The 61,265-nt window shown below is 44.2% G+C and overlaps 2 protein-coding genes and 1 long non-coding RNA gene across 4 annotated transcripts in view; 1 reads left to right on the top strand and 2 right to left on the bottom strand.

Moving 5' to 3' along the window:
- The window catches only part of LGALS9 (galectin 9), a 20,162-nt gene extending 5,729 nt beyond the window's left edge, over positions 1–14,433 (top strand). The window contains exons 2-9 of the mRNA XM_019545306.1: positions 4–52; positions 1,708–1,796; positions 9,688–9,715; positions 9,759–9,872; positions 10,454–10,489; positions 11,156–11,241; positions 12,508–12,670; positions 13,898–14,433. Of these exons, the coding sequence (XP_019400851.1) occupies positions 4–52; positions 1,708–1,796; positions 9,688–9,715; positions 9,759–9,872; positions 10,454–10,489; positions 11,156–11,241; positions 12,508–12,670; positions 13,898–14,047 (715 nt within the window). The 3' untranslated portion in view covers positions 14,048–14,433. The remainder of the gene's footprint in view (positions 1–3; positions 53–1,707; positions 1,797–9,687; positions 9,716–9,758; positions 9,873–10,453; positions 10,490–11,155; positions 11,242–12,507; positions 12,671–13,897) is intronic.
- Positions 14,434–18,881: 4,448 nt separating this feature from the next.
- NOS2 (nitric oxide synthase 2) lies at positions 18,882–43,112 on the bottom strand. 2 transcript variants are annotated; one of them, XM_019545588.1, is made up of 28 exons: positions 42,856–43,112; positions 40,132–40,217; positions 38,526–38,708; positions 37,589–37,661; positions 36,758–36,880; positions 36,520–36,668; positions 33,881–34,043; positions 33,317–33,408; positions 32,857–32,998; positions 32,084–32,223; positions 31,141–31,315; positions 30,232–30,333; positions 29,380–29,574; positions 28,910–28,992; positions 28,440–28,584; positions 27,679–27,783; positions 27,476–27,525; positions 27,187–27,361; positions 26,384–26,516; positions 25,921–25,999; positions 24,987–25,165; positions 23,994–24,157; positions 23,538–23,748; positions 23,134–23,221; positions 22,009–22,130; positions 21,223–21,371; positions 20,180–20,374; positions 18,882–19,692 (listed from the first exon to the last, which is right to left on the bottom strand). In XM_019545588.1, exons 3-28 carry the CDS (start codon positions 38,633–38,635, stop codon positions 19,585–19,587), a joined length of 3,450 nt encoding a protein of 1,149 aa, XP_019401133.1. In that variant the 5' UTR covers positions 38,636–38,708; positions 40,132–40,217; positions 42,856–43,112; the 3' UTR covers positions 18,882–19,584. The 2 variants fall into 2 exon arrangements, with proteins under 2 accessions (XP_019401133.1, XP_019401132.1); XM_019545587.1 differs by lacking the exon at positions 42,856–43,112 and having other exon boundaries at positions 40,132–41,135.
- A 15,505-nt stretch (positions 43,113–58,617) lies between these two features.
- Positions 58,618–60,210, bottom strand: LOC109317112. Its single transcript, XR_002102978.1, has 2 exons — positions 59,375–60,210; positions 58,618–59,339 (listed from the first exon to the last, which is right to left on the bottom strand). It is a non-coding gene; the product is annotated as an uncharacterized LOC109317112 (long non-coding RNA).
- Between the last annotated feature and the right edge of the window lie 1,055 nt (positions 60,211–61,265).

Below are 61,265 nucleotides of genomic sequence, written 5' to 3'. Positions count from 1 at the left end.
CAGCCGCTCACCGCCCGAGAGCCCCTGCCGCGCGTATCCCTCCGCCGTGCAGGTGAGTGCCTCGCCGCTCCCAGCTGCGCAGTGGGTGCAGCCAGGACAGCCTCGCGGGGCGCGGCCTTTCTGCGCCGTCACCCGGCGCGGGGGCAGCGATTAGCGACCAGAAGGTGTATGTACCTCTGACTCTCTATCGGCATCTGTATCCATTTCGGTATCTCTGTCCATATCTGTGGAGATGCATAGGTAGGTAGATATATGTGTCCGCGGGCTCCTGTCACAGGAAGCGCGACGTTTCACCTGCGAAGCATTCGTGGCTGAGTTTCTGTTTCTGTTCCCCTCAGACATCTGCACCGTGAATCTCTCTCTCTCTCTCTCCCTCTATCTCCATAGATACCGATAGAGATAGAGATATAAGACCCGTATTTTTACCCCCTAAAATTGCTTTCATGCTGCCAGCTGCTACCGATCTAGAGATATAAGACCCGTATTTTTACCCCCCCAAAAAAATTGCGTTCATGCTGCCAGCTGAGGTGTTAACTGGCGGCATTAGCCGTGGGGTTGGTGTTCAGCTTCAGACACGAACGCCCCTGCCCTCGCTTCCTTCAGTTCCTCTCTGCAGGCGCCGCTGCCCCGCTCGGGATGCAAGTCCTCTCTCCTACTGAATAGCAGGAGCGGGATTCAGAGCTTCGCACCCAAATTTCCCCCACCCCCTGAGCAGACCCTGCTGCTCATTTCAGTGCGGCCATAAGGTCCTGGCCACCCCTGTTTTGCAGAAGGATCCCTGTCCTTGTGCAGTGGGAGAGGGCTGGGAAGTCACTTGCCTGGAAAGGCATCTGACAAGTGAAATGCCCAGGCAGGAGCTGAACTTTCTCCTTTGATGCAATTCTAATTCTGTCTCCCCGAATATTTTTCGAGCTCAGGACAGGCAAGGATTTACTGGGGCTGTGTCTTTTATTGTGTAGTCGGGACAAAATTCAACGAGGCTTCCAGTGCAAGGCGTTCTTCGGCCGGTCTCCGATCACAGGACGCCTGGCACAGTCTCGTGCAACGGCGGAAGGGAAAGGCTGAGAGAAACGCCGGGATGTTGTTGTAGTTGTGACGGTCCAGGAATTACGCGAGGAAAGGTTTTCTTGGGGTGATATCTTTTATCAGAGAGGATGCTGCTGTGGGTTAGTACTGCTAAAAGGGATCGGCGGGACGCAGAGCAGCCCTCAGTCCGTCATGGTACATTCATCCACGTAGCATACTGTTGTATCAGCGTGCGGGAGTAAGGTCCTGATCACCCCTCAGTTTTGCAGTGGGGAGCCCTGTCATTGTACAGCAGGAGAGGCAGAGGTGCAGGGCAAGGAAGTCGTTTGCCTGGAAAGGCATCCAGCAGACCAGAAGCTGATGCACAGACTGAACCCAAGTTTCCCATATCTTAGCGCTCTGCCCACCGGCTGCCCGGTGCCTGGAGCAGGACAATGATTGTTGTTACCTCTGTGATTTGAGTTCTAGACACCGATTACCTTGCCAGACAAGGGAGTCATGCCCTAAAGAAACTTGGCTGCCAATATTTAGCACGATTTCAGTTTGGCTTAAGAGGAACTCCTCCGGTTGAGGAACTGGAAAGCCAGGAGAGAGCGAATAGCCGCCCAAAGTCAAGAAAGCCTTTAGGGTGCAATGTCCTCGCCTTTGGCTCGAGGGTCTGTTTTTCCTTTGCTTCCCCAGAATCTCTGCTTTACTGACCCTATTCAGGGTGGCCTCCATGATGGCATGAAGATTTACATCGCTGGAGTTGTTCATTCTTCAGGAAACAGGTGTGTGTGTTTGTACAGATCGAGGTGTTTGATTTGTGTTTAACATCAGCCGCAGCCAAGGGCACGTTCTGTAAGATCAACTCGATTGCCAAGCGTTATGGGTTTGCGCCTGCTGAAGTTTCCTTCATTTCCAGAGCTGCTGTTCCAGCTTCATCTCAACAACTGTGTGGACAGATAAGCCTTGAATGCAAAGTTTGTGCACATCACTCATCTCAAAAAGGACACTGACCTTTTCATTACTGTGAGCTCGGAGGTCCTAATTTTAAAGTGTCTTGAGTTCTTGTATCAGGACAGGCTAGTCCAGATGCACGTGGCAGAATGGAGCTCCCAACCCTGGACCTAGATGGTTGGTCCCGTTGTGTTACATGCTCCTTCTCCGTATTGCCAGTTGAAAGGCCCAAGATCTCTAATTAACCATGTAACTTAGGTACATAAGAGCCCAGTGGACAAATTCCCACCAAAGAACCTTTGGAGGTAGGAGCGGGGGAAGAAAAACAACCTGCTGATCAGCAGTTCCTGCAGTTGGCCTCACTTGTTGGCAGTTTTCTTTAGGCACCATGATAGCGGGGCCTTGAAAGAACAGGGTACTAGCTTCACGGACTAGTTTGAAAGGAGTTGCATGCTCCGCGATATCCGTAGCTTTCTACCAGTTTTAACATCAGTTGAGGTTCCGGCACGTAAAAGCAAGCCGGAAGTCATGATAGCTTTGCATTAGGCAAGTTGAATGTAATGCAGAGTAAGGAGAAAATAAAAGCAAACCCCACAACACACTAATAACTATTAGGATTGACATTTATTGCGTCATTGGTTGACTGTTTGGCCACCGAAGTTTAAAAGACCAAACTCTGCTCCGTATCTTCTCATAACTGTGTATTACCCACAAGACCCAAATTGGCAGTCTCCTTTAATAGACCCAGAAAATGTTAGAAGAGTTTGTTTGTTGGCCAAGCTGTTGGGGTTAGGCTCTTGTGCTCTGCCCAACCATTATCCAGAAGACGGAGGCAAATTTGAACATCACAGTTCACTGAAGGAGATTGATGGATTTTAGATTTACAAACAACAAAGGCATGGTGCCCTTTCTGCGGATCATCTTCCATACAAAGCAGGAATACACACACTAGTTTGGCAATAGACTGCTCTAACTTTTATTGGAGCCTAATTTGCACAAAATGAACTTTTCCAACCCAGAGATCTTATAATTCCTTCAGCTCTTCTGTGAAATATGAATTTTCATTTCCACCTAGGAGAAATATTACAATCTTTGCATTCTCCACTTATTAGAAACTGATTTTTCAAGCTGCTTCTTATTAAGAGTAGTTCACTGTAAATCCACAGAGCTACCTGTGCAGGGAGAATATCTGCAGGATCATGCCTGAAGTTTGGGGTGGGGGTGGGAGGGTCTGTATGTGTAGTTGCAGTTTTTATGTGGTATTAATCTTACAGCTCAAGAGTCTCTGTTGTTAAAACTAGAAATCTTAATGGGCCCAGCAGGGTTGTAACATACTGGGTACTGGTGACTTCAGATACTATTGGAAATTGTCCTAAATATAAAGGGCTGAATGTTGAAGAGGCCCAGAAGTAACTATTGGCAGGACTGCACCATTTGAAACACAGTGGACTTTTCAGATGGACAGAAATTCATTTGAACAGCCTTAATCATTTGTTCATTTTCAAGACTAGATTGGCATCATGAAATGACTTAATAGCTGGCTGCTTTAGCTTTTCTAGCAGGATTTGTGTTCAGTCGGGAGAAGTACATGAGTTAAGGCAGGAGTTGGTCCTTAACAGCAGCTGTTCTGCTTCCAGCTTAAAAACAAACCACAACACCTCATCTTAACCATGGTTTCATTTGCATCTTTTTCCCTTCACAAGTTGTATATAAACTTCCAGTGTGGAACTTCCCAGTCTCCTCAAGCAGATATTGCTTTGCATTTCAACCCATGCTTTGAAGAGACTGAGTATGTAGTTTGCAATTCTCTGGAAGGAGAGAACTGGGGAACAGAGGAGAGAAAGCATGAAATGCCTTTTGTGAAAGGTCAGCTCTTTAAGATTGAGATATGGGTCAAGAACAACTCATACATGGTAATTTTTGTTTTTACTGTTACGTTTTACAGGCAACTGTAGTTTAATGTTTGTACCCTTACTGAATAGAAAATGGGAGCAGAGGCCTTTTATTTTGTCATGTTAGGTTCTGACCCCAAAACACTTGGTGCCCATGTATGTTTTCATACATAAAGGTGCCTTCATGTCCAGTGACTTCCCTGAATCCATGCATATGTCACGTTAAGCACAGTTTAGTATTTATGAGATTGGGAATTTAAGGTATTTATACACATGCTCTGGGAGGTGGCTTTAATTAGAGCGGCTCCGCAAGCCACTCTAATTAAAGCACCCGGAGCGTCATGTGTTATCAACATCCTTGCACTGAAAAATGGTGGCGGGGCACTTTAAAGCTCATTCAAGCTTTAGCTAAAGTGCCCTCACCACCATTTTTCAGTGTAGGGATGCTAATACCCATGACGCTGGAGTAACTGTAGTTACTGCGCTCCAGCAGACTCAGTTAATGCGAGTCTGCTCTGACCCATTGTAATTGCAGCATGTCAGAGCAGCCTCGATGCACGCGTATTTAATTCCTTTGCATAAGCCAAGTTTATTCCAATTTCTTTTCTGTTTGTTAGTCAGGGCCTGAGCTACAGGAGATGGTGGTAGGTTTCTCCTTGCACCTTCCTCTATATTAGAAGCTTAAGGAATCATTTATCTTGTTCTCTGGCTTTCTAACTTTGCATGCATGAAAAGGTCTGAAGGAAAGTTTTTAACTTGCGGCAGGTCACTGTAGAAGGAAAGCATTTTGTGGAGTACAAGCACAGGATTCCACTTTCCAGAGTGGACACCATTGCTGTGTGCGGATGTGTGGATGTGAAAGAAATCAGCATAAGTGCAAATTTTATGCTTTTCTAAGTGCCCACCATTGGTGAGACCGGTGGCATGAGTATCTGACAATTATGGAGCGTTCTTAGTTTCTCTGGCCTCATCCATGCTTTAAGGCTTTAAGTGGCAGAGCAGGTGCTCTGCACCTGCTGCACAGGGACCTAGTAGTGTTAACGTTAGGCTGGAAACTGAAGAAGCACCAGCACAGAATGGATGTATTCCCCCCGTCACTACCATGTTATACTGCAAGGCGAGGGTATAGGATATCGTGCTTGCTGGCACCTCCGGTTCTGGAACAAAGGAGCTGGCTCTAGACTGAGTGCCAGTGCACTCAAACTCGGGGCCTGTGAAGCAGGACTGCACCCTTCATTCTCAAGTCTATTGCTGTCAGTGTTGTTATAAGATAGATTTCATAGACATTAGGGCTGGAAGGGACCTCATCGAGTCCAGCACCCTGCCCAAAGGGCAGGCAGTCAGCTGGGGTCATAGGATCCCAGCAAGATAAGCATCCGATTTACTCTTGAAGGTGTTCAATGTAAGTGCTTGAACCACCTCCGATGGCAGGCTGTTCCAGACCTTGGGGGCTCGGACAGTAAAGAAATTCTTCCTTATGTCCAGTCTGAAACGGTCTTGTGGTAGTTTATGACCGTTTGATCTCGTCATCCCTTGGGGCGCTCTGGTGAACAAACGTTCCCCCAGATCCAGGTGGTCGCCCCTGATAAACTTATAGGTGGCCATCGGATTGCCCCTGAGCCTGCGCTTTTCCAGGCTGAAGAGTCCCATGGCTCTCAGCCTGTCGTTGTATGGTCTGCTTTCCTGACCTCTGATCCTGCGCGTGGCTCTCCTCTGGACTCTCTCAAGCTTCTCCACATCCTTTTTGAATTGTGGAGCCCAAAACTGGACGCAGTACTCCAGCTGCGGCCTCACCAAGGGGAGAATGACGTCCCGGGATTTGCTCGAGAAGCATCTATGGATGCAAGCCAGCATTCTGATTGCTTTACTAGCCGTGGCGTCGCATTGTAGGCTCGTGTTCATCTTGTGGTCAATGATGACCCCCAAGTCTCTTTCTTGCATAGTGCTAGCCAGCGTACCACTGCTGAGCCTGTAAGGATGCTGCAGGTTTTTCTTCCCAAGGTGGAGACATTGCATTTTTCAGTGTTAAACACCAACAGATTCTCATCTGCCCATTTGCTGAGCCTGTCCAGGTCAGCCTGGATTGCCTGCCTGTCTTCTGGGGTGGATGCTTTGCCCCAAAGTCTGGTGTCATTGGTGAACTTGGTCAGTCCACTTCTGACTCCAATATCCACATCATTAATGAAGATACTGAACAATATGGGTCCAAGGACAGAGCCTTGAGGGACCCCACTAGTCACAGGACACCATGATGAGTGGCTACCATCAATTACTACCCTCTGGGTCTGACCACGGAGTCAGTTTCCCAGCCAGTGGATCATGGTGGACCCAAGGCCACAATTGTCCAGTTTCGCCAAGAGGTGATCATGGGATACCAGATCGAAGGCTTTTTTTAAGTCAAGATGTATGACATCAATCTCTTCTCCCTTGTCCAGGTGATAGGTCACCTGGTTGTAAAAGGAATTGAGATTGGTCGAGCAAGACCTACCCGCAACAAACCCGTGCTGGCTATCCCTCAGGATGTTGATGTCGGCCAGTCCATGACGTCAGCATCTGTAATAGATAGAAAGAGAGAGGAGGAGAAAGGAGCCAGTACCTAGACTAGCTTGGGTTTTGATTTCATTGAAGTCAGTGGCCCACTGCTCAGTATAAACAGAAGTTAGTGTCGATCCCAATTCCTTGCACATCCGTCCTGGGCCAGGTTCCTGTGCAGCAAGTTAAGAGTGCCCGTGTTGCGGGACATGCTGTCTTTCAGACCAGACTTAAACCAGACTTTGGACCATTTCTGAGTGTTACAGATTCAATGGCTCTTTCTGCAAGAGGGAGTGGCATGAAGATGGAGACACTGAAGAACAAGAGGCATCAACATAAGAAAGCCCATAAACCACATGTTAAGGGCACTTCTTGAACTGGGGGCTTTCCTAGCCTGGAGCTGTAATAAAGACCATACCCTAAATCATAGCGGGTGGTACTGTCACAGTCCTTGAGTATGCCTATTGCAGCAAGGCAGCTCATGGAACAAGGCACTTAGTTTGAGTAAAGGTCAGAGATGATCTGCTCTCAGATGATTTGCTTAGGGTCACACAACATATTCATGGAAGAGCCAGGACTAGGACCCAGACCACTTCTCTGGTATTAGACCTTGCTACTTCCACAGGGTTATTTGTTAGCCCAGGGGTTTTCAACCTTTTTGGATCAGTGTACCCCCAGTGGCTGGACGCAGAGTGGGCTGGGGGGTGGCACGCAGCTGAACTGAGAGCAGCGGCAGGTACCGCATGCAAGCTTCCCCTGCGTCGGGCTGGGTGGGTGGCAGCTGCGCGGCAGCGTGGGATGTAGCCTGGTGGCACTCCATCCCTGTCCGCTGCACGTGCCCTCTTGGGCTTTTTCAAGTACCCCAGTTGACACCCCGTGTTAGCTAATAAGCTTGTTAATTCAGCTTCTTGGACTAATTTTCTTCCTCCCATCCTCATTTCATGTAAAATTATTGGATTCCTCTACCAGCTGACCTAATGTTTAATTTCGTTTCTTTTTTCTACTTTACCATTCTAAGAAAATGAAAAAATGGAATATAGCGAAGTAGGGCTGGAAGGGACCTCCGGCAGTCGCATCTAGTCGAACCCTCTGCTCAAAGCAGGTCATCCCTGTCTGAACCACCCTAGGCAAGGGTTTATCTAATCCAGCCTTAAACACTTCGTGAACAACCCTCACACCCAACTACCAGTACCCTAACTTGCCACAGGTGAAGCATGGGGACGAGGATACTGTTGATGTCTTGTGTCAGCAGGTGCAATGTGTCCTGCAGCTCTCCCTGAGAGCTGTTACCCGCTTCCTTTGTGCTCTCCTGCCACATCTCGATGCAAAACAAATAGAGGGGAAGCCAAGAGTTGCCAAAAAAAAAGGGAAACAGAGCTTTGTCAACAGGGAGTGTGCCCGTTTCACAGGGCTCCACTTGCCCTACACCCTGTCCTCACCACACCAGCTGGCTAGACCTATGATTTTTCAAGTATGCCTGAGTCCCTTGACAGATGGCTTTACTCGATTGCTCAACACTTATTTAGACCTTTCCAGTTCACGAGTTCCTCAGGCCTCAATTAACCTTATTTACACCCCATTAATTTATATGCATGCCTTTGATCAAAGGGGACCTTATTTATGGCTACTCGCTCCAAGACTCCAGCATCAATCGCTTAGTCCTTGTACTTCCTTGATTGATGGATTTTTCCATCAATCAATCCTTATTTATACATCATCAGTTACATATTCACTGTCCTCAGACTTAACAAATCAGTGAGCCTCCCCTCTTGGTACCCTCCAGCTGGCCCTGCCATCGGCAGCCTGTTGGCTCCCCAGAGTCTCCGCCGCCGCGGTCTCCGCAGCCACTCCCTGCAAAAAAAGGCTTATCCCACGTCCCAATCCCAGCACAAGTGGGTAGAGCAGTCAACTCTTTTCCACCCATTACTCTTGCCAGCTTCCACTCCGACTGCCTGAGGCTCATCCCTGGGCCAGGACCCAGGTTCATCATGCTCCTGGACTTTCTCTGTGCCTCCGCACAGAAATATACTGCTCTCCTCCAGGAGACCATGCACCTCACTCTCCAGGGGTGTTGTGACTCAGCCCTCTTTCTTTTGGGCTTGCTGGGACTCCCAGGGGCCAATCAACCACGATTCCCCAGCCACTTGTGTGAGAGGAATGAAGGCAAGAAGGGGTTAAAGAAAGGTTTACTTTACTAAAGTAGGGGCTAGAGCAGCCTGCATTGCCACTGGAGCAACCTCAGAAAGGAAGTGAGGGATGCCCTGCCCCTTTTTCAAGACGCAGTTCACATGCATATAAGAAACGGGGTCCGCAGCTAAAAGGGGTCAAGAGTAGCAGTTCAAAAGGGAAAGAAAAAGAGAGAGACGGAGGAAGCCAGAAGCTCAGTGGATCCAGGTGCAGTGGAGGAGCTAGACTCGGAGCCCCGAGGGAGGCAGAGCAGAAACCTCCTGAGGTCCCACAGATCTGGTGAGAGCTCTGGAGTAGGATCAGGAGGGGGGGTGCAGAGTTAATACAAGAGCACTAAAGCCTGTTATGAGATCCAGAAGCTAGAACAAAGCTGACAAGTCATGTCTATTTCTACCCCTTGCAGAAGAACGTAGAGCAGGACTTGTTCCATTGTCCTAGGATTCCCGGCGACTTGTAGCAGAAAGGCTGTCCGGGCACACCATTCATAATAACAGTAGGCTGCCAAAAGGGAACCTAGAAAATAGAGGTGCCCTGATGCATCGTATTGGCACAGATAAAAAGAAAACTGACATTATTGGCAATCGGCTTTTTGAGGCTGATGTGGCTGATAATTTCGCTAATAAATGCTGCATGCATGCGCACAGCACACAGGCGGCCAGGAGTGCAGCCCGACAGCGTGGAGAGCAGCATCTGGCTGGTAAGTCTGTTGTGGTGAAAGGGGCATGGGGGGCACTGCCCCACGCCCCCTGGACCAGCTGCTCAAAGCTCAGTCCCACGTCCTGCCCCAGCCCCAAACCCCACTCCCCACCTCACCACAGAAACCTCGATCTGCACCCCCCATGCCCCTTCCCTCCCCCCTCAGCAGACTTACCAGCCAGACGCTGTTCTCCAGGCTGCTGGGCGACATATCTTCCATCAGATTGGTATCAGTCGATATGGCTGGTTAAAAGTTAACCATCAGTATTGGCACACCCTTAACTAGAAAAGAGTCAGTGTCTGAGCACCCTGCATGATTTTCCATGGCAGAAGTGCAGAGATTCACTTTTCCTGTGTTGCTGCTGCCTCCTAGTGAGTACTTTTTTAATCACCAAGATTATCTTTTGCTTTTCAGTACAGTGCTCCTCTACTTTTGCAGCAAGCCCCTGGACTGGGAGTGAGTAAAAGTGATGCCAAATTCATTTGATTTTATTGGGGGAAGTTTTCCTCCTCCCACACCCTTTTGATACCGTGGGCCAAGTTGTGTTCTTTGTTTTTCAGCTCAGTGGAGCTCTTTCCACTCCGGCGTCCTACATGAGTGTAAGTTGTGAATCCATTTGCACTTGGTGAAGGAATTCCCCCACTGTGTAGTTGTCTGTATACAACTGAGCCAGGTTGCAGTTTTAGTGGAAACTCTGTTAGTTCTAGCTGCTTGAAGCATTGATCCAGATTTTACCCCTCTCAGAATAACTTCTGGATACACCCCCAGAAGTTTGCCAGCACCTTGTGCTTCAACAGTAGTTGAATTAGCCTTGAAAAATGCAGACTTCTATGAATGGTCAACATCTGGCAAGGCTGCGTTATCCAACCGTGCAGTTTCTGCAGCCTGAGAGTAAAGTTTCCAAAGAGATAGCTCAGAACAGGACTTGTCCTGTGATTATTTTGGACAGATACAGAGCTTTTCAGCTGTTTTTTCAAAGGGAATCTAGAGCAGCGCTGTATTACTGGAACTTCCTCCCTTCCCAGTCTAAATCAATATATGCATAGCAGAGTTTTTGACAAATACATATGGCTAAAAACTTCATAATGATATTTGTGAGCCCACTTTTGTTGTCGTTTGGCAGCTGAGATGCACTTTGATATTTACATAACCCATCTTTTTCCTTTCCCTTTATCTGTAGTCTAGCGCTGCCTTTGGTTGGCACCCACGGGATGACGTAAGTCTTTGCATCTTAGTTTTGCTGTGAATGTTCTTGCGGTGAGAATATTTTAAGCTCTGAAAGGCCAGAACAAGAATTCCAGATCAAGACATGAGCTCTAGAGAGCCCGTAGATAGGGAATCATGAGGAGTGGCTTCTCTTCATCAAGACATTGGCGAAAAATACTGCCCACCATGCTGTCTGGCTGTTGAGCGGTTATCTTAGAAGCCGGTGGTTTTCCTATGGGACTTGTTCTGTAGTTCACTGGCAAGCCTGCCTGCAAGTGTCGAGGCTCCTTTTAGAAAGAAAGAGTTTAGGGGGCTGCGTTTCTGCACAGGAGTATCAGCAGTGTGCGCAGTACCACTCAGTGGCGTGGAGCAAGGCTCATTCCCATCAGGATATGAGCATTAACATCACTGACACTGCAATATTGATATATTCAGTAGTGCTTACTCTAGAGTGCAGGGCAGCGATCGCTGCCATTGCAAGGCTCTGTGTGCTCTCTACAGGTGAGAGGCTCAAGAGCATTAAGTAACAGATCTAAAACATCAGGGTGCTTTCCAGGGTCTGCTGGAGTTCATCTGCAATCTTTTAGCTAAGCGGGGTCCCCACTGGGAAAAGCAAGAGGCGAATGTGCCCTCAGTGCCGTCTAAAACCAGCTTTCTTCTTTCCTCTCCCTACCAGCAGACTGTGTGTGAGCCCATTACTGGAGGACTCTGTCCCCGCAAGTCCATCACGATCAGTGGGAAAGTTCTTTCCAACAGCGACAGGTAAAGCAGCGGGGACAGGAAGGGGCCTGAAGGCTGCGCTGCAGCTAGATTTCGATTTTGTGAGGCTCTGCAGAAGTGACAGATTGTCAGCCAAAGGTTTTCTCTCCACCAGCATTAAGTCATAGGTCTGTTTTCAAAGCTCTCTGCCCTGATGCTCCAGCCTGCAGGTCCTCTGACAAGCGCATAGCTCCAGTTGACTCGACTGCACAGATTCCATTTGAATCTGTTTCTTCCGGTGTTCCTCAGAGGCTGGTGCAACATTTCTTCCTGTCCGCAGCACCCAAAAACACAGCCTAATTGGCTGATATGCAGTAATCTGGGGACCTGAACCAGCATTGGTGGGCTGCACTGGAAATCTTCCTGTTAAACTCACTGAGAATCAATGTAGGTGCCTCAGCATTCACTGCAAGCCATATTGTATCTTTAGGAGCAGGTTTGTGCCTTTTGCTTGCAGTCTGCAGTGTTTTGACCCTGACTCCACAAGTATTACCCAGGGTATTCCACTCATTTCAGCGCGACTCAGAGTGATGGTTGGGGTCTGTCAGCCTGGAACCAGGGCATTTGCCCAAGCATTTTGCTGAGCGCTGCTGTAATCATCTAGGCATTCAATGTGTACAACTGCAGACAGTTACATGCTGCAGACAGGAAGAAAATAAGGCAAAGCTGCCTTGGGGAACTCAGTGAAGGAAGTGACATTGCAGCAGGTGATTTCATTCTTGGAATGCTACACTGGAACCAGAGAGCTGTGGGTTGCAAAGGGCACCACACCACTGTTGTGTCATATAGAGAAGCGCTGTGCACATATAGGCAAAATTGTACCCACTTTATGGAACGAAAGCTAAGCTCCATTATGTATAAACACAGAACGAGAGGTGATCGCTTTTAAGCTCAGGCAGTTTTGAAGGACCGAGTCTTTGGACAGGTTTCAGACAAGTGCTTATTGTATTTTGCACCAGAAATGAATTGCAGGCAAAAAAGGGCAGCTAGCAGATATCTGACTGATTTGTAGTCGCACACAGGTAATCACAACCTCGGTGGAAGCCTGTGGCTCCCACCTATAAAACAAAAGGGAGCTTCAGCAGCTCAGCGCAACACAGTAGTTGAGGTGGCTAACCAGGCCAGCAGCAAGTGGTAGCTACAAGATTAGGGCCTGCCTAATTCTATACTTTTCTAAAACATTACAATGCCTCAGTCTGAACGGTGGACATTTTGGTGTAGTTGGGGTCTGATGCATGCAGTTCATCTCACTGGGATTTGTGTGCTTAGGTTCAACATTAACCTGAAGTCCGGCAATGACATTGCATTCCATCTGAATCCAAGGTTTGATGAGAACGTCATTGTTCGAAACTCATTTCTGAATCAGACCTGGGGGACGGAGGAGCGTGATATGCCAGGCAAAATGCCACTCGCACGGGGACAGGACTTCACTGTAAGCAGATCCCTTTTAAAGCATGCCACCCGTTACACCCTCGGAGAGCAACGATGACCTGTTGGCCTGTCAGTCCTTTGTTAGCACTTTTTCATGTCCTTGCGCAAAGGTATTTAGCCAAATTCACAGATTCATTAGCATCTGACAGGACCCATGAGTGCTTCTGTTATGGCCTCGAACTTGCAACCTTTGGGCTATTAAAGAGGCACTGTAACTTAAGCCCACTCCATCCCAGACCCGACTCAGTGAGCAACAGCTCCAGAGCCATCTGTCACATACTGGTGCTCACCTCAACCCCATGAGAAGCTAGTCAGCGTTGCTCCCCCAGCTTACAGAGGGGGAGAAAACCAAGATAGCAATGGGGTTTCCCTGGGCCTGTCTACATGCATGCTCAAGTACACAGTAGCCTATTTAACTATGCATTAAAACAGCACATAAAAATCCATGCAGTGATGCTAATGCACATTAAAATAGGCTACCGTGCATTAATCATCACTTTAAAAATGTGTGCTTTCAGTACTGCACATTAGGGCAGCCTAATATGCATTCATTTAGTACCTCACACTGGAGGTACCAAGCGTAATGCACATTAGGAAAAGTGCATTAATGCGTGTGTAGACACACACCCTTATACCTACACAACCCAAAAGGGAGCAAGAACTAAGACGCTTGAGCCTGTGACCCTAGACCAGTGCACAATTTCCCCGGTCACATTGCCTCTTACCTCTGAAAGGGTAACAGGTGAATCCAAGGCCCTGGACCCAACCCCTTTTTAGCCAGCCCTGGCCCCTGTTCCTAGTGGGACAGAAACCAACTCAGTGCTGTTGATCCAATTAATATTAAATGCTGAGAGCCAGAGTGCAGGATCTTCTCCATCCGGGGATGCAGCCATCTCATTGAGCCACCGGGCTTCTACCTCTCTCCTGAGTGCCCAGCAGGCTAGCTGCAGTGCCGAACTAGTGACCTGGTGGTTGAAGCGCTCTGCTGGGAAGTGGGGAAACAAGGATTTAAATCCTCCCTGGGTGAGAAGGGGATAGAAATAGAAGCTCCTTACAAATGCCAAGAATTGCAGCCATGGAGTTGCCCCTCAGACCTATGAAGATGAAACAGGATTTAGCTTTAGTTCCTCCTCGTTTGCATCTTTTAGAGCTTACTACAAATGCTTGTAGAATCTACTACAAATGTTGCTTTGTAACATTTCTTCACCGCACCCTCCCTTCTTTACAGATTCGGATTTTATGTCAAGATCATTGCTTCAAGGTGGCTGTGAATGAGCAAGACCAGTTTGAGTATCAGCATCGTGTTCAAAACTTGCAGCAGATTGACAAACTGGAAATTACAGGCTTGGGCCCAAGCGTGAAGTGTACAGTGGAGTAAACTGTGAGCTTCTCCTTGCCTCCTACAATGAGCAAAGTCAGCTGTTTGCCTTCTACAGTGTCATAGGCTACAGAATTTACCAGGTCATATGTTACAAAAATGTAATCAAGTAGATCTCTCTAGTACAAAAGGCTTTGGCAAATGTTACCAACCAACTGATTTTCTTCGCATTTTTTAATATCAACTTGTATTTTGCCCTATTTGGTTATGGGAACTTTCCTTCTGTTCAGAAAGGATTGGTAATTTTAAGCTTTTTACTATACTCTATTTTCCTTAACTTTGTTTGCAAATTATAACTTTTTCATTAAACTTGTTAATATAAAAAAAATCAGGGAGCATGGTGGTTTCCTTTGAAGCAGTTAATAAAAAGCTTCCTTTCCCTCTTACCGATGAGCATTCTTTTCCTGCTGGATGCATACTTAGAAACACTCCAGGCACATCTACATGAGACGCCTTAATATACGGTGGACTGTTCTGTGTCTTAGCATGTCATGGCAAATACCATGCTAATGCACAGTAGAATTAGTCTACTGTGTATTAAGCATCACAAAAAAAAAAATGTTCACCTCTGCTATTATGCATTAGTGCAGGTACTGTGCCTTCATCTAGTACTTCATATTAGAGGGTGTTTACGCACGTGCTGGGGTGGGGGGATGCGCTCTTTAATTACAGCGGCTTCAAGAGCCACTCTAATTAAAACACCCAGAGCATCTTGTGTATCAGCATCCTGGCATTTTGTAATAGCAGTGGCAATGCTTTAGTTAAAGCTCATTTGACAAGCGTTAGATAAAGTGCCCATACTGCCATTATGATGTGCAGGGATGCTGATACACAGATGCAGGAGGCTGCTGGAGCATGGCAATTGAATAGCTAAGTCTGCTGTGATGTGCTGGGACTACAGCATGTCGGAATAGCCTCTCTGCTCATGTATAGGTACCTGTAGGTACTAAAATAAATACAGTAGCAAAGGTGCATTTAATGAATGTGTAAACATGCCTTCTGTAACTCCCCACAGAAATGCAAAGGCACTATTAGCAGATCAGCACTGAGCTTTGTTATTCTCTTACCTTCACATTTGAGAAGCCAGAAAGAACTGTGAACTACACACCAATTCCCTGAATAACAGGGTCATTCTAGTTGTACCTCTTGTTTCCTACCTGCAACTCCACCACTTTTTCAATGACACAGAGTATAACTACTGAAATCAAGCTACTCTTGATGCGAAGTGGTAGTCGAGAGGAGCTGATGGTCCCTTCTGGCCTTATGCTTTATTATTAGTTGTGCTTACCAGCTGCCTAGCATAGCCGCGATCAGCATCAGCCTTCCCACACCTTTCCAGCTACAGATAAAATCCAGGTTCGTTCAGACATTGCATTCTCCACAGTTACCAGGTACAAAGCAATCTCTGCACCATTTGAACACCATAGCACTGTGCCATGTGGTCAGACACAAAAACAATTCCTCTCAAGCCACACAGCTTTCTGCCTCTGATCTTAACAAACAAGGAAACTATTTCACCCAGCTCAGCTTGCCATGATCTCCTGCTTGAGAAAAGGCTCAGTGTGTGCCCCTTTTCCCTAGTATCTAGATCAAACTGCACAAAGCTCCTTCCCTTCCACTGTCCTGCATTAGAGCAGCAGTTTAGCCATTGAGTTTTGCAGAGGCCAGTTATCCCTCATTAGGCCTGATTAGCACTGGCCTAAGGAGTAACAACTGGGCCTGTCCATGCTCTTCTGAAAGGGCACTAGCCTGCTTACAACACCCAAAGGGTCACAGGTCTGTCTAGCTTCAAGTTTCTATGGTTAAGGCACCCGAATTCCTACAGCCAGGGGCATGCAAGGCAGCGATGTACTTGGCATCTCAGCCATGTGCCACTGCTTTCACCTAAAGGGCCAGGTGTCCATTTCCAGCTGTCAGCAGAGGGCAGCACTTCAGCACGGTTCCCGCACCCCAGCCTTCACAGCAGAATAATAAAATGATCTCCTCCCCACACAAGCATCTGCGGCACTTTCGGGGTATTGGGGTACAAGCATACATCAAACTGTTTGTAAACAGCTAGCAGCCTGGCCCCTGCAAAGCTTCTGATGAAAAAACTAAGAAATATTAATGAGGTTTTACTACCATTTTCTGACAAATCCTATTCATAAGTCCAGTTCTTACAGTGTTGAGGGCCGAGTAGACTTAATGTTACAGCTTTCCCACCCCATCCCCCTTCTTATCTGTCCCAGTTCCTACTGATACTTATTCAGATTATCCTAGCACCAAGAAGCCCCATCATACCAGGGACAAAGAGAGGAAAAAGCGGGCCCTACTGTAAAGAGCTGACAGTCTGAGGCTCAGATAGGAGCTGACAGGTAGACGGAGATGGAGAGCACAAGGAAATAATGACTATGACCACGTTGTGGACACAGCAAAGTACTGTAGACATGCCCCAGGTATCTTGAAGCAAGCTGGTATGAGTCCAGGGGGGAAATCTAGCTGTCAGCATGGCTCTTTGTGCTAGTTTCTCCTGCTTCTCCATGTGTTTTGCAGCTGCAAGGGGTTGTGCTGCTGCAGTTAGACTGTGACTGGTTCACAGGTTACCTAATTTAAAGTTGTGAATCCCCCTGCTGTGACATAAGGGAAACTCATCCCCATTTCAGAAGTGAGGAAATGAGGCACAGGTGAAATTAAGTGACTTGCCAAGGCCACACAGGAAGCCTGTATTGGAGTTGGTCCTTAGGGAAGGGTGCAGCGCTGTAACTAGTTGTTCCTTCCTGTACAGTTCCAAGTAGAGGAAGAAGAATATTCCAAGAAGAATAACTGCAAGAGGGTTGATACAAAGGGCAACACACGTGGAAGTGTGAGAGGGCAAATACTGGGCAAGATTTTCGAAAGTGAGTAGTGGTTTGTACGTGTCTCAGTTCTCAGGGCCTAATGTCTAGGGTATTATTCTAAATACTGGGCTCCATCAAGGGAACTCAGTCTGGGCACCCCAAACCATGCACCATTTTCTGGAAACTGGCCTCAAATTTTAATAAAGGCCTGGATCAATAAGGTACTTAAAACATCTTTGTTAACATGTAGCTAGTGAACACAGCTCTTGATCTTAATAGGAACATGCGCATAATTAAACTTATGCATGAGCTAAGTACTTTCCTCAGTTGGGGCCATAATAAGCACGCTAGTAAGTGCAAAGTACAATGATACAGTTAGCTGTTAGATCATGTTTCATGCTTCAGAAGAAATGCACCCACCTGGCCGCTGCCTTAATGTTGGCTTTTATCTTGGACTATAATAAGTACCTAGCGACCTTCACATCCACATTATCTTTTGCATTTACAACTGTATAAGAAGCAATTAAACCCTCTTCCAGTTTATGGGAAGTTTCTGGCATGGTAGCACTAAGATGAAAAAGTTACACAATAAAAAATTGCCCAAACTACTCCGAATGTAGCCCTGAAAACTTATGCAATTTCTTTACTGGAACAGAAACATTTGCAGCTCTTAATCTGACCTGTCAGTGGCACAGGAGGGAGCAGTTGTTCCCCGTTTTCCTAAGGGGAGGCCTTCCGTGATCTCTCATGCCTTCAGGATGTAGAGTGTTATTCCAGTGCCACATCCTGCATCCAGGCTGGAGGAAACTCCCAAAGAACTACATCACAGAACTGGCCTAGGGATTATACCATCGTAAGTGAGGAGTATTGCTCTCTACTTTAGAATCACTGAAGTCTATATGTTATAGAAAGCAAATCAAGGATTATGAAATATGTTATTGTGAAAGGGGATTAACGCTGACCTAGAGAAAACCTTACAGCAAGAGGATGCTGAGAGAATTCCTGTCCGCCTCCTCAAGTACACAGAGGCAGGGGGGCTGGGTTGTGGCTACTCTCCATAATATTTCCCTCCGGAGGACAAAGGGTCCTGGAGCTCAGTGGTATAGGACTGAATGCTTTTTTCCCCCCTCGCCCCCACCTGACTTGGGTGAAGTCCAGGGGTCACCAAAAGTAGAATTTGGCTTCCTAGGGAGCGTGCAGTTGATTGAAGGCGAGTTTGGCAAGGAAATAATGGTCTCACCCTACTTTCCCCCTGCCAAAATTGTGCCTGATAAGAGTCAATAAAATACACATATAGTGGGGAGAGGTCTTTAAAAAGACTGGGTGGACAATGTGTTTCCCACCTGGTGAAGCATTCTGAAATGATACTCAGGGGCAACCAGATGTTAGGTAACCAAATGGACCCAGTACTTGCCTGGCACGCTCTGTTCTGTGCGGTCATGCTTCAAGCTGTTTCAGCTGCCCTGTGCTTTCTGCCCTTCTAGTTCAATCTATCCTGCTGTGCTGTGTATGCAAAACACAGGAGTGCTGACTCTCTGGCATCCTGGGTATTTTCCATAAAGCTCCAGCTCCTGGAGACAAGCAGTACTAACATGAGACTTTCAGTTTTCACAGTGTAGATTTATAGCCCTACTGCTTGGGGGACAGCTTGCAAAGATCACCTGCATACAACCCTCAGGACTTTAAGACCAGGTGGTAAATAAAAATTAACCAACATTTACTCTCTCTAAAGAACAGCTTATAATTGTTAGGCCAATTTCATGATCTGGAGGCCTGACTCATGATTTTTTAATGTTTGGGGCTGGCAATATGGCAAATGCTGTAACAGTGGGAGGAGGGGAACATATTGCACTTGGGCTGGTAGGTGTGACGACTGCTAGCAGGGGAAGGGTTCATATGGCCTGTTTCAAGGGGTCCCTGCTGAAGCCCAGTTGGCCCACACACACACATGCCCTTGCAGGCCCATGCCAACAGCACATAAGACATTTGCATCCAGTCAACCCAAACAGGCTTTTTCTCAGTACAAAGACACCATTTATTATAAATCATTCAAGTCAAGAGTACAAAATTCAAATGTACAAAAGTGCTTATGCATAGTTTGGAACCCCACCGATGTGGGCTCTATAAACAGCAGTAGCAGATCCAAGTGTGGCAACCTCTCCATCTGCATGCAAGACATTCCCATGCTGGAATGGTTATATTATTATTTCATTTGCAATCTCTGCTAAAATCAACGCCGTCCAGACAAGAAGACAAAACAGGCAGCAACTTGCTCTTAGGGGGGCAACTGTATACCCAGTACAACAGTCTCATATAAATACACACAGGTATAGAAAAAAATCTATTTCACAAAACTGCTTGCACTTGCAATCATATATATATACACATGAAAAAAAATCTATATTTTCTTCAGTAGCAGAAGCAGCAGATTTTTTTCTGTATTTTCAACTAGCCAGAGCACACCCTATTCTAGACAGGGTTAAAAAAAATAATCTGCCTCTTGACTATCCAGAGTATAACAAAATATTAATTAAAAAGAAATCACAGAATAAATAGCAATAAGGATTTAATTAAATAAAATACATTTAGTTTTTTGTGTTGACCTAAAACTAAACCTGAAAGGGCCAAGGCCTACCCTCAGACACATGCGCATCATTGACATGCATCAGAAAGACTTGGCCCCTTGCTGTTTGAAAATAACAACGCATGTGCAAATTTTGATTAAAATGTTAACTGCTTGTCTGTTCTTTGGCTGGCGGGTTTTGAAGCTCGTTTGTGGTCACGTGGAAACACAGCCCCAAATATGTCTTCATGGTATCGCTTCTGGCTCTGCAAAATCAAGGAGAGGAAAAAATATAATCTCTGTTGTTCCACCTGAGCCTAAAAACATGGAAATTCACACATCCTGCAAAAGCCATTAGTTACCCAGCTTCATCAAGGCAAATCTGGCCCCTGCCATGAGTGCACAGAATTAAGGTGGAGAGAGTGGGGCTGGCTAGTGGAAATATAGAGGTGGGGTAATATTCAATATATGCATCTTGGGCATTCATGGCATGTTCATTATGTATTGGAGTAACATGAATTATGCACATGCAGTACATACACTGAAAGAACAGCACATATAAGGTGTGCAGCTCATTTAGAAGGGGTCGAGTAATCTGCGCTCATATGCTGTTTAGATTTTTTTTTACATGATTGTTGCCTACCCTACAGCAGTCGCTTAATCAGGGTTCTGGCTTATGCTGTGCAGGACCCTTTAGCTTGAGGACTGACTATAGCAAGTAGGTGAAATCATGCCCCTGGCTCACAGCCATACCTTGAGCTGGGAGATGTACTCCTCAGCCTGATCCTCGGTCAGCTGCAGTCTCTTAGCAAACATCTCCTTCAAGGTCTGGGCAACGTCCCTGGCCATGCGCACATCTCCACAGACATACAGATGCCCTTTGTCTTCATGCATGACTTGGTGCACTTCTGTCTCCAGCTTGCTCTGAAGAATGTCTTGAACATAGACCTTAAAAAACAAGTCAAGCAAAATTCCTTTAATATTACCTGAGGTAGGAGTTTCTCAAGATGTGGCATAGACCTAAGGTCTGCATGTGAAAGTTTTGACATCCTCTCCAGTCAAGCTATGCTGTGTACAAGAGCAGAGGGGAAAATGGCCTTAAACCACCTTTACATTCTTCTGGTCTTGAGGCTGGGCCAGAGTCTTGCAGAAATGGTAGCCCAAAAGCTGCTCTCATTTAGGCCCCATTGTCAGCAGCTCCAAAGGAACATTTAGACACCTGGGCTGCCTATACATGTGCTCAGAGTTGGGTGGGGAGTGTTAATTAGAGCTCTGGAGAGCCACTGTAAAGAAAAGGCTCATAGTCATGTGTATTAAGCCCACTTTGTTTCAAGATAGCCATGGGGGCACTTTAACTAAAGCTCATTTGTGATTGTGAGGCAATGCTGGAGCGTTCTAGTTAGAACACTGATGAGCATGTCTATAGGCAGCCATTGGTATAGGGATACTTCAGCTCCACCTTCATGCCCTCTTATACCAGCAGCTGAAAAGGCTGGCTTAGGTGCCAATGACTACTGCTACCTCAGCAATCTCTCCATCTTTGAGCTTCACAGGCAGGTTGCTATTGGAAGTTTTAAATATGGACCTAGCTATTATAGTCTCTCAGGGTAATCGCTAGGGGTTAGATGTGTATAGCTATACTCCTGTCCCCTGCAAAAGATGAAGGCCTTTCATCAGTCAAGGACAATGCACTGCAGTGAAGCACTCAGCAGTTCTGAAGGAGAGCTTTAAACAGTGCCCAATTCTTATCTCGGAAATATATTCTCCCTTCTAAAAGGCAGAGAAACCAGTCTTACTTTTGCTTGGCCAGGCTGCCTGGAGTAAGCAGTGTAGACCTCTTTGAGTACTCCCTTTCTCTTCATCTCCTGAGTTTCTTCTCTGTAGACGTGATCCGTATCTGATCGCCGGCAGCCAAACAGTAATGTCATGCCGCTGCCTTTGATTCCTGAAACCAACAATGAAAAGTTGTTTCATCTTTTAAACTTTGCCCAATTATTTGCAATTACAATCCCAACAGACGGCCCTGTTGTCTCAGCAACTATTCATGCAATGTAAGGGCAGGAGGCTATTTTTTAATTAGCCTGTTCCACTGTGTGGAATGCGTGTGTGTGATGGCTTCTGATGTGGGTGCAGTCAGGGTGTCTACAAAACATCACAGGCAGAAGCTCCGTGTAACACCAAAGGGGCAGCAATAATCCACTAATCTGGCAGAAGCAGGTCTTTGAAAAAGCCTTTGCAGAAGCAGGTGAGAGGAATCCAGTGTTTTTTATCTCTGTGCTCGGAGACCCTGTGCAAGAGGTAAGGAGCAAACAGAGTCTAAACTTTTGGAAGCAGATGAACAGCTCCCTTGTAGTGCCCCTGGTGGTTCCAGATCCCCCAACAGAGAGTAACAGGAAGATGTCTTTCAGCTACAGTCCCTGTTGAAACTCCTTGAGTGGCAAATCTCTGCATTGCTCCCTGTCAGTACCAGTGCTTCTGGGTATAACCTGCCCCTCCTCTTAGGCTTGAGAGCATCAGTTACAACAGCAACACAGAACTGCATGTTTACACATGCAATGCCCCTGTGGGACATCCCTCTGTACCTTTCTTTTCCAAGTCATGGAGACGCTGCTGCCAGAAGCTTCTGAATGGAGCGATTCCTGTCCCTGGGCCGATCAGAATGCATGGCGTGGATGGGTCCTTCGGGAGCTGGAATCCGGCAGCACTAATATCAATTAAATGTGAGAACAGATTTGTTAGGAAGAGCATAAGATGGCATAAACCAATTCCTATGAAGCTGCCTAGCAATTACCTCTCCCTGTTAGCCTTAACCTCTCCTTTGTGGCACTACTACTGTTAATTGGGTTGCATGGAGTGGAGAATCAGGCTCTCCATTTTTCAAGGTCTGGTGTAAACATCAGCCCTGCCAGCTCACTCTGTTGCCGTCATTCCTGCTTTGCAGAAGCACCAGCAAATACTTGCTCAAAGTCACCAGGCACCATAGCTCCAGCTGCATATCTATCTACTAGATAATGCTGCCTTGCAAAAAGTATGGATAATACTCTTATTAAAGCTTGGGCACAGCTGCTGACAGACTTCTGGCAGTGCTGCAGCAAGTCCCAAGGTAATTCCCCTTGACACTATTTAAGAAGCTTTTGATTCTTTACATGAGTGGTTCATATTTGCAAGAGCTCACAGAAGTTTTCTGAGTGCCTGTTGCAGATATGTATTTATATAGATTCGTGCCAGAAGTTTTCCCAAATCTGCCTTGAAATCTCAGCCAGGAACAGAAATGATACTCTGTTGTTACTGAATTTCAAGTATCAACTACTCAAGGCAACACTTGCAGGAAACAAGTTTTGTTCCCACAAAATATTTGTTGCACATTTTTTATTGTGAAAAAAATCTGTAAAACCTCACTGACAATTTGCAAACAGAAAAAAGGATAGTTTAGTGGCAGGGTTCTTTACTGCAGATTGTTCAGTCAGATGAATTATTGGCCATTAGAGATAAGTCAATGAAAGGTCGACTATTTTACCAATAAACATGTCTTGCCTGTGGATGCTTCAATATTTCGACACCCAACTTCAGGCATGCTAAAGGAATCTGATTTTTACACCACAGGTCCTTATACTGTTTGTGAAGTATTAGTTGCTTGAAAAGCTTGCCTATATAATATATACTCTGATAACAGCAAAGAGACTGAAGAAATTGAAGTAACACCTCACCTGCGTACAAAGCATGGGACTGTTTCACTGAGATTTATTGTATTCAGCCATGTACTGCAAACTCCATGATGTAAGGGACCTTGACCATCTGCAGGAAGAAGGGAAAATGCATCTATGAATAAAGCTAATTACTCTTAAAAAAAAGCTGATATCTAAAAAAACCTGATAATTTGGTATCTAATCCTGATTTAAAAACCCAACATAGACTGTTAATTGTCACAACAGATTTCTATCCTGAATTAATTATTTATACAGAGTGATAGCACAAGATAAACTCCCAACTAAAATGGCCAGCTTTCTATCATATGGCCAATACATTTTACTGAACCATAGTGCCCTGGACACAGCACTGAATCAGAGAATAAATGTAAGTGAATCAGAGAATATATGTGAGTGACAATTACCCTTTGTCCTGTAGTTGACCACCGCAACTGTCAGATGGATCTCTCTGGGTGACATGTCTTGTGAGGAGCTGATGGAGTAGTATCTGGGCTTCAGCAAAGGCAACTGAGTCAGCAAGAAAGGTGTTGAGACCTTAATGGAAGGGAATTCCTTCAGGACCTCCAGGATGGTGGGACTGTTGAAAAACTTCCAGTCGTTGTACTTCTCTAAGCTCTGCAATTTCCAAGGGCAAACAGAAATGTTAACAGGCAGCTCAAAACCTCATGGAAATTGGGAACAGGGCATTTCAAAGGTCACGCGTAAACTAAGTTTCTTGCTTTAAGTTTAACAACATATAGGTAAAATTGAGATAAAAGGAGACTCCAAAGCTTCCATCACAGCAGTGTGGGGAAGCTGCCGAGGTACAGAGTCTTCAAAGCAGAGAATCCTTCTATGGTAAGTCTAGTTTTAATACTCACATGACATAAGACTTCCAGTCTCTGTCTGTCTCCTTCCTCTGTTGCCAGCTGGGAGAGCTTTTTTAGCAGCTGCTGTGAGGGTGGGGTGGTGATATCCAGGAAGTATGTCAAGGCTTCTGAGAGTGTGCAGGGTGGAATTTTCTTGTCACTTGTCCAGTAGCCACCTGGAAATTTGGAAAATATAAGAAACATTTGAGAATGTTTCCCAGGAAGTATGACAGCTGTTATGTTTTGAAGTGTTCAGTTTTGTTTAAAGTAGGCTGACCCTTCTTAACCAGCCTACCTGCCTGCAGAGCTAGACACAGGACCCCAGTGAGAGGAGTAGCTGCTAAGAAAATAAATCTAGCAAAGCATAATCTTGTACTTGATCAACAGCAAAACCCTTAAGTCTCCCTCCAGGCAAAAAGGAATTTGCTTGTTTGTTTTTCTCTTGTAAAGGAGCTTTGCTGAATTTCACCAGTGAAGGCTCTGGCCCTGTTTTTATATGCACTGAACCACAGGCAATGAGAAAACATCCCCTTTAAACGAAGAGAACTGTTCAAACAACCACTTATCTGTGCAACCAAGCTATGATTTATCAGGTTTCTCCTCCTAAGCAGAGGAAATAGCCTAGTTTAAAAGACTGCTTAAATGTTCCAAACTGCAACGAATCCCCTCTATCATAACCTAGAGACAGTCAGTAGCCAGGTTCTGATCTTAGAGAAATGTCAATCCAAAAATATCCCATTGATTACTGAGGATTTTCATCAGTTTGAGCTAGATCAGGCTCTAGTACTAGTAAAGCAAGCAAAACAAAGAGTCTATATAGTAAAACCCTTGGGAGCTCCCATTTCTTACCTAAAGACTGGTGGATACGAAGGCAATAGACAAGCCAGTGACTATGTATCTTGACATAATACATGTCAATAATCAATTTTAAATTAAAAAATTATTAAACTGGATCATGGAAAAGTTCATAAAACATTTGCTGCCCCTCCAACAAATCTAACTTACCATCATTGTAGGTTTCCAGTCGGATGGTCTGATCAGCTGGGGGTGCATCTTTAAGAAGCTCAGTGATGCCCTGAACTAATTCTGGCTGGTTGCCTGGGAAAATCCCAATGTGGTCTCCAGGCAGGTACTGCATTTCCTGATTAGTCTCACAGGAAAGCTTAACAAGGATGGTGACACGACTATATATTAAAAGAAGAAACCAGACAAATTTTGGTTACGTCAACAGGATTTCCCTTTGACAGTGCAGAAAGGTATAAATGTAAAAAGATCTTTGGCAAGGGTTTGCTTGCGTTGGCCCTACTTTCAGATTAATTTAATAATTCCTGGACCTTTTGTCAAACCACATTCTGGGTAGGTACAGTATTTTACTCAGAATAAATAAGATGCTGAAAATGTGCTGATCAGCATATAGTAACCTGAATCACTGTGTCATTGGCCATTGGAAATATAATTTTATTGGAAGTTGAAAAGTTTGCATTAATAACCAGCCCGGGAAACTTCCTCTCAAGATATTATTTTTAGAACATAGAGCACGAAGGCACTAGAAAGTCTTTTATAGAGCCTGTTCCATAAAGTGGATGTTGTTCCTTAAAAATGGTTGTAATTTAGCACCTATCTGCATGAGTTTGTGTAATGTTATAGCTTAACTTGAGTTGTAGCATCATTATGAACTAAAATAATTCTTTGAAATATGTTTTCCCTTTCCTTTGTCTGAATGGAGGCAATTTTCTGAAGAAGCGAAAATGTGCATAGGATTTTGGGCAAAGCAATCATACTGGATTTTACATTTAGCATCAAACTGATTTGTGCTATATTAATTCCCATTAGTAATGGTCTGAAATTCAAATTCAAAAGATGTTTCTATCTGGCCATTTCAGTTTTCTTAAATTATAGTAAAAAAATTATTAAAATATCTACAAGAATTGTGTCATACCTGGATTTTGAACTTTGCAGATTCTGCCTAAATGTGAGCTTCATTGGAATCACATTCTTTGCATGTATGTCAGCAAGTCCTGTGGAAAAAAGGGGATGTGGTTAATCAAATACTGAATTACTTTAGATTTCTTCAAGGCAGTGTGGAAAGGAACTGTGCTATTCTTCTCCCCATCCTTTTTCGGTTTCCTATGAAAGTAATAAACAAGTCACGCTGCTTTCAAGCTTCTGCTCTGCTTGAAAATAGCATGTGGGGTGTTTTTTAATGCTGTCCTATTGAGATGTGAGACTATGAATTATCCCACCTAAACGGATTTCTGTTTCTTCAACCACTTTAACCATCTTAGCAGAACATTAGGTTCATCCCCCAATATTGTAGCAAGGCTAATTTTGTTTTAACTGTCTATGCAAGACAAGCATATTAGATGCTAAACAGGCATGCCAAAAAAGGAGAGAAGCAATACCTTTACTCAGGTGCAAAGCCTGGGAGTCGTACACCACTCTGTAGTTCTTAGGATTCCAGGAATCATCACAGGTATACATCTTGGGTACCTGAATGCTGTTTTTTCCACGGACTTCAAAGATCTCACAGGCAGTCTAGAAAAAATTGAAGATTACTCATGGTAAACATTTCAGTTCTTGTCATTTTTGAGTGTTCATTGATAACACTGCTTTGCATTTAATTACTACTACTACTGCTAATGACATCATGTAGAACAGATAAAGCAGATTTTGATCTCACTCATTCCTAATAACTATTGGGAATATCTTGTTGATTTCTGTAGCTGTACCGACTCCAACAAGGTTATTTCCAAAGCAGAAGAAATGAGATCCTGGATCTAGTTAGAAACATTTTTAGGATGAATTCTATCACCCTTGCTTACTTTGTGTACCTTACTACACAAAAAGCTCAAAGTCAATGGACTTGGCACCAGTGCAGCAAAACTGAAATGAATCTTGCCTCAGTTTTGGGAGACCCTTATTCCAAACCAAGATCCAGATGATAACTTTGCAAATGGCTCTTTCCTTTAAAATGGACTGAAGCAAAACCCTGGATCTTCAGTGACCCCCTCCCCTCCCATACCTGAAGGTATCGAAAATCCAGATCTTAAGTGCACAGATGGATTGTATTATTAATGATACCAAATGATATTTTTGTTTTAAATGGGTTTTTTTTTCAACTTTCTTTTTTGCAGGCTGTTTCACCAATGAAAACCTAAGAAAAAATTAATGTAGCACTTCCATGGATTGCTGCAGCAATAGTTACCTTGAATGCATTCACTGCCCAGGCACGAAAGGCTTCTTCCTGCCCATTGAGTTCATCCCCTTCACCCGTTGTAGTGATCTGAGAGGCACCTAGCTGTGCGAGTTTTTGGTCAATGGCATGAGCGAAGGCACAGAACTCTGGATACATGGTTGATCCCAGGCCAAACACAGCATATCTATGCAGAGAGATGTAGATGAGTCTCAGGAAAGCAATGTTCACAGTTCTCATTGAACTGCATGTTAAATTAAAGTAGAGACAATCAAAGGCACATTAAATAACAAAGTATTACCTGATTTTTTTGTTCAGCTTTTTCATAGTGAACAGGGTTTCCTTCAATTTCTGTAAAAAAAAATGAATAAAATGTTTCATGTTGCATAAATATCTATAGGTGATATAAAATTAAAGTCTGTTCTAAGTCCATTGGAGTCAACGTAAAGATTCCTGTTGGATCTTGGATCAAGACCTCCTACAGTCTTCACCTTGAAGTCTTACCTTTCCATTGCCAGGTGAATCTCCATTTCCAAAGGTGCTGGTTACCACCAGAAGGAGATTTTCTTTCTCCAGGTCACTGATCTTATAGTCATCCATACAAAGAATCTGGAAGAGAATGAATTCATAGGACATAAATATGGGCTGGCTGTAATAGCTAAGAAGCTTTCAGGTCACTGTTGATTAAAACTGGGAGACAGTGTGGGTTAGCTTATCCACTTTCCCCCATCAGCATTTGTCTGGTCTAGGTAGATGGTAAGTTCTCAAGGCAAGGACTCTTTCTATGTTTGACCATGTGAAGCACCTAGAAATATGAGGCCCCAGTCTCAGCTGGGGACTTTAATAAGCAAAACAACAAATCCTCACTATGGTCTTCAGACAGACCAGCGATGACTGATATTTTGTCTTTCCCAAACAAATGACCCATCATTTCAAGTTAAATGAGAAGCCTTGCCAAGTTAGAGTAGTTTGAAGGCACAAAACCATTTCACGGAGGCAGAAGCAGATGCAATAAAAGTGTTTCCTACGGAAACAATGGTCTGCAAATCAAAAAAATATATGTTGCAAGGCATAAAAAAAATACACACTCTGGGTCAAATCTTTGGTCAACCAAAGCTTCCAGTGAATCTTTGCCAGATGCAACCTCTTGTGGATACCGACAGACCTGTAGTTTCCAACTCTTGCTCTCCTAGGTTTATTTCTCATTCTTTCTTTCCTACCTTCCCTCAGTAATATATTTATGGTCATGAGGTAGATTTTCTTACCCTGGTATTGAAGGCACAGTTGAATAAGTCACACAGATTGTTGGCCAGGGTTTCAGATTTCCCTGTCTCTGTCGCATATATCACAGTTGCTTTAGACCTGGCTGCCATTCTTTTCCGCATCAGTGAAGAGGCAAAGAATGCGGCCCTGAGAAAAAGCACATGAAGCTGATAAATTATCTGCTGATATAGGTGGAACCTGATTTTCTAAAATATAGGAAAAAGCTAATATGGGGGAAAGCTTTTTGACTTTTCTTGGAGAATTTTTTAGAGTAATAAGTTGGAGATTTCGGACATGATTGTCACTAGACTTGAAGATGTAAATGATTCACTGGCCCCTACTGCAATAATGAGATCATCAAAGATGTGGGCCTGGAACTCCTCCAACCCAGTTTTGGAATGGAAATGTCAGCTCCTCAGAGCGTAACTTCACATCTACAAAACACGGAATAGTCAGTATATTGGAAACTTACTTTGCAAAAACACTAAACTTTATCTCCTTCTTCTTTGGCCTGCGTGTTTCATCATGCCAGACGTGAGTTTTCCAAGCATCCTCCTTGAAAAAGAAAAGTATGAGATTTTGAAACACTATAACCATGTTGCACAGATAAAAAATGTTCCCTTGAAAAGGTCAAAATATTTTGTAATCCACACATGTGATCTACTTTGTAGGCCAGGTCCTGCCTCCATCATCTTCAGTAATGCAGGCTCAGCCTTGATAAGGGGTCCAATTGCATTTTATATCCATTTTGGGATGCAAAAGGAACTAATGTATGTATCCGCTAATGAATGAATGCATCACTCGGTGAATATGAGTTCACAAGTACCATGATTGGCAGTTAATGGGAAGCATATGGTTTAAACTCTGACAGTAAGTGATCTGTAGATAGGACCTCTAGTATTTTAAACTGTCTGCTAAGATCATTGCTTCAGTCACACTTACTTGGTAGTAATAGAATGGTGAAAGCACATAGTTCAGCATCTCCTGGTGAAATACTGGGGTAATGCTCCCTGATATTGGAGGCACAAGCCAAACCCAGTCTGCCGGACAACCTCCTCGAACACGGTACTCGTTCTGCATGTATTTCATGAAGGACTCAGCAGCAGAGTGGTGGTCCATGATGGTGACATTTTGCTTCTAAAAGAATTACACAAAGAAAGGCATCAGCTGGTGAGACCCATAGTATGGACCTGCAAAAATACTGCATTGACTATCTAAAGTATTTATAAACACTGTGTTGCTACAGACCATAAGTGCTCCCTAAGTCTTATAAAAAAACTTTTGCTTTTCTCCCTGTACTGCTTATAAAAGGCTATACATTGGCTGAACACATAATGTGAAGGGATTTTATGCTTCAGTGGGTGGGTCTACACGTGACACTACATTGCCATAGCGATGCACTGCGGCAACGTAGCCCATTGCTGTGGTGATGTAGCATGGCAGGCACAAACCATGACACTGATGCTACGTCACCATAGCAATGAGCTACCTTGCTATAGCGTGCCACTAAAAATAATCATGTGCCGCCTAAGGCAAGTACTAAATGACAGTACAGTAACAACTGGACTATGGGGGGAACATGTAGACACACCCAGTACTCTATTATAGATGGATTTTGGCCTCCTGTGCTGCAGCTTGTTCTATAATCCTGTTTTTTGCCAGGTTTTTAGCCATCAGAGGATTCACAATTCTTCACTTGCATTTTATTGCTCTAGCACAGGGAGGCCATGTTCAAAGTGCCCCCAGTTCATTTGCCCACCCATCAGTTGGTCGTGGCTTGAAGAAATGACTTACTTGGAAGCTATAAAGCACAGCGATGTTGATCTCTATAACAGCTTGGTCTTTCCACAGTGAAGAAAGTTTGTTTGTGTCCAGACCCATCCTTCTTCCTACTTCCTACATTTGAAAGACAGAAAAAGGAAATTAATACACAGGAGTTCAGACTGATGATTCTGCCAAAAGCTTTTAGCATTTGGTTTTTTTCAAGCCAATACTCAGGGAAAAATTTTATGGGGTGGGGGAAAACCACATGTAATGCCAGAATCAATGCACTGGAGGATTCAAGGCCAGCGGGATGTCTGAAGCAAAGCTTTCTGATTCAGAGCTCTGAAGGATATTCAGATCTGGCATAGGAAAGGCTGGGTTAGATGGTCTTAAAGAGGCACTGTCAGGTCAGAAAGCAGATACTGCCGTACATTATAACTACTACTTTTTTGGAGGTGCCTAGAAGTCCCAGTCATGAACCAGGACCCCAGGATAACAGAATTGGCAGCTGTGCAATGGTTAAAAAAGCAGTTGGTGTAGGCAATGTCCAAGAGATACATGAAAGCTTGACTGGGCTCAGTAGAAAAGTGGAGAAAGATTCACAGGAGAATCTTTACTCCCTTGGCTGCCGTTCCAACATCCGAACCAAGATTTTGGAAGAGATACTGTTAGGTCATTGTATAAATAATGACAAAATCTGGCACATTTTCATGATCTTGGCTGTAGATCAGGAGAGGTCCCATAAATAAGCAGTCAGGAGATGCTGTCAGGTTAGAAGTTGCTGGCTGAGGTATGTGGGGAAGCACAGACAACACTCATTTGAACAGCGCATGCTGGCTTCTTGCTTTTGGAAATACTCATTTCTCACAGAGCACTCTCTTCCTGGCCCTCCACACCCCCACCTTGCATAGAGACTCATGCCATCCCCTCAAAGATTACCTGAAGGATGTTGTACCGTTGCACATCACAGAAATCTCGCACGCCTATCTCGGTGCCCATGTACCAGCCGTTGAAAGGGCAGCCGGTGAATTCCAGGCCTCCCACTTCGAGCAACATGTTGGCCACAGCAGGCATTGCATACCACTTCAGATCCAGGTCTTTAAACCATTCATACCTTTTAAAGAAGCATTTGGACTGTAAGTAAGTAGCTTCCTTGGTGTTTTCTTCTGACTACAACTAGCGGCAATTAGGAAACAGGGACAATGCTATCTGTTGTAAGTGACAAAGCTATGGTGAACATACTGCAAAGGCTCAGAATGAATTTTCATTAACTATGCAAAACCTCAGAGTTCTTTGCTGAGGAAACTGGTAAATAGTGTCAAACTTGCTGGCCCTGTAAAATGACTGCTGTCCACTGGATCATCAGGAAGCTTTGCACTTTCAGTCTCAAAGACCAGACCTCAATGACCTGAGCTTATGACTGGCAAGAGCAGCAAATTGTTGTTTTCAGCATGGTCAAGCCAGATGGGCTTCAGTTCAATGACGTATGCTATGATCATCGCTCTGCAGAAAGCACATGCTTAAGTTCTGTAGTGAACTGGGGGTGTGTTGATACTAAAACAGCATGCACTTTACACATGCATTACACACATACAAGAGACTGTGCTTTGAAAAAGCAACATGCTTTTGTACATGACAGAGGGAAAGACAAGAAAAAAAACTTTCCTGCAAAAAAGCTATTACTTCGCATTCATTTAAATACAATTTAGTTGCTGTACCACACATTTTATCTCTCGAGTTAATTTAACATAATTTCAGCCTGACAAAGAAATAATAAAAAGACTGCTGCAGGGCACAAACTAATAACCTGGCCCAAATAATAGCTGAGCAGGGAAGGCGAGGTGGAGACACAGATGCAATTATCTCAATTCAGTCTACTTACTTTGGATGCTCCATTGGCACTTCAAGGATAATTTCTGGAGGCAGTTCAAATATTTCCGGGTCTTGGCCGTTTGCTTGGATAATCAGTGGAACTAAATCAAAGCGACCATACTTAGGCTTCCACCCAAGATCAATGCACAACTGTAAGGAAAAAAGGTAGGTTTTGTTTCGTTTCTCTGCGGGTTTGACCACAAAAGAATGTTAACCCTTTAAATCCTCTCTGGAGAGCTCCCTAATGCTAAGGGGCTGCCTTTCCCTTAGGCAAAGCCATGTTGTTTTTCCGTAGGGCTCCACTGGGCTCCCTGATATAAAGGTAATACAACAGCGAAATAGCTACACAGCCCTGTCAGTAGCCAGGGGCAGCAATGTGCTTCTCAGACAACGCTCCTTAACTCTGGAGTAGAGGAGAGAAATTTGTGATAGGACGACAAGAGCAAAAATGATTGCTCCTGACCCCTCCTCCTCCCCCTCACCTACCCCTCAGCTAACTGAGCTGCACTGATTGGGGCACTGAAGTCAAGCTCCACCTATTCCCATTCCTCCTTCTTACTTCAGGGAGGGGCAGGAGGAAGAAATGAGCACTAAAACCAGCGAGACTTAATGGGAGTTGGATCAAGTTAATGGAGGATTTTTGACCAGTCCATGGTTTTAGGGAGCCACAAAAAGAGAACCAAAAAATCCCTGCATCATTTACATTGGCTAGGTGATAAGGTAAATGACAGATGAGCTAGGTGGGATGGATAGGTGTTCTGTAATTTCTGCCTGGGACCTTACCTGTGTCAGCTGCAGACAACCTGGGTCTCCGATGACGGACCCATCTGGCATTTGGTACCCAGCATATCGGATGAGCTGGCCATTCCATATGCGAAAATCATGTTTCCCATCAGTCCGTTGAGGGAAGACAGTGATGGCCGACCTGCCCAAAAATAACATTGACTCCCATTACAATGCAGCAGGTCAAATGCATTTTGATTATTTGGATTAAAACTGTCACTGCTCTGAGTTATTTCATGTTTTGTACACTAAGCCCAATAACCAAACAATAGCAAAATGCAATCATCTTATTACCCACTTTCTTTCATATCACAGACCTTAAAGAAGGAGGAGAAAAGATGTAACAGGACACTGATAGTGCCAGAAAAATTAAGAATGGAATACAGGGAAACAAAACTTTTAGAGAAAAACACCCCAGAAGAGAACACCTTAGATGTCTGGGTTTGCGAGATCAACATACCTTATATTTCCATTGTTTGTGGAGTATTCAATATGGCGACAGATATGTTCAAACATTTCCTTGGCTGTTTTACAGTCACGTGCATCAAACACCTATATGTTCCAAAAAGAAATACAGGAAAAGAACTAATTTAGCAAAAAAAAAATTAAGTTTATTATTTTTCTAACACAGTTCAGTTTGGATCATAATCTAAGGTTTGGGCACAGTGGATTAAACTGGTGTCTGGCAAGCAGGATTTTGCCAGGAATGTTTCCTCTTAAATGCTGTTATATGGAACAGATAAATAGATCTCTGTGTTCCTGTAGTGTATTGGAGATATATCTGCTTCAGGTGCTCAGCTGGCCTACACAAAATGATGTGTGATGTCATGAATATTGTTCTCCCTGCAAAATGATTTGTTATAACTCCAAACTGAAAACCTAGGGAAGAGATCCATCTCTCCTGGTCTAAAACAAAGGTCAGATGATGCAAATTGATACAGTGCTGCTGAAATAGAGGTCACTGTTCTAATATATACCAGCCAGCATTCACCCCCTGAATAACTGTAATCAGTCACCAAATCACCTGTAGATTGGACCACTGGATTCTTCCTATGCATCTTGGAGCATTTCTCCAGGCCTGTTTTGTTGCAAAGATAAGTTCATCTTTGGTCAGCTGATAGGTTCCTGTTGTTTCTATCTCTTTATTAACCGCTTCCATTCGGGCCAGATGTTCTTCTACTTTTGGTCTGGAGAGGAAGAAATAATTGTGAGGAGAAACAATGAGTTTTGCATTAGGCAGAACTGATTTCATTTGCAGAAGTGGTTTGTTTCACAGTTACAATGCTCTGAGTCAAGTTGTGATTCAGCAAGTGTGGCTGCAGAGAGAGGATTTTAGGCCTGCAGATGGGCTGACCTCATTGTTCAACATCTGAAAGCGAAATTAATCTACAAAAACAATCGTGATATTATACAAGAGTTCCTGAGCTTCAGATTCATGAACCATCTTTGGACTATGAATTCTGGACTACTTAATCCAGTGATTCTCAACCAGGGTGCCATGACAGCCTTTGAAGGTTGCTGCTGGGATAGAGGAGATAAATGAGAGTGCAGGCTCCAGAGAGAAGATAAGTCTCGTTTCTGCCCTTCCTGCCATTCCTTCTCCCCGCACTCACTGCAGCGCAGGCTCTTCCCTGCCAGCTGCTCCTTCTGCTTTCCAGCCCCTCATTGAGACGGTAAGCACTGTAATAAATTCACTCGTTTTGGAAGTAGGGTGGTGCTTAATTCACAAAATTCTGGAGGGGTGCCTCAAGTCTAAAAATGCTGAGAACCACTGACTTAACCCAAACAGGAGCAAAATGCAGGGCCAATTGGAAGCTATAATGTTTAATCTTCATGTACTGCCTTCCCCCAAACAGTTGGCTTCCACTTCCAGGCATGTCATGCACTCATTACACCCTTAGACTGCCTCTTTTGTCCACCTTTCCACATTAATTTCTCAATGCAGATTTAGATTATCCAGGTTTCTAGTTTAACTCTCATCAAAGTACTGGAAGGTCTGCAGTAGGGAAAACACTTCTACAATGGCAGAAGGGTAAAGGGAAGTGGTCTAATTATTAGACTCTAATAGTTGATTGCTTTCTCTCTCACTTCTGTTGTTTTACCAGAAATGTATTGCTCCTAAGCAAAGTCAGTAGGAACTCTACACCAAAGAGGAGAGACGAGCCTTCAAAAAATCATTACACCGATAGCAGAAAGAATGAAGACAAAATATTAGGAAATACTTATCATGGCACAGATAGAAGTTGTCCTGCTGGCTGATAAACAGAATGAAAATAGCCTGCACCAGGATGAAAGATCAAGGGCAGCACAAAAGACAGTGCACTCAAATAGCCAAGGAGTGAGGTCACCTCCAAGCAGACATACACAGATTTGGGGTATTTAATGCTGCAGAGAGTGAAAGGTGCCAGTATCTTAAGGTAGGATTTTTAGAAGGACTCAGCACCTAGAAATGTACCACCTTTATAAAGCCAGTAGTTGTACCAGTTGCTGATTCTGTCTGAAAATCTGTCATTAAGTGCTGTAACACAAGGAGCATGGCACTGAGTGGTTCTGAAACCCAGGGCCCCAAGCACTTGAAAGAATAGTCTTGAACTTTGAAAACACAGGCCTTGAACTGCTAGGGCTGGAGCCTCATCGGAGCATCTCTGAAGCGAGCAATTACCCTTTGTTTAGAGCAGTGCAAGTGAATGGACAGTCTGGCCCACTGGATCGAATTCACCCTTTTGCAATGGATGCAATTCCCATTAAAATTACACCTGTGCTGCTTTTGTGCATCTGTGTTGCTGGCACGGGAATGTAAATCATCAGTAGAAGTACTTTTCACTGCATTGTTAGCTTACAAACATCCAGACTCTGCACACATGCACATACACACTGCACTTTACTCACAGGAGTAGTTCCATTAGCTACTGGGACTGCTCCTGGGAGTAAAGTAGAGTTCAGGGCTTGCAGTACCCAGCTCAAAAGCAAGAACAGAATCAAACCAATATTCAGTGACTCAATCAGGAAACACCCTCTATGAGGAAACTGATTTACAAGAATAAAGGAGGAACCTCCTGGAACGACCTCCTGGAAGTGTCTGCCTCTGACCATGATATAATCGCAATTTTAACTTGATTGGTGATATGAAATGTCATAATCTCTTGACGTCAGAGGGGAAAAGGCACTGATTTCATGTGCTAAAATTGCCTTATGGGTAACTTAAAAGGGAGGAAGGGAAGTTGCTATAAAATGATCAGCAAACTGGAGCCTCACATCATAAAAGTCAAGTTAAATTCAAGATTATCTGAGTCGGCATCAGAATTAATGGGGTAACCTTGTACTTTACCATGTAAGGCCCTTCAGCCCTCATTGACTTTAACACAACTTGCTTTGTATCTTGCAGGAGCAAACCATTATGCCCTATAAACCACTTAAGGCCATACTATACAAAATTTAACAAATTCCAATTCTGTATTCACCGAAGGGGTGGAACTGAGAAGCCAACAGGTGATAGTAGGCACTAACCCACCCACCACTAACAGTTCTTTTCTATTTCTTAAACTGTCTGGTATGCCATGGGGTGGTTTGCAGGTGACTGCAATGAAAAGAATAGGAGGAGACACTTAGCTCTGAAAGACAGACCAGACAATAATAACGAGAATTAAGTGAAAATCGCCTTACTCTTTGAACGAACCGTAGTACTGATTGACAAATTCTATCGCCTGAGGTAGAAGCTCTTCTGGTGGGACTGGCTTGTCTCTAGGGCCTCTCATAAAACCTTTTGGGGTCATCAGTGCCCCTTGGCAAGCCTTGGTCCTGCAGTTCATAACCTGAAAGGACAGGGAAATGTAAAATACAAATTGTACCAAATGCTTTTCTAAGCCAAGAAAAGTGACCCACTAAAGTTTCATCCTCTTACCTCCTTTGCCTGAAGGTGCAATGTATCTTGAAGGATGGTGCCATTTTCCATGTTTTTTATTTTTACGTATCTTGGGCATCTCGGCTTTTGGTTCACTGGCTTGATGCCATTTTGTGGAGGTTTCTGAGCAGGTGGAAAACAAAAATAAAAAGGGTCATTGGATTTTTTTACAAAACGTCAGGTATTTGCCTCAGTTTATCCCTTGGGGATTTTTGTTGGCCCATTTTGACTGCTCAGAAGCCCATGAGAATTTAAGTGAGAGACCATGGAGCCCCTTATTCACCTCAAAGAGTACTTACTCATCCAAGTATGAAACTGTTTATGTGATGCAATGGTCAGCTACTGTAAACCAGTTGGTCTTCAATAAGCCAAAGAGCTAGGCTTTTGGTACTTTTATTCTAGTGAAGCAGTAACTTGCTAGAATAAGAGCAGTAGCAAGGCATTCTATTAATTTCAAGGGTACTTCTCAAGGTGAGCGTGGTGGTCCAAATGAAGTGATGAACCAAATGAGTTTAGAGACGAGATAAATCTCTTGCTTGTTAAGAAAGGCTGTGATTTTCAAAGGAGCTCAAAGGAGTAAGGCAATGGTATGCCAAAAGAACAAGAGCTGGACACCTCTTCCTCTTAGGTCGTTAAAAAACCCTCAATAGAGATCACCTGCATTTAAAATGCATTTCACGCAAGGAGCTCAAATCATACCTTGCTCTAATGACTAGACAGCTATGTGTCACACAATTAGCACATTAGAAGCTTTGACCAGCAAGCACAACCCCTACAAATCCTTTGGATCAAGTACTGACGTTAGAAACAGAAGTGTCTCCTTTCACTGACCTCAGCTGCAGTTTTGACATACGGCATCTCATTCTGTTTCTTGCTCAGGTTATTGGCATCTTCTTTCATTAAACTTTAAAAGGAATAAAAATAATTTGATTTAATACAACCACCTTTATTTTTAAGCCATTGCAATGAACGTGAGATGTAAGGAGGGAAATGGTTAACATTACATTTGAAAATAATACCAACCCAGTAAGCCAGCACTTCTCAACCTGAGGGAACAGAAACAAGTAGCAGGGCTGTAGCTGCCTTTCCCATACTGTTAAAAGGGACAAGTGTCTCAGAGGGGCTGGGGATGTAAAAGGCTGAGACTCACTGGGATAAGCTAAGCAGAGGAAATATGTTGAGAAGCTACTACTATGGCCTGTTAATAAACTACTGGTACTTACAAAAATTAGACAAAGTCAGGAAAGAATTCTGTGAACTTTTCAAACAAATGCAGTCTCACAGTTCATTAAGCAAATGGCTTGCTTTCTTTTATGTTTATTGCCTTTGTTTCCTGCACGGGATCTGACTTCTGAACTCTTTTCTTCCTTTTAATTTGGATGCCAGGTTTGAGAAGATGAAACTTAACTGAAAAGATCTCAGACAGAAGTGCTGGAAGGGGGTGACAGCGATGAACTTTAGATCCTTTTTATCTTAGGGCCAGAATCTGTCTTGAGCTCTGACTGCTGAGCAGCCCGTCCCGCTGGAGTCAGTTTCATGAGTCTATGTCTGATGCTTATTACTTTCAGTAATAAAATGGAAGGGTTGGGTGTTGGGGTGGGAAGAAGACATCACATTTACATGAAACATAGGGACTAAAATGAATGACATCCTTTGACATAAGGGATATTTAAGAAGTGCATGGTATGGTCTTCTATACAAGCAGTAGTCCAAAACACTTTACAGAGTTAAATCAGGAAGGAACAGGCGGAATAGAAAGAAATCTTACCTGTGATCATTCATGGCTGCTTTTTCCACATTATTATTTACATCTTTTTCTTCAAAGGACTGGTTCTTACTGGCTTGAGTCTTGAACGCAAATTGCCAAGGGCACAGCATTTTGTGTATTTTAAGTTATGCTGCTACTTCCCAACCCTGATATTGTGACTTAGGTGATGAGGAGGAGGCTTCTCTAAGGAAGGAAAGAAAATTATGTATTTAGTGATAAAGGAGGTAACACCCTTTCTGGGCAGGATGAGGAAGCACAACGGACTTAGCAGACTTGTTAGAGTTAACATCCTCTGATTAAAAATGAGAAAGCACATACAAAGCATAGTTCATCAGTGTCACAAAAATACATTCCTGTTTTCAGTTTAGCATATCTCGTTTTTAGGAACCTTAAGTGTAAAAAAAAAATGCTCCTCTGTTTATTTAAATCTCTAATTTCGTAGGAGACTGATCTAAAATGTGAAAGCCTGGGTCATTCACACAGTAAAGATTCCCTTCACAGAGAAATTCTTCTCCAGGCAACTAAAGCCATTTTGCAGCACCTGAGAACTCGATGTTTACAGGTTTCAGCTTCGGTTCAGAAACGGCAGGCACGGAAGCAACTTGTGTGTTCTGCGTTGTGTATGCGACAGAACAGCATATATCCCTAATCTAGGGAGCACTAGCAGTCAGAAGTTAGTCCGATGCCCTATTAATTATCACAAATTGTCTTGTCATTCTTTGGACGCCAGATTTTCTGCTAACTTCTGGTCCCAAAGCAAAGTTTTCCTCCATGGGAAAAAAGAGATGCTTGATGGGTAACATTGAAACTAGTTTGTTATTTAAATCTTCTTTAGAAAACCAACCAAAGATTGACTTGTAGTCAAAAAGTCTGACGATAAGAAAAGGCAGGAAATTTGCTTTTCAATTTTTCTAACATATGTTGATTATTTGTATTGCTGTTGTGCCTAGAAGCCCCCATTGTAAGAACAACCTGTATCCAAAATGTATTCATTGAAATGAATGCTACTTCTAAAGAAACTGCTATTTAGTATAAAGATGTTAAAAGCCCTTAATAAAAGTAAAAGAGGAGAAAAGTGCTTATGTATAATAATAGTTACTATACTAGAAACATATCTAGCACATTACAATACAATAGAAAAAAATGAACACACCCCTTCATTCATTAAAATCTCGTCTTATAAATAAATCTAAATGTAAAAGAATGATCTTTTCTAATGGTGTAATTGCTGTGAAGCACTCTCAGAATTGTATACAGCAACCCCAGATTTTCAAATATGAGACCTGTGGGCAGCAATTGGTACTGAAAAGCTCTGGAACTGTAATCATGGTGAAGCATGCCGAGTTGGTGAAGTGCATACTTTTTTCATCTTTATTTTCTATGTGTTGATGATCAAAATAAGAAACCCCTTGTTTCTCTACATCCTTGAAAGCAATTCAGGAACATTCATTATATTGTTTTTACTTGAAGGAACCATTAAAGACTATAGCAAAGAGGCTAAAGTTTTTGAGGCAGAGAGACAGTTTGGAAAAGCAAAAAATTAGGAAGTGCAATAAAACTGTTAACTGCTTGGTTGGCTGCTCAGTCAAACACAGAGTTGTCTTACCTTACTTTCACGAGAAGTTTTTCCAAGTCTGTAGTCTTCTCTGCCAAAGTTTAGTGCCTTTACTCTCACTCAGTGGTACTGTGTCCCTGTTGAATCGTGAATGCCTTTTATACTCTGCTGGCATTAGGTATGCAAAACAGAGGGTTGATCGAACACAAGGGTAACGCAGGACAGGGAAATCCCTGAACCTGAAAAGGAGTGTGGCTGACGACTAAAACATTACTTAATCTTATGTGACTGCAGCACAGTTAGACAGCAGTTCCTGATGTTTCATCACAGAAAAACGTATACAGAGACTCTCTAGACGATCATGATTGCTCTGCCTGAGATTTCAGTACATGCTTTGGTAATCAGGAAATTATACCATATCAAAAGTGGCTGCAGTGTTATATTTAGCTTCTTTCTTAAGTCAAACGTTTTACAGGAAAAGCCTTTATAGACTTAGGGTTCCTGCAGAATCTTTAAACCAGGGATACAGTATTTTCTGTAAGATACTGTGGGATAAGCTTACAATGCTGGAGAAAGGAAATCATTCTCTATAGCTTTTAGCAATAATTTCTATAGGAACTTTTAAATTTTTATAGGAACTTGTTGGTTTAGGCCCTAATCCAGCGAAGCATTTGAGGTACATGTTTAAGTTTAAATATAGCATTAGTTCCAAGACAGTATGCTTAAAATGAAATGTGTATTTCGGGTTTTTGCTGAATTAGGGTCTTATCTCCTGTTGAATTTCAACAGAATTTTTCCATAGCAGTGTTTTCTAGATTTGTTTTCCTCTACCCATTGCCCTTTTTCTAGCTTAAACTGCCTCTAGTTTCTCAAGTGTTACTCGATTATTCTGAAAAGATTTATGAGTGTTATCCATGGTCCATTGAATGAAACAACAGGTTAAGAGACTTGACTATACTCAATTGTGATATGACACTGGCTTACTGGGAAACATGGGAAAAGTCATTTCCCTTCTCTCTGAGTCAGCCTCCCCATCTATAATACATAGCTAATGATGCTTCAGTATACGAAATGGAAAATGACTTGCATGTACAAAGTGCACTTCTTGATTTAACTGTGTTTTTTCCATCAAATGCAACCAGAATTGAATCTAAAATGTTGAGTATGCAGGAATGTGTTTAGTATGATTACCTATCAGGGTTGTCCAACTGGTGGCCTGTGGACCTCCAAGGAGTTAAGCTGAGGTCCACAGATTCCCAGTCCAGACATCCCTTTCCCCACCACTCCCGTCGCTGTTGCCAGAGTCTCTGGTATCTCCCTTCCCACTTCTTGCTTTCACTTCTTGCCTCATCCCCCCTCACCTCACTTGGGCAAGGTGGGAGAAGGCAGAGCAGCCAAAGGAGTCTCCTGCTTTGGGAGTTGGAGGACCCAGGGACTCTGCGGTGCAGGAGCGTGGCACAGCGCGGTAGAGGACAGCCTGCTACGTGATGGAGGGCACGCAGTGTGATGCGGGCCACACAGTGCAGTTGTGGGGTGGCAGGAGCGTTTGCACAGTGGAAAGAAGGCACCTACTGCAAAGCGTGTGGCAGGTGCCTGCCTGACAGAGGGTGTCCATGTGGCAACATGCCATGGCATGCAGCCCACCTGGCATATAGCCTGGGGGCACGTTGCCCACACAGTGAGAAGTTGGACAGCACTGACCCATCTATTTGAGAGAACCATGTTTACACTGAACTGGCTGTTCAAGAGCATCAGGGAAGAGGTGCTTGGGAGCTGGCCATCCTTCACACAATGCCTGTCTTCCCAAAGAAATAGGGGAACCCACCATTTCTCCTTTGATATGCTCCTGTTTAAAATGTTTCTACCAGTCAGGAAGTGGCAGGAAGCAGTGACGATGCTATGTGATGTGGGTAACCAATTTCCACATCTAAATGATGAGTTATCCATGGTAGGACTTGGTCTTCATAAAAAATACCCAATTACCAGTGGGTGCACATTTCTCACAAGATAGCTACTCTCTCCAATCTTTCCTCAAAGGGAATTTACAAGGCATCTTTCACAGATCAACTTACAAACTTTACTTTACAAATCTACTAAATACAAAAAATCATGGACTAAAAATAGACATTGAATTTATGGCACATTATAACCTGCCGCCTTCCAGTGACCCCAAGTAACATCTTTATAATTTCCCAGCTACATTTTATTGCCTATCAATATTCCCCTCCTCTGTTGTTTCCTCCTCTCCTTCCCACTCTCTCCCCAATCTTTCCTCAAGGGGAATTTTCAACACATCTTTCCTGGATGAACCCATGCTGACTGGCAAGTGCTTGTGTGGACCATTTCTCAAACTTTTACTAATAAATTAGAACAACTAAAGCTGCAGGATGAGCCACCCTGAATGGTAGGATGCCCATCAGAACCCTTTTGTCTGGGGCTGAGCAACTTTGCACCATTCTACCATGGTTCTTCTTCATAATAGCAGGATTATAGCTGGTTACATCTGAAAGTAAAACTTGCATGCATCGTGGAGCTGTGTCACAGAATCTGGGAAAGTTTTGGGTGTTGAAAGAACTGGCACAAGCCCCTATTGGATTTTACTATTTCCTCATGGCTTAAAATGCCATCTGCCATGCAGCAGATTTTCCTCCCTGCAGGGCAAATTCTGTGGCAGAAAATTAATTTCCTCCAAAATATGACTCCAAGACATGGGGAATTTTAAGGGTCCTGGGCTGCAAAGCAGAATGCAGCATGACTAAAGAATTAAGATTTTACCCAGCATTTTCTGAGCAGTGAGTAGCTATATTTAGCCACTCTTCTTGTTTTCCCAAGCCCGGAGAGTGCTGAAATCTGTCTTATCCCTGGAGTAACTCTTGCTTTAGACCAAAGTGCTGCTAGGCTGGCTGGATTCCAGAAAGTCTGATGATACACATTGGCAAACAGGCAGAAAGAAATTACAAAAGGGGGAATTGGCTGTGCGGGGATTGGAATGAGAGTTCAGATTTGGATTGATGAGAAGGGGAGCATCTCTCCCATACTCTGACTTTAAACCAAGCAGCTTTAAACTAAGTTCGTCGGGGGATGGGGATCCACAGGAGCAAGAGATAACTCAACCAGGCGTAGGACCTGCCCAGGTAAGAGCTCAGATATATACCAAGGGACCAGTTGTCTCTCAGGAAGGGGGGGTGCCCAGGGCTCTCTCGGGGGGATTAAGGTGTCTCTTCACTAATGCAAGAAGCATGGGGAACAAGCAGGAGGAGCTTGCTCTCCTGCTTGCAAGTAGTAAAATCGACCTGGTTGGCCTAGTGGAGACATGGTGGGATGAAACTTTTGACTGGGCTGTAGACATAGAGGGCTATAGGTTGTTTAGCAGAGATAGGAAGGGGAAAAAAGGTGGGGGGGTTGCGCTGTATGTTAGGGAACAGTATACCAGTTCCACCTTCCCAATGGGACCAGAGAAAGGCTTAACTGAGACCCTGTGAGTCAAACTCCAAGGAGGGCAGGGGGAGAGGGATCTGGTGGTAGGGGTTTACTACAGGCCACCACATCAGGAGAAGAGCTGGATCTGGATTTCTCCAGGCAGCTGGGGGAGGCTGTGCGTGCAAAGGATGTTGTGGTCATGGGTGATATGAATTACCCGGACATCAACTGGGAGGAGCAGTTGGCCAGGTCTAGCCACTCACAAAGGTTCTTCATTAGTGACCTGGACAAGGGTGTGGAGTGCACCCTGATTAAGTTCGCTGATGACACCAAGCTGTGGGGTAAAGTGAATACACCGGCAGGCAGGGACCGCGTCCAGGCAGACCTGGATAGGTTGGAGAAGTGGGCGGATCTGAAAAGGATACGGTTCAACAAGGACAAGTGCAGGGTGCTGCACCTGGGGAGAGGGAACCAGCATTATGGTTATAGGTTAGGGGCTGCCCCTCTCAGCAGCACAGAGGCAGAGAGGGATCTTGGAGTCAGGATTGACTCCAGGATGGATATGAGTCTCCAATGCGACGAAGCAATAGGCAGAGCCAACCGCACCCTACCCTGCATCAACAGGGGCAGCACTAACAGGTCCAGAGAGGTCTTGCTCCCCCTCTATGCAGCGCTGGTCAGGCCGCAGCTGGAGTCCTGTGTCCAGTCCTGGGTGCCGCACTTCAAGAGGGACGCGGGGAACCTGGAGAGGGTGCAGAGGAGGCCACCCGTATGGTTGGGGGCCTCCGTGGCCAGCCCTATGAGGAGAGGCTGAGGGACCTCCACAAGAGGGGACTGAGGGGGGATCTTGTGGCTACCTACAACCTTATCAGGAGCTAGTAGCAGGGACTCGGAGAAAGTCTGTTCACCAGGGCCCCCCTTGGAGTCACCAGGAACAATGGCCACAAGCTGAGGGAGGAGAGGTTTAGGTTAGATATTAGGAAGAACTACTTCACGGTAAGGGTGGCCAGAGCCTGGAACAGGCTCCCCAGAGCGGTGGTGCTCTCACCTTCCCTGGAGATCTTCAAGAGGAGACTGGATGGGCACCTGGCTGGGGTCTCATGACCCTGCCACCCCCAGTGCTCCTTCCTGCCCGTGGCGGGGGGTCGGACTCCATGATCTGTCTAGGTCCCTCCCGACTCACTGAGTCTATGATTCCATGACTGTAAACATGAACTGTTGATATTGTTTGAAGGTCTGAGTGAAGGGCTTGCCCTTAAATGTTTTGTTAACAATTCTTAAGTCAGTCCAGATTTCTCTAATGGGACCCACTTTGTTACCCAGTAACACCAAGGCAAAACACCCATTGAGTTTGGAACGGGGAACTTGAGCAGGTGCTTAATCCACAGACGGGTCCATTAAGAGTACCATGTATCCTGAATTCCTGTGCAACACGCAGACCAATCTGCTCTAAAACAGACTCCCTGTGAAAAGTCACACACTCGTGTGAACGCCGGATCTCATCCCTTTCCTGGGCTTGGGTTCACTATAAAGGATTGTAAAATAACACTGCTCATCATAAACCTTCTAGAGCAAGACTGCTTTTACAGTTTCTCCCTCAAGGCTGTCAATCCCACACACTAGATCCTCTATAACTCCTGCCTCTCTTATGGTTGGAAGCGACTTAGCTATGACACTTAGCTGCTTGTGTCAGAAAGCATGCTGTACAAGCTGGGGGGAGAGAGGTTGTTAACACAGAATAAACAGTATTTCAGCAGGGAAGATCAGTGAGGATACTCCTGCTCTTGAGTATAAGGGAAGTTGTTTAGTTAAATTTGGTTTGTCCCTGGAAAAAAACAGCTTACAGCTTTCACAGCAGATTTTACCCTACTTCGTTCAAAGCAGCATTACATTATTTGTACAATTATCACATTCTGTATCAATTGGAAACAATTGGTAAATAAGTTAAAAAATACTAAAATAACCCAGTTGTGCAACTTTTTTTCTCCCAGGGCTGGTGACCTTGTCTTAAGTGAAATATAGAATTTCAGCCCAGAGGCAAAGCTGCTGGTCATGAGAATTCATTTAGCAGCAATTTCACAACAGCAAATCAAACATTTTTAGTTCTACAAGACAATGTTTTCCAGTGTGTTGAGTGAATTGGAGTGCCTCAGTTTCTTGGGCTACCTTAAAGGTACCTGATTTTCAGAAGGTACTGAACGCCTGCCCTCTAAGCATTAGGTGCCTTTAAAATATCTCAGATTGAGGTACTTAAAAACTCTAGTCACTTTGGAAGACTCAGCCATAATTTATGCGCTCATCCTGTGGCTACCCGTGTCGTATATGCCCTTCATGTGTACAGAATGAGTGTTTTCTTCTTTACACATTTCAGTTTCACAAATGCAGCTCCTTGCTATAACAGTATTTGGATCTTATTGTCCTAACTGGCTGTACCCAAAGGAGTAGTGCTGGTAGTAAATGTATTTGTACTGGGAGTGTCTCCACATTTGTTAATGAGCAGTAGTGACAGCACATTTAGTTTAGTACTTGCTTAATGAAGTACTAATTAAATGTGTAATAACTAGCTACTGTGCAGTAGCACCAGCACAGGTTTTTTAGTGATGCTTACTGCACAGCAGCCTAATACTACTGTGCAGTAGTGTATTAGCACATTTTTTTTTGTCTGGCATGTGGTATTAGGCTACTGCGCATTAAGCGTCTTCTGTAGACATGCCAGTGGTAGCGTCTAGAAGCCCTAGTCAATGACCAAAGCTGCACATTGCCCTTGGCAATGTACAAGCACAGGGCAAAAAGGTGGTCCCTGCCCAAAGAGCTTTCATACTAAGGATATGTTGAATGCCTAATCATTCCTATGACTGCTATGTAGTGTAGCCTTATCAGTGACCACACTGTAGATGAATATTAATATAAGACAAAGGAAGGACACAAGCAGAGATGGGGGTACAAGGAAGCTGGAATACTGCTCAGAATGAAAGCCAGTAGCAACACTGCTGCCTAACAAGCTAATGTGTTGTCACTTTGTGGTGCCCTAAAGAAGAATGTAATCATTCAAGGGGAAGTAGCGTCATAAGAAAGCGTATGAGTCAATGATTTGGACTTTTGCATTTTTCAGAACTGCTCATTACATCTTTGGGGAATTGACCACTTGGTGGCACAAATGTCATAGCTTCCTCTTTTAACATCACCCATCTATTTCCTATTTCTTTTGGGGAAAATCTTTGTTCAGTTACCTGTACTTGACAGGCATTTTCATCATGTTTTAAGTGTTTTGTTACCTAACTAAAGAGAAGACATAATATCATACATTTGGAAATTAATTGCCACACCATCAGACTTAAACTCTTTGGAACAGGTACCATGTCACTGCTCTGCATATGCACAGTGCACAGCACTGAAGGACTTGGAGCCATCGACAGTGTCCCTATACTCCACTGTAAGTTAAGAAGTTAATAATCAAAGTGGTGTGATGTTTCATACAACATTTGGGTGCCACATCATATTGGGATAATGCCTAGAAACGCTAGCCCTCTAAGATTACTACTTATCTCCATCTGACAAAGTTAATGCAAGTATTGGAACTTTTCTTGGAAATGAAGTAACTTTGGCTCCTCAATTTTCCCACCAGACATTTAGAATGGTTCAACGAGAGCAAACACAATTTTAGATAAGAACACACTGGGACTGTGATATCCAGGAATCTCTACAATGAGTGCTTTTCTGTATCAAGGGTGTTGGTTGCAGCCATGTTTGTCTAAGGACATAGGCAGATAAAGTAATTTGAGTAAATGAAGTCTCTTTTATTAAACAACTGAATAGTTGGAAAAATTGTTCTTTGCAAGCTTTTGGTCACACTCACCCTCCTTCAGGAATAGGGAGAGTCTGCTGGTCTTCTCTCTAGGGTCCAAATAGAAGCTTAAGCAAGCATGCAAAATGGAGGTCTTTGAAAATGCAACTGCAAGGCAGGGAACATCAGAGGGGACAAGAGTTAATAAGCGTGAGGTCGGTGGCGGGAAGGGGAGGAAAAAACAACAGAAGAGGGGAACGTCGACAGGGAAGATGCAGAGGTGTTACTTGGGATTATCAGATGACAGGCAGGTTATAATGTGCCATAAATCCATAAGTCTATATTTAGTCCATAGTTTTTTGTATCTAGTAGATTTATAAAGTAAAGTCCATAGGTACATCTATAAAAGATGCCTTGTAAATTCCCTTTGAGGAAAGATTGGAGAGAGCGTGGTTATCTTGTGAGAAATGTGCACCCACCTGTAATTGGGTATTTTTGTCTTTTTATACATTTTTGGTGTGCATTCATTCAGGTATGCAGTTATTATTTGGTTTCCCTTATGTAGTTTTCAACCAGGCATTCAGTACACTGGATGAGATATAAAACATTTCTGGAGGTGCAGGTGTAAGATACAGGACATCTCCACCACCCGCACAATAACTAAGGCCCACATCAGAACCACCACCGTAGCAGGGCACCACGGTGCACTTGCCACTTTAAGAGGAGATGCTGCCCAAGAAGCAGCTTCCAGGTGGTTCGGGGGCTGACTGCAGGCTCACCTGACCAGAAGACAACCAGGCTGGGGCCAGATAAATCCAGTGCCTGAGCCAGTCAGGGTCACAAAGGGTTTCCCAGACCAAAGGAGGATTTGAAAGAGGGAACAGAGCCATCCATCCTAGAGAAAGGGATGAGGGATGCAGAGGGCAAAGGAATAGAGCACTCCAGCCCAGAAAAGGAAATGGAGCAGGTCACAAAGAGTTCTCCAGCCCGAAGGAGGATCTGAAAGAGGGAATGGAGCCCACCAGACCAGAGAAGGGACTGAGTGGGGCACAAAGGGCTCCCCAGCCCAGAGAGGGACTGCATGAGGGACCCGGAGAGAAAGAGTAGAGAAGGACCCAGATGGTCTGAGAGTCCTGAGAGGGCTAAGGGAAACAAAGAGCTGAAGCGATAACACCTGCGAGGCTTGGGTTATGGTGTAGGGGAGAAATGAAGCCACACAACTTGCTCTTCAGGCTACAGGTGTTGTGCAGGGGCACTGCCAAGCCAAAGGCTGGTTGAGATTACTGGGGTCCAGGAGGGACCACTGAAGACTTGATTGGACTCAGGCTGTCTCTAAGGTCCATGGGCAGTCTCCCTTAATTAACCTCAATAGAAACAAGGTGTGGTGGGCAAGCAGTTAAGAAAGGGAAACCTTAGAGACAGAGCTGTACAGTCACCAGGGGCATCACAACTGCCCCTGTGCCTCGAACCTGCTACAGTCACCATTCCTGGATCTTACATCTGCACCTCCAGAAATGTTTTATATCTCATCCAGTGCACTGAATGCGCAGATGGAAACTATGTAGGAGAAACCAAACAACAACTGCGTACCAAAATGAATGCACACCAACAATCTATAAAAGACAAGAATACCCAATTAGCAGTCGGTGCACATTTCTCACAAGATGACTATTCTCTCTCCAGTCTCTCAGTTCTAGTCCTCAAAGGGAATTTACAAAGCACCTTTCATAGCTGAACCTACAAACTTCACTTCATAAATCTCTCAGAAAATTATGGACTAAATATAGACATTGGATTTATGGCATATTATAATCTGCCTGCTATCTGATAATCCCAAATAACTTCTCTCACACTTATTAACTCCTATCCCCTCTGATGTTCCCTGCCTTGCATTTTCACAGACCTGCATTTTGCATACTGACTTAAGCTTCTATTTGGACCCGAGAGAAACCAACAGACTCTCCCTATACCTGTTTCCGAAATCTTGCAAAGAACATTTTTTCCAGCTATTCAGTTTGTTTAATAAAAGATATCACATTTACCCAAATAACCTTGTCTGTCTTCTATATCAAGTGATACTTGATGGTTTCTTGATGATTTCCTGACTTTCACTTCCAGTACCAGCATGATTTTAAGAGTGCTGTGGAGGCAGTCCTTACGTCCCTTCTGTGTAGGAGTGGTGTAAAATGATTCATGTTGCTGAAGACAGATGAGAGTGTTATGGTGCTCTCCATAAGTGACTCAGGCTCATGTCAGACTTATATAACAACATGTTGTAACACAGTCCAAAACAATCTAAATGTTTTTACTTGTATGTATTCTATTCAAATAGATATCTGAATAATACAGTCAAAATGAAATGTTGATTTCATTGAACTCATAGAATCATACAAAAATAGGGTTGGAAGAGACCTCAGGAAGTCATCCAGTCCAACCTTGTGCTCAAAGCAGAATCATCCCCAACTAGATCATCCCAGCCAAAGCTTTATCTACCCCCATCTTAAAAACCTCCAAAGATGGAAACTCCACAACTTCTCTGGGTAACCTAGTCCAGTGCCTTTCTACCCTCCTCCTGAGAAAGTTTTTTCCTAATATCTAACCTAAACTTCTCTTGATGTAACTTGAGACCGTTGCTCCTTGTTCTGTATCTACAACCTTGAGAACAATCCAGCTCCATTCTCTTTGGAACCACCCTTCAGATAGCTGAAGGCTGCTATTAAATCCCCTCTCAGTCTTCTCTTCTCCAAATTAAATAAGCCCAGCTCCCTCAGCCTCTTCTCATAAGTCACATGCCCCAGTCCCCTAATCATTTTTGTTGCCCTCCGCTGGACTCTCCCCAATTTGTCCATACCCTTTCTGTAGTGGGGGGCCCCAAACTGTACACTACTCCAGATGTGGCTTCACCAGTGCTGGATAGAGGGGGAGACTCACTTCCCTTGATCTGCTGCCAATGCTCCTACCAGTGCAGCCCAGTCTGCCATTAGCTTTCTTTGCAACAAGGGCACACTGTTTGCTCATGGTCAGATTATTGTCCACTGTAACCCTCAGGTCCTTTTCTGCAGAGCTGCTGCTTAGCCAGTCAGTCCCCAGCCTGTACTGGTGCATAGGATGTTCCATCCTAAATGCAAAACCCTGAACTTGTCCTTAATGAACCTCAATAGGTTTCTTTTCATCCAGTTCTCCAATTTGTCTAGGTCTCTCTGAATCCTAGTTCTACCCTCCATCATATCTACTACTCCCCCAGCTTGATGTCATCCGCAAATTTGTTTCCAGTGCACTCCATCTCATCTTCATGGCTGTTGATAAAGGTACTGAAATGACATGCTTAAAACAGTTTCAATAACTTTTCATTGGCATGTCTACATAAATCTGCATGCTCTCATGAAAGTGACAGCAGGAGGGTCTGAGATATCAAATGTCTTGATAAGGGAGCTGCATTATAAGCAGAAAAGATTGTATTAACAAAAACAAGGCTTAGAATAAGAGGAACCCATTCCCTAGCAAGGGGAATGTGGTCTAGATCTGTATTTGTAATGGTGTCCCTAGCAGAACAGTGTAAAACTACCTGGACTGTCCATCTAATACATTTTATTGGCTTCTTCCTTTAGAAACAGCTGTGTTTCTAAGCCTTAAGCACATTGCATAAACCACAACTGAAAAAAGCCAGCTAAAAACCATGACTGAAAAAAGCCAACAAGAAGGTTTTGATTTTTTTGTACATTCATACAAATCTTGTTGTAAGGGACTCACTGGGAATGATTCAGAAATTTTCCTATACTGAAGAAGACCACCTAGTAGGCAAATGACTCTTTAAGATTAACAAACAAAGGAGAAACATTTCAGGAAAAAAAATCTCAGTTCATTTTTGTCCTTTCCTAGAAAGATGTGTTGCAAGTTAGAGGCATGATGAGCAGTTCTAAAAAGTTATAAAGAAGATCAGACTAAAATATCTGCTGGACCATCCTGACCCTAAAGTCATGCCTGTTATAATCTCAGTTCTGTTTGTGTTTCTTCTGGACATCAGCATTCTTCTTTCATTATGACCAGTTTAAGAAATTTGTGCAGAGTTGGCACTTGGTAAATGCTTTATTGGTGCAAGCATTAACTAGTTAATCATTTATATAATGCTCTGCTGCTTCTGGCTTCTCATTTTGATTTGAAAACGTGGCCACTAATCTGTGATGTGGTAAGGGAGTGGAGATATTTTTTTTAATGGGATTTGGATCAAACCCTTGTTTTCAATTTATATTTGTTTCAGTGCATCTTTTTTAATGTGGAAATTGGAGAGTAGTAGAATGGGTCTACAAGTCTCAATAAACTAGGCCCTGAAGCAGTTGGGGGGGGGGGGCGGGAGGAGACGGATGGTCATGGGCCTCTGTCCCTGCCCATCCCTGCCATCATTCTTGAAGAGGGAATTCGCTAGTCCCTATTTTGCTAGACTAGCAAATAAATATTTGTTCTTTAAATCAGTGGTCTCCGAAGTGGGGTGCGCAAGACGATCCATTGGGGTGTGGGAAGAAAATATTAGAACTTCTATTTCTATTTATACAAATATACATATATTGGGGGTGCATGCTCAAAAATTTTTTACTGATAGGGGTATGCAATCAAAAAAGTTTGGAGACCACTGCTTTAAATGACACCTGTGTTGTCCTGAGATTCCCTCATATAATTTGTATAATTTGTCTGCCTCTTTATAAAAGATTTCATTCTCTAAAAGAAATCTCTTTGGCCCAGATAATCTCTTGAGCTTTGCCAGTGTGCATCCTCATTTATTATTTGTCTTTGGTGAAAAACTATGATAGTCCATGATTTTATCCTTGAGAAGCATCCATGCCAAATACAAAGTTTTTAATTTCCTTTCTCTTGACTCTGTTTGCCTGGAAGTAATATAGAGGAACACCAACTCATCAATTTGACAAATGGCTGCCTTAGCCACCATTATGGAACCATAAGCCCCCACCCTGTCACATGTTCTTTTATGTCACAAAGCACGCCCCCTTTTCTCCTTATATGGCGCATGACATCACACACCCCACCCCATCCCGGTCACATGACACGTGGCATCACACCCCCATCACATGGTGCATGACATCAGAAACTTGCCTCTGCCCCTAGTCACATGATGTATGACAGCAAAAAACCCACCCCTGACTCTGGCACTTGGCACACGACACTGCCATCACATAGTCTGTGACTCACAGATTCACAGATGTAGGGTTGGAAGGGACCTCAACAGATCATCAAGTCCAACCCCCTGCCTAGGCAGGAAAGAGTGCTGGGGTCAGATGAGCCCAGCCAGATGCCTATCCAGCCTTCTCTTAAAGATCCCCAAGGTAGGGGAAAGCACAACCTACCTTGGAAGCCCATTCCAAATTTTGGCCACCCTTACCATGAAGAAGTTTCTCCTGATGTCTAGCCTAAATCTGCTCTCTGCCAGTTTGTGACCATTGGTCCTTGTTACCCCAGGAGGCGTCCTGGTGAACAGAGCATCTCCGATCCCTTGCTGCATCCCCCTAATGGGTTTGTAGGAGCCCACAAGATCACCTCTCAGCCTTCTCTTGCAGAGGTCCCTCAGTCTCTCCTCATAAGGCTTGTCCTGTAAACCCCCAACCACACGAGTGGCCCTCCTCTGGACCCTCTCAACATTATCAACATCCTTCTTGAAGTACGGCGCCCAAAACTCGATGCCGTACTCCAACTGTGGTCTGACCAATGCTGCATAGACGGGAAGTATCACCTCCTTGGATCTATTCGCTGATGATTTCATCACACTGATGACTCATGTTCATCTTGGAGTCCACCATGACTCCGAGATCCCTTTCCGCTTCTGTACTGCTGAGAGGGTCACTTCGCAGCCAGTAGATGCGCTGGATATTTTTGCACTCTGCATTGTCCTTGTAGTACTGCATCTTATTGTGTACTGCCCACTTTTCTAACCTGTCCAGGTCTGCCTGTAACCATTCCCTACCCTCTGGAGTGTGCACGTCACCCCACAATTTAGTATCATCTGCAAACATGAACAGAATACACTTCACACCCACATCCAAGTCACTGATGAAGATATTGAAGAGTACAGGTCCAAGGACCAAACCCTGTGGGACCCCTCCATTCACATCCTTCCAGCTCAATACCAACCTGCCTACTACCACTCTCTGGGTGCAACCGCTGAGCCAATTTGCCATCCACTGGACCATGTCAACAGCTATGTCACAGCGTCTTAATTTATTTATGAGAATAGAGTGAGATAACATATTGAAGGCCTTGCTAAAGTCCAAGAAACCAACATCCACCTCTACTCCTGCATCTAAGCATTTTGTGACCCTGTCATAAAATGAAACCAGATTGGCCAGGCATGATCTACCTGCTACAAATCCATTCTGGTTTCCCTGCTGACCAGAAGGATTGAAGAGAAGACCTCCTGTGCCACCGTCTTCCTAAGCCTGGTCCCCAGAGCCCTGTAGTCACTCATGATACAGTCTGGACTACTCCTGGCAGCATCATTTGTTCCCAATGGATGAGGACCATGGGATAGTTGTCAGAGGGCTGGATGAGGTTAGAAATTCTCGCCATGATGTCCCTGATCCTGGCTCCAGGCAGGCAGCAGACCTCATGCGCCATGGGATCCGGACGACAGATGGGTCTCTCTGTTCCTCTCAGCAAGGAGTTGTCCACAATTATGATGCAGCGTCTTTTCTTCTGCTTACCTGGCCAGCCCTCAGCTCTCTCGGTGATGACAGCAGGCCCCTCCAGTGCACCTTCCCTCACCGCACACTCCTCCAGTGCAGCCAGGGTCTCATATTTGTTTCCCAAATGCACCAGGGGAGCTGTCTCTATGGTAAGAGGTCTGGCCGCTGAGATGACTGTCCTCCACTCACCAGAATCTATTTCAGGGCATTCCCTCACAGCTTCTCCACCAGGAGTCTTGTGTTGCAGAGAATGAAAGAAGGACAGCCCATGCAGGCCCCAAAGCCCACCCCTCCTGCTGCAAGACCTGCCCTAGGTCAAATGGTACAGTCATGATATCAGGCCCCAAACCCCAATGTTGGCTCCAGAATTCCCCACCCCGTTACATGATGCATGACATCAGCAGAGTTGTCCGACAGCCCTGAACCCCACCCCCCCACTCCACATGCTGCACAGCACTGCCCTAGCCCATCGGGCACAGACACGGCCTATCGGGTGGGGGGCGTTATGACCCCTCTAACAATCCAGCCCACCAACCCAGACCAATTAGCAGAGATTTCAGAGGCCTCAGACCTCCCCAAGAACAGCGCTGAACCAACCAGAGTGAGTAGAGGGGTAGGGGCCTAAGCTGCAAACCCACCTGGTCTATCTGCGGGCCCTCTGTTTGTCTGAGACCACACTAAGGCAAGCAGGGGCAGATTTGCATTCTTACACTACATCTGTAAGACCCTTCATCCTCACCACATCACCAAGAATTGTTAGACGGCCGCAGAGAAAGCGTTAGCATAGAAAGAGTTTTGAGGAGGACAGTCCCCTTGCCCAAAGACTCCCTGAGATGCCTGAACTTCTGAAAGCACAAGTGAACATGCAAGAGCAGATCTGTGAGCTGGAGACCCAGGACCCCAAACCAGATGTTCAGAATTTGGAAGAAGAGTGTGGCCTTGTGCCACAGCCTGCATAGAAAGAAGAGGTCAATGGGAGAGCAGAGAGTTAAGAGACTTGAAGCACTGTTATGGGGAACACTTAGATTTGATGGTGGTATGGGGTTCATCCCATAGTGGGGAAGTAGGAAGTAGGGCTGTGCGAAACTTCGGTTCCTGATGCAATTCAGTGGAGATTCGGCCTGATTTGGTGGCTGAATCTCTGAATCTGAATCGAATCAGGAGAACCTTTAATCTCTCCAAATTGATTCAGAGCGATTTGGAAAGATTTGGCAATTTGGACATAGACACTGCTTTAAATGCTATTTCTATGTACCTCAAGGTACCAGGTGGCTCATGAATGCTGTGATGCTGGGGTGGATGGAATGTCCCACAGAAGTACAGGGGGCTTCGCAGTGCACTCGGCAGCAGACCCGGAAGTGGACCAGAAGCACTTCCAGTCCACTTCCAGGTCTGCTGGGGACCATGCAGGGGGACCCCCCTGCACCCTCCTGGCTCGGCGACTGGTGCCTCCTGGATCTGGGGGGGCATCCGGGGTCCCTCCGTGGCCAATCACCGAGCTGGGAGGGCATGCTGGGGGGGGGCCTGCATTCTCAGATGCAGACCCAGAAGTGGACCAGAAGTACCCCCTCCATGCTCCTGTGGGACACTCCATCCACCCCACCATTGCAGCATTCATGAGACACACCCGGTACCTCGAGATATGTAAAAAAAACATTTAAAGCTGTGTCTATGGCTGAATTGCTGGTTCTCTGAATCAGCGTCAAATCTTCAGATTCAAATTCAGTCGAATTGAATCGGAGACAGTGATCCAAATCAATTAATCGAATCACTGTCCCCAGTTTCAGGCTGAATCTGAATCCAAACCAAATACGGCCCACTTCACACACCCCGAGTAGGAAGTAGCTAAGGATTGATTAAACAGCAGCTAACTAAGGTTTTTATTTGAACCCCTCTGCAGTTAGATAAAGCTTTTTTAATGACTAAGGAAAGCCTGCCCACCAGTACACCCGTAAACCTGACACCAGAAAGAAGCAGCTGTTTTTGCAGAGAACAGAGACTAGATGGTGATGAAAATTTTAGAAGACAATTAGGCGTTGAATCAACAGGTCCTGTTTCATGTCAAGAATGTAAAAACTTCATGAAGTCTCTTATGCACATTTCTTTTTATGACATAATGAAACACTGTTTGAGCATGAGGCTTTCTGAAAAGTTCATGGGTTGTGTTTTTGATGAGGGCAGGTCAAGGATGTCATGATTGTGTTGCCTGGTTAGATGAAGATAGAAATCAAATCATTCGGGAACTTTGTGATGAGCTGTGTATGGAAAGTATACTAAATGTGATTATGGCAATTAGATTTGCCAAGAGAATTCTGAGAATTACTGAGAAACATTTAGCTCAGGATATAGCGATTCTAAACACTGTGTATTTTGCAGAAGATCTTAATGCTGCTCTTTGTGGTTTGATCACTGGGGAAGATAAACCTCTTGTACCCTGTATCGAATGCTTAATTAGCACTAGAAATTATAAAACCCTGCTTAAGAGAAGGATTTAGCAAAAACAGTTTAAAATGTGTTTTACAACTTTTTCTGTTCTGGGGGGGTAAAGAAGTAAAACTAAAGCACAATCGTTTTCAGCTGGACAGATTACCACTTGCTTTAGTGCCTTGAATCTCTAAGCACATTCATATAGGGGCATGTTGTAAAGATAAAGCCAATGATACTTAGTTGTCTCTAGAAATTATAAAACGCCTTCTTAGCAAAATAAACCAGTATATATCGTAAAGGTTTTTGATGAAAATAAAGACTGATTTAAAAATATATATTCTCAGAGGGTTTGTGTGCTACGCTACAGAGCGGGCTGTCATATTTGGGAGGGGCAGAGCAGGTGGTGAATTGCCCAGAACCAGGGGATATGTTGTAAAGATAAATCTACCAGCAAAAAATTTAGATATGTGACCAGACCTTCTAATAGCAGACACCTACATATTTTAAGACTAAAGGGATTGTCTTCCTCAAAATATTTTTTTAGTGGTGACTGTGTTTTAAAACCGTTTGATATATACCTTATAGACACTATTTTACTTACTGTATTATTTATTTTTTAATACAGAGGGCATGCTTACTGTGTTGTTTGATTTTTTATTACAGAGACCTTATCTAGTGGGAAAGCCACATGTAATTTGACCACAGTAAGGTAAAAAAGTATTTTAAACTAGAGGGGTTATTTGTGGCTGTGTTAATATACGTACACTAAGTTATAACAACCGCATGTAACTGTTTGTTTTCAAACAGAACCCCTTCTTCTAAAACAGAAAAGCAGAACAAACACATACATTCATGTTTTTATCCAATATTAAAAGGTACTTTTTTCTAAAACAACTTTTGAAACTGTGTGTGTTTCTTGGGAAGGTTAGGTGTGTGTAGATTAGTCCCCTGCGAATGTAGAGATAGAGGGTGGGGTTCAGCACATTTTAAATTTGTAGTGGGTGAGGCTTAGCCAAACATTTGTGGAAAATGAATTCTCAAAACTGAGATGTAAATTTGATATTTCCTAAGTGATCACACGCAACACTCCTGGAGAAGGGCATGTAGCAGGTCGGAGATCTCTAAAAACACTATCAGAAAACCACAGAAATGCTCAGCCTGCTGGTCAGAATACCCAAGGATGAGAAGACCAACAGGACAGAACAGAAGGACCTGGTTCCTTAGAAGAAAACATGCCACCTACCTCTGAGAAAACCACGTGTAAAATCACAAGGATTCACACTCCAAAAGCAGACGATCTGTATAAACCAGGAGATCTGCTGACCTAAGAAACATAACAAAAGGTTATCTTCTACCATCACCTCTCGTTAATGTATTTTTATATATTTATACATACCAACATAAACTCTGTGGAGTGGTTAAGAACAATCACCCTCAAGTAGTCAGAAGTACTGACTGCAACAGGGTGATTTGTTTACATCTATGAACATTATAAAGAGACCAGGGTATGGTGACCAACCCTCAACGGGACATGCTGAGATATGACTGAGGAAAAACCAAGAAAACCAAGAAAAATTGTGACAGGTAACCACCCTCAATTATCCAGGCCTGGTGCCTACAACGGGATGGTTTGTTTACACCTGAGAATACTACAAAGAACCTGGCAGGGTGGCACCATGCCAAACCTGAATGGATTTGATTCCATTATAACAGCTGTACAGGGACAAATCAAAGGTCTGCTGCCTCCCTGGGGACCACGGAGAGGATCCCCAGGCTAGTCCAGCCTCCGACTAGTACTCCATGCTCTTCATCCATGTGGGAACAAACGACACAGCCAGGAGCAATTCAGACCAGATCATGAGTGACTACAGGGCTCTAGGGGTTGGGCTTAAGAGGTCAGGGGCCCATGTAGTCTTTTTTTTTTTGCTCCCAGTTGCAGGCCATGGTCCTAAAAGGAAAGGATACATCGAGGAAGTTGATGTGATTTAATGGGTAACGTGACCAGTGTGGGTGGGGTTTGTGCCGTTACATGCCATTTAAGGGGGAAAGGGGGTGGAGTTTGTAATGTCCAAGACCATGTGACAGGGCAGGACTGCCAGCCCCAAGATGGCAGCCAAGACAGTCACCTGTCTAGTTTATGAGTGGATGTTCCTATATGCTACTCCTGGAAATTCCCTTTTGAAGTATCTATTACCAAAACAAATTGCTTTTTTTTTAAACCTCAAATCATCTCCTGTTACTTAGGACACAGTCATCAAAACGACCTCTTCTCTCCAAATGTTAGCTGGGAACTATATGGCTCATCTTGTTTTTAATGGCCTAGAAATGTGACCATATAGCAGTGACAGAAAAGGAACATTAAATTTTTAAGGCAAGGAATCCCTAATCTTTTAAAGGAAAGACTCTGCTTGTCTTAGGTCCTTGTATTCTATAGCATGGATGATTTTCAAAGACATACATGTCAGCCAAATACCTCACTCTTACTGGAAAACAATGGGGATTATACACCTGGCTTCCATTTCTGTCTTTGAAACTCTCTTCTAAGAACTATTTTACTAGACACTCTCTTTTCTATAAATCTACACTTTTTCTCCTTTCTCATAGGAGACTACATTTGTTGTGAAGCAACAAATCAAAAAGACAAGGCAAAAGGAGATAATCCAATTATAGTTAGACACTTTGTCCCCAAAGACATGGTATATAATCTAATCTCAGATTAAACATCTTGTTTGTTGTAGATATTTTAAAGCTGCAAAAGCATGCAGTTCCATGTGAGCTAATTTACCTTGCCCTGAAGCAGAGTAAATGATCTAACTTACCATAGTTAAAGCTTGCTCACTCAATCAAAACATATGCCTCATCAGCACAAGTTTCCTTTACTAACCCACTGAGATACATCAAGTCAACCTGGGCAGACTACCAAAATGGAACAGCAAGTTCTCCCCAGCCCACATTTGTTTTGGTCTATCTACACCACCTTCTAAAGTACAGTAGGGGTGTTACAATGAAATGTGACATACCTGCTCTACACACATTACACTCCAGAAGAAAATGTAGCTGCCCTTGATGTGACACTAGGTGTGCATCACTAAACGCACCATGAACAGAGATCTTAAGGCAAGCACTCCCCCTGTTCTAGGGTGCATGCATTACATTTTTCTGGGGTGCTGCACATACAGAGCAGACATGTCCTGTTTGACTGAGGTGCTCCCTGACATAGTCTAGAAGTAGGGTGGACACGCCCCTAATCTTCAGGCTCTCTGATAGCACAACTAAAGTTGGCAACCCCCCTGTTGCGTTGGTGTTTGTATGTGTCCATATTACTAGAGAAGAGGTGCAACCATAGCACGGGGAGGTCCATCTGAGCTATCACGGGGAACAATAACAGCGGAGATGCAGTGGGCCACACTTCAGCGTGGGTTGTCCAAGCCTACCAATGATCCTGGGTATATACGTATGTACCCACGCTGTTAGATCTTTATCATTATCTTTATCATTTCATGCACTAGCTAGATCCAAGCTGCTCAGGTACACCCACTTGTGCTGCAGATCATACCTTCCCATCCAGTGCAGACAAACCCTCTGTTCATCTATGCTAGGGGCTTGAGAACTAGATGGAAATCACTTAACAGCTATTAGTCACTTAACAGCTATTAGGCCACAACTTTTAGTCACTGAGAGGCAGCTCAGGACTTTAGGTCTAAACTATTCAAGATATACACACTTGGGCCCATCTCTCATCCCCATCAAATTAGGCAGTATTATAAACAGAAGTCCAGAGCTGAATAACGCTACGTGGCATCAACCATCCTGAGATGTATTTCACATCACACTGTTACAGACAGATATACAGGCTAGTTAGTGAAAACGAAAAGTTGGTGAGTAAGATGGAAACATCGCATTACAGTGATACAATTTTGTTTCCTCCGCGATGCCTGTCCCTTCCTGTTAGCCCATTGCAAAAGTTCAGCCACAGACAAAAATGCAGCAATAACATAAAATCCCTTTGCCTGTCACCACAGGAAATTCCATCTCCATACATTACAGAAACCAATGCAGAAGTAACTAAGGAAAAAAACCATCATCAGATTGATCAGCAGAAATCTTTTCTGCCTTCATGCACATTGCCCCATGGAGAAGTAACATAGGAAATGCATTGACTCACTGCAGCTCTGCCATTTCCAGAAACATCAGTGGCAGAGAATGCTTGATGGCAGCGGGACAGTGTAAAAAGGTAGGGTGACAGGCAGTTATAGAGCCCACAGGGCCAGCCTGTGCTCTGTCTGTGATATGAATTCCTTGTGCTCCATGTGTATGCTTGGCTGCAGATTACCCATACTCCTTGACCCGGCTTGAACATACGAAGCCTGTCGAGGAGATGTTGGCTTTGGATTTCTCTGTCTGGAGCAGGAGGAAAAGTGGCAGTCTGCTACAGAACAACTACTAAGCAGGGCCCCTTTTTTTGATGCTGCAATACATGGTGCACAAGAGTTGTATTGTGAAGGAAGGTGACTGAAAAGCCGCAGCAAACAAGAAAAAGTTCTCCTACTGAGCATGGTTTAGAGGACTTGCTTATAAGCAGAGATGTGAATAGAACAAACAATCCCATGTAGGTCACAGAGCAGTGACTGAGCTATGTAGTGCACACGTAGTTTCATAGTTTGTAGGGTCGGAAGGGACCTGAGCAAATCATCTAGTCTGACCCCCTGCCATGGCAGGAAAGAGTACTGGGGTCAAATGACCCCAGCAAGATGATCATCTAACCGCCTCTCAAACACCCCCAGGGTAGGAGCCTGCACCACTTCTCTTGGAAGTTGGTTCCAGATCCTAGCCGCCCTGACCGTGAAGTAGCGCCTCCTGATATC

The sequence above is a fragment of the Crocodylus porosus genome, unplaced genomic scaffold, assembly GCF_001723895.1.
Source record: "Crocodylus porosus isolate Cpor-Errol unplaced genomic scaffold, CroPor_comp1, whole genome shotgun sequence".
Lineage (NCBI taxonomy): Eukaryota > Metazoa > Chordata > Crocodylia > Crocodylidae > Crocodylus > Crocodylus porosus.
The sequence above is the reverse complement of the archived record's forward strand: the minus strand, read 5'-3'. Positions and strand labels throughout refer to the sequence as shown.

Coding starts and splice junctions, on each gene's coding strand:
- NOS2 (XM_019545588.1), bottom strand. CDS start 38,635: ATGCTGTGCCCTTGGCAATTTGCGTTCAAGACTCAAGCCAGTAAGAAC. Junction 37,662..38,525: donor GCAGCCATGAATGATCACAG/GTAAGATTTCTT, acceptor TTCCTTTTAAAG/TTTAATGAAAGAAGATGCCA. Junction 34,044..36,519: donor TACTACGGTTCGTTCAAAGA/GTAAGGCGATTT, acceptor CTTCCTCTCCAG/ACCAAAAGTAGAAGAACATC.